This window comes from Henckelia pumila, chromosome 2 (genome assembly GCF_033568475.1).
Source record: "Henckelia pumila isolate YLH828 chromosome 2, ASM3356847v2, whole genome shotgun sequence".
NCBI classification, from domain to species: Eukaryota; Viridiplantae; Streptophyta; class Magnoliopsida; order Lamiales; family Gesneriaceae; genus Henckelia; species Henckelia pumila.
This window is the reverse complement of record NC_133121.1, coordinates 46,036,969-46,105,225: the sequence shown is the minus strand read 5'-3', so window position 1 is coordinate 46,105,225 and position 68,257 is coordinate 46,036,969. Positions and strand designations below refer to the sequence as shown.

The 68,257-nt window shown below is 37.7% G+C and overlaps 2 pseudogenes; both read left to right on the top strand.

Moving 5' to 3' along the window:
* The first annotated feature begins 25,515 nt into the window (after positions 1-25,515).
* LOC140884686 (uncharacterized) lies at positions 25,516-32,069 on the top strand (annotated as a pseudogene).
* Positions 32,070-33,789: 1,720 nt separating this feature from the next.
* LOC140884367 (negative regulator of systemic acquired resistance SNI1-like) lies at positions 33,790-38,445 on the top strand (annotated as a pseudogene).
* Positions 38,446-68,257: the final 29,812 nt, after the last annotated feature.

Here is a 68,257-nt window from a genome sequence, read left to right as displayed (position 1 = left end):
TTTTTGGACTGCCATGGCGGAGATATTGCCATGGGCTTTTAAATAACTGTCCGGGCCTTGAAACTCCGGGACTTTAAATAAAGATCTCAGGGCCTTACTGCTAGATTGCATGCCCGATAAATAAATCCTGGCGGGGCTTCCTGCTAGATTGCATGTCCGAGAAATAAATCTGGCGAGGCTTACTGCTAGATCACATGCCCGATAAATAAATCATGGCGGGCCTTACTGCTAGATTGCATGCCCGAGAAATAAATCCTAGCGGGGCTGACTGCCCGAGTAATAAATCCTGGAGGGGCTTACTGCAGATTGCATGCCCGAGTAATAAATCCTGGCGGGGCTTACTGCTAGATCGCATGCCCGAGTAATAAATCCTGGCGGGGCTTACTGCTAGATCGCATGCCCGAGTAATAAATCCTGACGGGGCTTACTGCTAGATCGCATGCCCGAGTAATAAATCCTGACGGGGCTTACTGCAGATTGCATATCACATCAAGGGATATACTCGCCGAGTCATGCATATATTGGTTTGAATTCATGAAATATGTGAGACTTAATTATTCAGTACCTCCAAATTTATACTGAATCTTCAAAAAATTCCAACACAAGGATCTAGGAAAGTCAAGCATGTGATTTGTACTTTTCGCATCTTGATCTAGCAAGATTGAGATTTTGGAAGCAAGTGGCCGATTGACTTGAATTTTCATTTAAAAAAATCAATGTGGTTGAACTTGCTCAAATGGTAGTGGAATTTCTCGTGAGCAATGTTCCATTTTGTGTCATTCTAGCACATACTTTTGGTTGTCCAATCAAATAATTTTGTACTGCTTCATGCTTTAACTTGGAACATATTCGACTAGTGGATTATGATTTTAAAGAAAACTATGACAAATTTTAATGGCACAATTTAATATGCTCGGTGTCTTTTTCTCGAGCTCATGTTAAATCATTTTTATTCCTGGGATAACTTGGTATTAGCCCGACATCTTGCTGGTCAGGCATTCTCGGTTCCTTGATAGCAAGCTTGTGCAGCTTCACGAAGATAAGTTTTCTTACTTCATCATGTTAATACAATCCAATATTGAACAGAGCAATTATGCTAAATTGCTCAAAAATATGAATTTTTTATTGGGTGAAATCTTATACCGCTTCATATAGAATATTCTTGGGATTTTATGGATATGAGAGGCAGGGTGTTTGGCGATGACTTTCTTATATCTCCGGCTCTGCTTTTACAATATTATATCGGATTTCTACTACTTCGTATTTTGGCTGGATATTGTTTGCTCGGGTTTACCGTCTTGCGTCGATGTTACTCTGCTCCGGCTGGAACAGAGTTCGGCATAAACATTTCAGATAGAGCCAACATAATTTTCATTAACCCGTAATCGATCAACTCACAATGGACCCGCAATTCATTCCAATGAAACAATGCTTTGGGTTCACGTGCCCCTGCACACGAACGGCAGTGAATAGAAGCCCATTAACACAAGCCCTTGGCGGGCATAAGTAAGTAACCCGAAGTTTCAGCAGCAGGGTAGTGATAAAAATGACTCCAACGCATTACATACAATTCCAACAACACATCCAAAATCCGAACCCAAGCAACCCCAAACAACAGCATCAAACCGAACGACCAGATAAAAATGCAGAGAACCTTAAATCTGCTCAGATTCGCAATCTCATTGAGCAGCAGGAAGAACGAGAGAGATGAAGCCCCTTCGAGCTGCAGGAGATGCCAGGATGGTATGGGCCATCAAATTCAAGATTTAAGCAACAAAATCATGATCAAATTCGCATGAGAAAGCAACAAAAGATAATGGAAGGAGCTGAAGAAATAGCTTTATAAAGTTACGCTATTACCTTTTCAGTGGGAGAACGAAAAAGGAGAAAATTCAATCCACGTCTCAAACTCAATTTCCCACCGGAGCGCGCCAATGATGAAACCCCAAAAATTTCCCTATCTCAGCGTGTGGTATTCTCCGTCTGAGTTTGCTTGAAAGTCATGTGAAAAAACCGGTTAGGGGCGCATGCAAATTTCCCGTTCGTGACCCCTCCCAAGCCTCCGTCAGGCAGAGTAAACATGCGGAGGAAAAACAAGACAGAACAACCGTGACGTCGACCATCCATGGCTACGACCCTGTCTCATCCCAGCGTTACCTGAAATCACGAAGAGAACAGTCCTATCTCATAAAAACTTTTCTGTCCCCTTCAGCCTAGTTTGCGAACGATTTGATCAATAGACGAACGTAGTCCCCTAGTGTAAGCCCATAACTCAAAGTGCAAACGGCCCCATGAATCTGATTGGTATGCGGCCCATGATGCACATTCATACTGCCAAGGTCCCAGCCCCGATTGTATATATTGCATATATCCGAGTCCCATATCCACATAATAACTGCAGGACATCACTTACCAACACTCAATATGCTTGTTTTATCCCATATCCCGCTTCTTCCGTACATGCGAACCAAATAAATATATCCCTAGATATTAGACGATATTCTCGGAAAAAGTCCCATAAAATCACTACCAAAAACCCCCCTACCGTAAGTCGGACTAGGAGTCACCACTCGCTGTCCCGCTTTGTTTCATCTTCCTCCATGAACTAAGACAGAAATGCACCAATCACCCTCTCAGAATCGATCAGTTCAGGTAAGATATTCCATGAATGCAAGGCTCGCGAGAATGGCCATGGACTTGTGTTTGACCGAGGGGTCGAATTAATATAAATAAACTGTTGCAGAACAAAAAATCTTCGAGTTTTGAATCGATATAGATCCGTATATGGTAGAGTAAATGATCAAATAAACTCTCATGCCAAGTCAATAGACTTGTAGTTCCGAATGCAAACGTGCTTTGGTAAGTGCCTCCGGGGCATGGAAAACCTCCCGTACTTATATAATGCCAAGGGCTTATAATATTCCTTGGGCTAGAATGGGTGCCGGGGCCTGGAACCCTCCCGGGCTTATAAAATGCCAGAGGCTTATATATGCCATGGGCTTGTAATGAGTGCCGGGGCTAGGATCCTCCCGGGCTTATATAATGGCAAGGACTTAATATATGCCCTTGGGCTTGAATGAAGCCGGTGCCTGGAACCTGCCCGGGCTTATATAAAGCCAAAGGCTTATATATGACTTGTCTTGAATGGGTTCCGGGTCCTGTAACCGTCCCGGGCTTATATAGTTGCAGGGCAATTGGAACTCCCGGGCTTTATAGAGTGCCACGGGTTAGAATCCCTTGGGCTTTTAGTAAGTGCCGGGGCATGGAACCCTTCCCGGGCTTATAGAGTGCCAAGGTCTTGTAGGGTGCCGGGGCGTGGAACCTCCCCGGGCTTATATAATGCCAAGTGGCTTATATCATTCCTTGGGCTTGAATGGGTGTTGGGGCCTGGTGAAATCTCCCCCGGGCTTATATAATGTCAAGGGCTTATATATGCCTTGGGCCTTGAATGGGTGCCGGCCGGGGGCCTGGAAACCTCCCGGTGCTTATATAATGTCAAGGGCTTATATATGCCTTGGGATTGGAATAGAATGCCGGGGCCCTGGGAAAACCCTTCGCCGGACTTTGGGAAAAAATGGCCTAATGGCGTAGTACAGTTGGCCAAAGGGCATTTTTCTGGGGCTGCCATGGCGGGGGGGAGATATTGCCATGGGCTTTTTAAATAACTGTCCGGGCCTTGAAACTCCGGGACTTTAAATAAAGATCACAGGGCCTTACTGCTAGATTGCATGCCCGATAAATAAATCCTGGCGGCGCTTCCTGCTAGATTGCATGTCCGAGAAATAAATCTGGCGAGGCTTACTGCTAGATCACATGCCCGATAAATAAATCATGGCGGGCCTTACTGATAGATTGCATGCCCGAGAAATAATCCTAGCGGGGCTGACTGCCCGAGTAATAAATCCTGGAGGGGCTTACTGCAGATTGCATGCCCGAAGTAATAAATCCAGGCGGGGCTTACTGCTAGATCGCATGCCCGAGTAATAAATCCTGGCGGGGCTTACTGCTAGATCGCATGCCCGAGTAATAAATCCTGACGGGGCTTACTGCTAGATCGCATGCCCGAGTAATAAATCCTGACGGGGCGCTTACTGCCAGATTGCATATCACATCAAGGGATATACTCGCCGAGTCATGCATTATATTGGTTTGAATTCATGGAAATATGTGAGACATAATTATTCAGTACCTCCAAATTTATACTGAATCTTCAAAAAATTCCAACACAAGGATCTAGGAAAGTCAAGCATGTGATTTGTATTTTTCGCATCTTGATCTAGCAAGATTGAGATTTTGGAAGCAAAGTGGCCGGATTGACTTGAATTTTCATTTAAAAAAATCAATGTGGTTGAACTTGCTCAAATGGTAGTGGAATTCCTCGGTGAGCAATGTTCCATTTTGTGTCATTCTAGCACATACTTTTGATTGCCCAATCAAATAATTTTGTACTGCTTCATGCTTTAACTTGGAACATATTCGACTAGTGGATTATGATTTTAAAGAAAACTATGACAAATTTTAATGGCACAATTTAATATGCTCGGTGTCTTTTTCTCGAGCTCATGTTAAATCATTTTTATTCCTGGGATAACTTGGTATTAGCCCGACATCTTGCTGGTCAGGCGTTCTCGGTTCCTTGATAGCAAGCTTGGTGCAGCTTCACGAAGATAAGTTTTCTTACTTCATCATGTTAATACAATCCAATATTGGACAGAGCAATTATGCTAAATTGCTCAAAAATATGAATTTTTTATTGGGTGAAATCTTATACCGCTTCATATAGAATATTCTTGGGATTTTATGGATATGAGAGGCAGGGTGTTTGGCGATGACTTTCTTATATCTCCGGCTCTGCTTTTACAATATTATATCGGATTTCTACTACTTCGTATTTTGGCTGGATATTGTTTGCTCGGGTTTTACCTGTCTTGCGTCGATGTTACTGCTCCGGCGGACAGAGTTCGAATAAACATTTCAGATAGAGCCAACATAAATTCATTAACCCGTATTCGATCAACTCGCATTGGACCGAAATTCTTTCCAATGAAACAATGCTTTGGGTTTCTGCCCCTGCACTCGAACGGCAGTGATAGAAGCCATTAACTCAAGCACTTGGCGGGCATAAGTATGTAACCCGAAGTGCAGCAGCAGGGTAGTGATTAAAATGACTCCAACGCATTACAAACAATTCCAAAAACACTCCAAAGCCGAACCCAAGCAACCCCAAACACAGCAGCAAACCGAATGACCAGATAAAAATGCAAGAACCTTAAATCTGCTCAGATTCGCAATCTCATTGAGCAGCAGGAAGAACGAGAGAGATGAAGCCCCTTCGAGCTGGCAGGAGATGCCATGATGGTATGGGCCATAAAATTCGAGATTTAAGCAACAAAATCGATCAAATGCGCTTGAGAAAGCAACAAAAATTGATGGAAGGAGCTGAAGAAAGTTTTTAAAGTTACGCTTTTTCTTTTTCAGTGGGAGAAAGAAAAAGGAGAAATTCAATCCACGTCTCAAACTCAATTTCCCACCGGAGGCGCCAATGATGACATCCCAAAAATTTCCTTTCAGCGTGTGTATTCTCCGTCTGTTTTGCCTGAAAGTCATGGAAAAAACCGGTTAGGGGCGCCAGGATTTTTCCCGGCGTGACCCTCCGATGCCTAAGTCAGGCAGAGAAACATGGGAGAAAACTAGAAGAAAACGTGAGAGAACATCATGGGGAAGAAAATTTCTTTTTCCCACGTTACCTGTAATCAAGAAGAGAACAGTCTATATAAAAAAACTTTTATGTCCTTCAGATAGTTGAGAACGTGTGTTCATGTTAGACGTGTGGTCCCTAGTGTAAGCCCATAACTCAAAGGGCAAGGCCCATGATCTGATTGGATGCGGCCCATGATCACATAATACTGACAAGTTCCAAGCCCGATTGTAGATAGTGAATATATGCGAGGCCCATATCCAATAATAATTGCAGGACATCACTTACCACCAATAATATGCTTGTTATCACATATCCCGATCTAAGTTTCATGCGAAAAAATAAATATATCCCGAGATATTAGACGATATCTCGGGATATATCCCATAACATCATGTGGTGATTTTTGATTTAATTCATTGTTTGATAGGATTTTTATTAAAACAAGCTAATCTAAACCTAAAAATGATAAATTTGTTTTATAGTAGGTTAACTAAACCCTCCCCTCACCCTGGTATTACTTATCCGTGTTTTTATCTTACATATAAATTCCATAATTACCCATTACCCTCTAATCTAAAAATCATCCATCCAATAAAATATATAATGATATTTTTGGCAAAAAAAATTTAAACCTATTATTTAATCTTATTCCTAAAAATCAAACCAAACACAATACTTATTTTTCAACACAAATTACCAATTCTTATTTATCATGTCTTTTATCATTCATCTAATAATTATTCAATAATCCTATCATTTGAACCAAACACTGGTATGGGATTGCAGAAAAAAAAGTATGGATGTAAAATAATATTCTTTTTACGAATCTTTAATAGGTGGTTGAATCTTTTGTTTTTCTCTTAAATACTAAAATAATAAGAGATTCCGATTTTTTTTTAAAATTCAAAATGTTGAATTAATTATGTAATCCTATTAGTTGAATCGTTATATTTATAAATGCTATCATAATTCATATATATTATAATTTTTTTCAAATAATCATCGAATATGATTTGAGCTAAAAATGTAGAGGCTGTAAATTTAATTTTGCAATGTATTTAGGTAGTAATAAACAACCTGGTATCAGAGGTAGTATAAACTACTTCACTTCAAGTAAAAATGATGTCACCCAAGTTTGAAAAAAAAAATGATGTCACCCAACTTGTAGTATTGACATAATAATATATTCCAACAAGGAATATATCAAGATTAGATGTCAATTGATATTAAAAAAACCTAATCTCATACCTCATATATTATTAACAATCATGGCACGTGGTATACACGTGCTCGCATGATTAATTACTTGAACAAATAAATATTTTTAAGAACAAATTGTAAGAGAGAGAGAATACAAGTTTAGATATTTGAGATAAATTGGAGAGAAGTTAGAAAAAAATAAGAAGAATTTGAAGAGAGGCATAACACATATCAAAGTTATATACTTTTTTTTTTTTAGTTATATACTTGTATATAAAATATTATACAAAATATACAAAAGTTTTACGTCACATCTCGACAAATAGAATCAATTACTACGAGGTGTTTTATTATATAATCGTGAAGATATTGTTATAAATCATAATAGAAATAGAGAGATGAGTAGAGAGAATTCATGAGAGAAGAAAGAATTCATATGAGTCAATACTCAGGTGCAATTATTATTGAACTCAATCACCCTATTTATAGGGAAAGATTACAAGATACAAATCTTTACAGATATTATCTTGACATATTTATAAAGATCACGAATCTTCCAAATCTAACTAAATAAGATAATCATCTATAATATATTTATAACACTCCCCCTTAGATGATTATTTGCACAAGCAATCAATTCTTTAAAATCTCCATTTGGCAAGATTGATGTTCGGGAACTTCATCGGGACTCAAGTGTTGCCTCGTTAAAACCTTGACAGTAAAACCCCATGGGAAAAATCTGAACGAAGGAAAAAGAGTACATCACCATATACTTTCTTTGGATATCTTCCCGAAGATAGATGCGCCTCGTTAAAACCTTGTTAGGAAAAACCCAGTGGGACAAAATCCTAATGAAGGAAAAAGAGTACAACATCTCTCGCGATACTTGTTAATTGTCTTATTTAAAACCTTGTTATGAAAAACCACGTGGGAAAAATCATAGACAAGGAAAAAAGAGTACAACTTTGATTCCTCCCCCTCTTGCAAGCATCACTTAAAATTATTAACTCTTAATATTTCAATCTTATGCACTTATTTGCCAAAAATTGATTTAGATGCTGATTTTGTCAAATATATGGTACTTCAAGACCAAATATATTTTATTCTTCTTCAAGTTGACAAAAACAATATTTTGAGCATCAAATCCTTCGATGATGTTTTTAAATATATCACCGTCAAATCAGTGCATTCATGACAAGTGCAAATATTTTCTCATAATCTAATTGAAATACTTTGAGAAACTTTGCTAATATTTGCTCATATTGCCACATATCATTATTATTGAAAGTTCAACAAGTTGTAGTTCAAAATAATCATCATTTTGCATAATAGCAAAAACACACGAATGATTATATCATTTCGATCCCAAATAATTTGTGGAAATATCATATTTTTGATATACTTGTTATTCTTCAGGAATAACATAATCCAACTTGGATTCATTGAAATAACTGGTCGTTCACGCTTCTAAGCGTCCTTTTTCATTTACTTGCAAGTAATATAAAATATGGTCCTGCAGGACGTGCGATTTATTTTATAACGATCAGCTTCCGTTATTCTTTTCACATTGAGATATTCACTCATTTTCTTTAAAGGGGTTATTCGTCACTAAAGACGATTTAAATTGTTTAACTTGAACATAAATGAAACTAAACGATCTTATACACAAGATCAAATAATTTATTTGAGATTTAAAAATTTGAACATCATGTTCACTTTATATTTCACTGGGATCGATCTCAAATATTCTTGTAGCTTCTATTTCCTCCCCGCAATGTTTGGAAACATTGTTTTACAAGAATAATAAATGAGAATTTCGCGTCATAAAATCTCATTACTCAAGATAATTGATCATAAGATTCAATTTATTTCCAACATATTTACAATCCCTTCAAGAGATTTATTGTTGTGCATTTCTCGCAAAAACATTAACTTTCAGTACATGAGCATTTGACATAATATTATAATATTTTCAGATATCCCAAATATGACGCATTTATTTTCATGGTTTAATAGTTGATTGGAGGCAAAATAAATCAACTAAACCAATGTATTTATAATCATGAAATTGATATGCATATCCTCTTTTGATTAAGCTTGTCTTGATTTACATATTCTGGAAATTTTCTCAATACGTATTTTCGCAAACATCATGTTGCGCTCTGTGGACCCACGTTATTTATTCATTCCATATAATATGGGGATTTTCTATCAATTTGAGCTTTTATGATAGTGCTATCAAATGTTATAAGCCAATAAGAATTCATAAAATCTTTTGGATCTTTGATTTAAAAACTTTCATATTTATCGATCCAAAAACTTTTGGTTCATTCATCAACATCTTTGTGCACCATCAATAGTTTTTCAACTATTTATATAATTTGAATGCTCAATTCAATCCATCATGCCAAACTCTCAAAGTATTTGTATCAATGATACTTTTGGAGCTCTTTAGCTCTTCTAAAAATATTGATTTGTAATATACTATTTAAACCAAATCAATATCTACTAGATTCAAAAATACATATACATCATTATTGTGTATCACTATTTTATAATATCAAGCACATCATCTTTTTTCATCGTCAATCAAATGATCTTCAAGATCTTTCATACATTCATATCAATGTACGATGAAACATATAATTTGGTATAGACATCAATGGTCTCCACAAACTTTTATATCTTGCTTGATAGATATCAATAAATATTTTACATACTTCAGGTATGATAGTGATACGAGATACCGATGTACTTTTAGTTACAATACTTGATTATGACGTATATCTCAATATTTTGTGTCGAATTTATGATTCATATCTCGCTTCATACGAGATGACATATTCTTCCTTGAAGAATTAAACTACAGTGTATCAACTGTGTTTCATTGGCACTGTCACATTCACTTAAAAGAATGGACCACATATAATTAGACAATTGTCAATAATTGTCTTTTCTTGAACAAAATAATGTAAATAAGATATTATATTAAAAGAATTGAAATTGAAAAATCAAACGTACCTTTTCAAATACTTGTATGCATCAAGTAGATCTTTTACCTTCAACAGTAACATATCGATCTATCATGAATATCATTTCACATTAAATTTGTATTCCTTTTCAAATTCTTGTACGCACCAAGTAGATCTTGTACCTTCAATAATAACATTCGATCTATCACGAATGTCATTTTACATTAAATTCATGTTCATACATGTAAAATAATAACATGTGATAAAAATAACTCTATCATTTATTTAAAAAATGATATATTAATCATACGATTGAAAATTTTCAAAATTTATATCCACGGTCAAAATTAATGAATTTAAAATCCATAATCAAATTTTATTAAATAAATATTTAACAACCCAATATATCCTTAAAATATAAAAATTCTCAAATCAAAAAATTTAACACCAAATTGCATAATCAATATTTCATGCAATATATTGACTAATAGAATAGATTCACAAAATTTGTAGTTCTTATTTTATATCATCAAAATAATTTATGTGAATCAAAACACAACACATGCTAGAGTTTTCCACAATTTAGTTTAAACAAATACAAAATTAATTTATCAAATATAAATTAGTTTCAATAAATAAATAAAATGACTTGAATTTAATCATAAATCAACCCATTGACATCATCATGCATAGGCCTACCATCAATCCATCATCGTCATTGCCCCAATATAGATGATGGTCCAATTCATTGAGTTTAATATTTATTTTTCTTTTTCGATTGATAGTGTTGCGATCTTACTACCGCACATTCATAATTTTTAATCAATAGCCTATGCAGTTCATCATTGAACATCAAGTCGATATTCATAAAAATAGTGACAAATAATAGATCATGCTTCTTCTAGAGCATTAAAAACAAATATATGATTTGAATCGATATCAAATCAATATCTTTTGATATTTATCTCACATATATCTTTAATAATATTTTCTTATAAATATTGACAATATGAGATCATATATCGATATTCATTGAGAAATTGTACTAAATTTCCCAATTCAAAAGATCCTCAACAACCAAAAGGGCATTAAATTATATTCTTCGAGAATATTTCCAAATCTTGGATCTTATATTAATATTCTTCACGAATATTATCAAATCTTGCATTTTTTTATCAATCTTTCAATATTGATATATTATGACATGATAACAATTTCTTCAATGATATTTATAGATATTTGATATCATATCAGATATCATTCACGATTTTCTTCACTTTTTCAATATACGAAATCATATATCTCATCTTTATCATGAATCTATTCAGATTCTAAATATATATATTATAACTAGGAATCTCTTTAGAATTCTCAATATATTTGATCTTATGTCAGATCTTAATCTTAAATATCTCAATATTCAATATATTATATCATGAATTCATGAATATCTTTCGATATATCAAAATTGTAATCAGGAATCTCTCAAAATTCTCAATATATTATATCATGATCATGAATTTCTTCAAATTCTCAATATAAAATCATGTTGTGGTACTTTATAGCCATCAACATATTCATGATATTTCATGGGCACCAATATATAAATTGTTTTCATTGTGCTACTTTTAGAACACCAATGAATATATCTTTGTGCTACTTCTAGAGCACCAATGAATATCTCTCATAAATTTGAGTATTGACAACACGTTGTGCTATTCCAATAGCATCAATTAAACGAGAATTATTTTCATTCTCAGTTGGTTACATCATCGTGCTGATAACGTGTTATAAATCATAATAAAAATAGATAGATGAGTATAGAGAATTCATGAGAGAAGAAAGAATTCATATGAGTCAATACTCAGGTGCAATTATTATTGAACTCAATCACCCTATTTATAGGAAAATATTACAAGATACAAATCTTTACAGATATTATATTGACATATTTATAAAGATCACGAATCTTCCAAACCTAACTAAATAAGATAATCATCTATAATAATAATATATTTATAACATTTATTATTATATAAAATTACTATATCGTTCATCATATTTTCTGATAATCTGAACTGTCGAATTATAATCTTATCCAGGAAATCTAATCCTACAGTCTAGATTGTCCATAAGATTCTCTTTTAATCAATACCATAGGATTGTCATCTTAAGCCATAAAATTTTTTGTTATAAATATAAGTTATCATGGAGTGCAAAATTATACTTTCTAAATATTATTTCTTTTAGTTTTTTCTCTCTCAAATGGCATCCTCTCGTGGTGAGAATTATGCAACTGACGAAGATAAACATCTTTGTACTGTGTCTACATAGAAATCTCGCAGGATCCAATTATTAGACGAAACCAAAAAAAAAATCAACTTTGGTCCTCGAGTGGCAGAAACATACAACTCAAGGAAAGCAAACTCAATGCCCCACGAAGCCAAAGGTCATTACAGACTCGAATGCAAACTATGAACAGTGCAGTTTCAAAATTGAATGGATGCAATACAACAAGTTGAATACATGAACCCAAGTGGTGCCTCTGATCAAGATATCGTGAGTAGTAGTTTGAATGCTTTATTTTTTCTATGTTTATATCTTTCTAATTTTTTTATTATAATTTTATATGTAGATTGAGCGTGCAAAACAATTAATGACGCTAGATCGTAAATATAAGAAAGGGTTCGTGTTTGACCATGTCTGGCCTTTCTCAAAGGATCTGGAGAAGTTTTCCAACTTCTCTCAAAGAACGCAAAGGACGTCTTCCCATTCTGATACAGTGCCGGAGTCACCCATATCTTCCGATAATCCCGAGTTATCTTCATTTTCTATCAATCTAAGTGATGAAAATGTTGGAGGTGGCTCATCATCAAAGCGAACAGAAGGGGTGAAAAAATCCAAACTGAAGAGAAAGAAAGATGAAGATATGTCTAAATTGGTCAGTACAATCCAAGAAGAAAACAAAAAACTTTGAGATTTATTAGCTAATACAACCACAAAAAAGAAGAAACCATTAATGTGCAAAAGAGGAAAGTTGAAGTGTCTCAATGGCGTGGGGAAAATAAAATATTACTGATGGATGTTGATTCTATCTTCTTATCCCCTGTCGACGGGAGTTTATTCGCAAGGAACATGAAAAAATTATGCAGAAAAGAGAAGAAGAACAACAATCAGGATCAAATAATAACGTCGACATGTTTGGACAATATTTGGGAGATTTTTGAGGTTCCGGTAGTGGTCTTCCGGATTATTAGATAAAATAATGTATTGGAGGTTCCGGTAGTGGTCTTCCGGATTATTAGATAAAATAATGTACTTTTGATTCTAGTTGTGGTTTTCAGTGATTTTATGTAATTTGCATTAATGTATTTCGGTATTTCAAATTTATAATTTCGTTTTATTATGTAATTGTGTTATAAAATGTTAATGATCCTATGTTAATTTTTTTTTATCATATATGCCACAAATTATTTAAAAAGTAACATATAAAATATTATTAATGTTTTAAAAAACAAATAATTTAAGATTATAAAAATACCAAAAAAAAAACTAAAAAAAAAAAATTTGAGACCGTTCAAAACAAAAAAAAAATGAAAAATAAAAGAAAATATTATACCGTAGTTGACATTGTTCACAACTTTAAAAAACCCCTAAAATGCCGTCCACTGCCGGAGCAATTTTCTGCATCAATTTCCAGCAGCACACTATTTTTGTGTGCTGTTGGAGATGGTCCTAAGCATGTTTACTAACTGTCATGGTACGACAGAGACATACCAATATTTTAATTCAAATTTATCCCAGTTTTATATTCGCAGCATAGCTTTGTGATAGGATTAACCGGTCATTTGCATCCTTCTCCACTCAACCTCCCATTTTCCCTTCACCGTGTGATGGTTTTTTTTATCGATACTTGTTTTCTCTTTTGCATCATTCTCGGCACTTTGCCCTCTATTCTCCGCATGTTTACCAATTTCCCCCTTCTTCGCCCGCATCAGGTTTTCTAGTTTCCCTTTTCAACGCTTATGTTTTGATTCAATTGAAGATCTTCGTCGGCCATCAAATTCTTAGCTATCGAAATTTCACAAGTTTTATATGAGAGGAGATCTAATATTTCTTTCCTAGTATGATGTTCATCTTGGGATTTTTTTGGTTTTTGAAACATAAGCAATCTTGATTTTGATGATAACAAAACTTGTTATTGTGTTTTTAACATATTTACTCTAGTGAAGTATCTTTTGTGTTGATGTTTTTGTCCATGAGTTTAGTCATATTAGTCTCAAACTATCTTAACATTGTTCATCTAAGCTGTAAATCCCTAAATTCAGTGCTTAATGATTATTCACTTAGATATGACAATTTTTCACATCAAGAAACTATTTGGAAATCTTGCGGTCTATTGCATCTCGATTGAAGGCACCACCTTATTATATTCGTGTAGATCCAAATTCCTATTCAATAATGTGTTATCATTTTCTTTTTTCATTTTGTTTTATTTGTAAGTTACGTGGCTAGAATATGTTTTTGTTGGTTTAAATTGATTAGGCGTAGTCTGAATCATTTGCGATAGTTTTTGTTTAGGTAATTGTTTGTCCCTCTTGAAAATAAATGTAAAGACTTAAAGAGTATTCGTTAAAAGAGTTTCTTGATTTTTTATATTTATTTTTCTTCATTAGGCTTACCAATTTCCTTCTCATTTAAAGTGACTCATCTCTCAAGAGTTTATATTGCAAAATGATATGAGATTTACACCATGTTTGTTTCAAATATCTTAGCAGACCATCGTTTTTCTTTTGCTGGGTTGGGGTTGTATAGATAGTTGCTTTTACCTAACTGTTTTTTGTTTTTGTAATTGTTCGTCCAGGTTAAATGATAGTACTTTTATGAATTTTTGTTATAGTCTCACTTTCAATGTAGAGGGATACGATCATCGATCACTTCGATCATTTTTTCTCAAAAACTTTCATCCTTCATGTTGAAAACTTTTTGAATTTCGTAGTCTTCACGACAAACAGAAGAAGAAATCACCTTTGATTATCTCACAGGCTCACCGAATAAATCACCTCAATATAAAAAATCTAATGATTAACATGCTGTAAAATAGAAGAAGCGTCCAACTCATTTAAAGCTCAGATAATTTTATCAAGCTCATTGAGTTTCTAACAACTGTTTGGCTTAAAATGAGGATGTGATTAATTAATTTTATAAGTTTTATTGTAATTAATTTTGTTTTGGTCTATTTTTTTAACGTGGATGGTTCCTCACAGGCTTGCTAAAATTTTGTCACTGAGGGTGACACTCTATCGATGCATGTTATGTAATTGCATTTAGTTTTAACGTCTATATATGATTTTCTACTTTGCTTATATGCAAATCCAATTTTGTGCGGGATGAATTAGGCATTTAGTTCATTAAGAGTGTTATTTTCAATTACAATCAAATGGTATAAAAATTCTATATTTTTTTCTTATGTTTGTACTATGTTGAGAGTTTCATAGTTTTTTGATACCTAAGATTTGATTTTTATGCAATGTTAAGCTTTTGTCTATGACTAATTATTATTATAGTTGCTTCCTCGTGATCGAATTATTTTAATGCCATTATTATTTTCAAGTTCATTGATAGCAGTCAAAAAAGGTCACCAACAATGAAACTTCTGTCCTACCTGTGACCGAGACTGACTTACTCTAGAATCCAATTGCGTAAAAATCTTCAATTATTTTTTGTATACAGATATTTGACCAAGAAGAATTTTTTCGCTTAGGATCATACGATTGATTTCCTTTCTAACTTACTCATGGAGTGACCAAATAAACTTTAGCGGGTTAATACTAGAGAGTCGATTTGGACAAGTATAATTTGACCCCATTTTAGGCATGATGTACTTTTAACTTGAGTTAACCATGTACGATTCAATGTGGTTGACATAGTTTTACAACGCGTTAAAACTCCTTCCTACAATAAAATTGCAAATAACTTTTCATCAGTCTCAATAATAATCATTCATATTTTTTAATTTATAATTTACTTTTTCATGTTTATTTTGATCACCACCCTATTTTAGAGGTTGCAATCGATTATAACCAAACCGACCGAACCGAAATTATGAAAACCAAACCGACCGATTAAGTTTTTTAACAAATCGAACCGACTGAATTTTTATAACAAAACCGACTAAACCAAACCGATTAAAGATCGAAATAACCGATTTTTTTTTTAAAAAAAGCCTTTTAAAATCCATTAAAAAAACGAAACTATATAAATAAATTTGGGAAAAGTGGAAAAGTGAAATGATTCAAAGAGTCCTAGATATCTGTATATAGTTTGGGTTTGGTTAAATAAAATTGGGTTATATAATACTAAAGTCCCACATAAATAGAAAAAACTTGGATATCAAAGTTAAGGTCATCAATATGTATTTTTTTAAATATAAAAATAAATAATCTGATTAATCGGTTATAAACCGATATTTATAATGAAAAGAAAACCAGAACCGAACCGATTTAAACCGATATAACCGATATTTTATAAAAAAATAACCGACCAACCGAATAAATCAAATCGAATTTCCGATTTCGTTTGTGTTCTCCGGGGGGGGGGGGGGGGGGGGGGGGGGGGGGGGGGGGGGGGGGGGGGGGGGGGGGTCGGTTTTCCTCGGTTTGACCGTGATATTATTTGCTCACCCTTACCCTATTTGGGGTTGCTTCAATGCAAGCAAGTGGGGAGTAATATCCCCACTGTAGCCGTGTGGCGCAACAATTGGTCGACACATGCATAAAATCATGTGGGACCCAAATCAAATCAAGTGAGAAATCCACTAGATATTATTGGTGCCAATGAAGATCAACCACACTGAAGAGGGGTAAATACCTCCTATGTAGCTTCGAATTAGCCCGCGCCTATTTGGATAAGCACTTAGTCATCTTCAAATGGATCATTTATGTTTCCCATCTGAAAGTGAACTTCATGAATTTCCTATTCTGGCATGACATTATTATTGATTTGCTGATGATGTTTGATGGCATTTTGTGGGAAATTGATGATGTAGAGAAAAACTTATGAATTTGGGTAATGAAATTTGAATTTGGTGAATGAGATTGAGAAGGAAAAACATGTTTTTGGTTGTCCCACATTGGAACAATTTTCAATGTGTTTAACTCCTTAAATAATCCAAATATTGGTTTATGAGATTGGACCCTTAGGGAACCGAATGTTGTTGATAAAGGGAAAGAGACGTTAAATCGATGCCAAATAACACGCGCGCAGGCACTGCGGCCGGCCGGCTCAGGGCGGTGGTGGCAGTGGGTCTTTATGATAACCAATTATTCTTCATTTATGGATAAAATATAGTTTTAAAAAAAAAGATTTATTACTTATGTTCGATTATAGTGCGCTCCTAGCTGACAATTGTTACCGCTCGAGGGCAGCTCAGAGGACTGTCCGCCCGAGCGATAAATCATACCGCTCGAGCGCGTCGTAAGTGTTCCGAAAAGTTACGACTCTTTTTGGGATTTTTCTGTCACTGCTTGCATCCTTAGGCCATAAGACGTGTTATTTGGAGTATTAGACTATATATATGATTGATATAACGCAGATAAAATAATGAAGAACATCTGATAACTTATAAACACCATATTTCTGCTTTTTCTGCGATTTCTCCCTCACTCTCTCAAAAGAAAGTTTTACTTATTTTCATTCGCTGAATTTTGTGATATTTGTAGTGCTGCTAATATCACGATCATTAGTCGTTGTATCTTAGAGATGATTGCCTCCAACGTTGAGCACTTTTAACGGGCAATTTCGTCTTGTGAATAGAGAGAATCCCTCGCCTCGACTTGTTCGTTTGTTGTTGGCTGACTTGTTCAGAATTCGGAATACATATCCAATAACAATCGAAAGACGAAATTCTTTGTATTTCACGAATTCTGAAGATGTCTACTGTCTCGTTCACTTCGCTCGCTTCAGCTCCCGCACATGGAGAAAAGCCGCCAAAGTTTTCTGGTGACGAGTTCAAACGTTGGCAGCAGAAAATATGCTCTTCTATCTGACCACACTCAATCTGTCCAGATTTCTCAAGGAGGATCCCCCTGTCGTCGTTGAAGGTAGGATGTTCATCGGTCGGTTCGGTTCGGTTTTCGGTTTTTTATTTCGGTTTTTTCGTTTCGGTTTTAGAAATATATAATCCTATATCCGAACCGTTTTTCTTCGGTTAGTTTCGGTTTTTTTACTAAATCGGTTCGGTTATTTCGGTCGGTTATTTCGATTTTGATATAATTATTTTAATTAATATTATAAATCTATTTTAAAATATAATATATTATCTTTTAAATGATTTTTTTTATAAAATATTTAAATCCAAAGTCTAAATGACTTAAATAAGCAACAATCAACTAAAAATTATTAAAATGATTCTTTATTCACTAGTATCATCTAATAAAATATATAATATAAACAATTATATAAATAAAATTATTAATTTAATAAAATTTTGGTTTTTTCGGTCGGTTCGGTTTTGAGATATTTAATCCGAAACCGAACCAAATAAATTTCGGTTTTTAACATTTATAACCGAATTTCAAATTTCGGTTTTCAGTTCGGTTCGGTGTTTGGTTTTTCCGGTTTGGATTTTCGGTTTTTTCGGTTTTAATCCGAAGTTTGAACACCCCTAGTTGAAGGCGATTCTGACACCCAAAGGACCACCGCAGTTCATGCATGAAACCACAACGATTTTCTGTGCAAAAACTATATTTTGAATGGTCTTGATGACACTCTTTATAGTGTCTAATCCTCTGTCAAGACTGCCAAGGAACTCTGGTATTCCTTGGAAAAGAAATACAAAACTGAAGATGCTGACATAAAAAAGTTTGTGGTTGGAAAGTTTCTGGACTTTAAGATGATAGACTCAAAAACTGTGATGAGTCAAGTGCCAGAGATACAGATTATCTTGCATGAATTATAGGCCAAAGGGATAGAAATCAATGAACCCTTCCAAGTCGCGTCTATCATTGAGAAGTTACCTCCGCTGTGGAAAGATTTCAAGAACAACCTTAAGCACAAACGTAAGGAGTTAAAACTTGAAGATCCTGATAGTGCGACTTTGCATTGAGGAGATAACAGAAACACCGAGGCCAAGTCACATAAAAAGATGTTGGTAACCGAGGCAAAAGCAAATCTGGCAAAATCGAGTATGAATCACAAGAGGAAGGGCCCCAATGATGGAAAAAAAAAAGAGGAAAGCAAAGAAATTCCAAGGAAGTTGCTACAACTGTGGCAAACCGAATCATATGGAAATGGACTGCTGTCTTCCAAAGAAAAACAACAAAAATTAGAAACCAAAGCAAACAAACATGGTTGAACAAAGGTATGTGCCTTTAGCGATTTCTGATATTGATCTTGATTGTTGTTATCTGTGAGACTACAACATGTAGTGACCCTTACCGAGATCATCTACTAAACAGAAGTTAGGCATGCAATTAACTTAATCAACAGTAAACCAGAATAATGCTGCGAAAACCATAAACAATAATACAATTCCAAGAAAATGAATCTGTAAAAATCCGAATAGTTTATACAACCAAATCGAAAGTTGTATCAACCTAATACAACAGAAATAAAAACCTAGACGAAGCTCCAGCTGGCTAACCACTGCCTAGCCCCTCTTGGATCCACCCTCCTCGTCCAATCGCAAACCTGCCCCAAGAATAGGATATGCTAGAAACACAGAGTACGAGACGTGAGCATAAAACACTCAGCACGAGAGTATGAGTATACATACATGCAAGTGTAACCGTCTACTGACTGGAGGTCAAGAATCAGATAACAAAGATAGACCGTGCCCTGGTATGTAGCACGCTGTGCCGTCGCTTCAGGATGTGGCTCACATACCGAAATACCAGTGGACACGCGGGACCCAAATCGATGGAAGTCCATCCACTAACAGGATAGGGTAAACCCTACTAACAGACATCTCAATAGAGATAGATCAAGATGTAAATGTATGCATAAAATCATGCAGTCACATAATACATGCATACTCGGTCAGGATATCCCGAACAGTACTTTCGTACCTCAAATACTAGTCCGCGCTCTACCAGCTCTAGGTCTAGGCCTATAATTCGCACTACATTGCCAAATTATACTAATATCATTATAGAGCTCTAAAAGCCTTAACTAGACTGTTGCATACTTCTAAATATTTTTAGGAAGCAAAAGTTATACCTTCGTCCGTCGTTAGCTCTTTGCTTGTCGATTGCCTCAAAACTTGGCCACAGCTCCGCTAACGACGCGCTGGATCGCTATGCCACTTCCGGATTCCCAATGGGAGGTCTAGAATTCCCTAGATATGAGTTAGAAGGCTAAGGAATCGAGAGAGAATAGGTGAATGGTGTGCCTTGAAATGAATCTCGTCACCTCTATTTATATACCACGAACGGAACATCCGTTCCTCATCGTTGCGTCTGTTCTGCCTGACAAACGTCGCATCCGTTCACCATCGTTGCTTCCGATGGTGCCAATGTCACATCAAATACGTAAGCAGTGACGCATTTCTGATGGCACGAACGTTGTATCCGTTCCTAGAACATTGCTTCCGTTCTGCCTGACCTTTCGGACCATTTCTGATCATTCTGGGTCTAAACCCGGGCTCCGCTAATCCATTAAGAGTTCCCTTAATCATGTTTATCGGTTTAATTAGAAATTACTTACTAAAAACTGGGTACGTGCTAACTACAGATCGATACTGACTCTACGAGCCACATTTGTGCCGAAAAAGATATGTATTCCACCTATGCCACCATTGGTAATCGAAAGTTGTTCATGGGAAACTCCGCAACATCTGAAGTCGTTGGAGTAGGAAACAGTGTGTTGAAAATGATCTCGGGCAAAGAGGTGACGCTCAAGAATGTGCTGCATGTGCCAGACATTCGAAAGAACTTAGTTTCGAGGTCTCTTTTGAGCAAGACAAGATTTAGAATGTTTTTTGAATCTGATAAATTTGTATTAACCAAATCTGAATGTGTTTGTTGGTAAAGAGTACCAAGATAGTGTTCTCTTTAAATTGAATGTAATGAATGTTAACCGCCCTGAGGCGAAGAATAAAATTGTTGTTTCTGCTTACTTTACTGAAAGTTATGATTTATGGCATGAACGATTAGAACATGTTAACTTCAACAAGTTGCAAATACTTGCAAATTTAAAATGTCATACCTATGTTTAAAAGAAAACTACAACATAAGTGTGAGATTTGTGTTGAAGCGAAAATGGTCAAAGCTCCATTTCATTCTGTCACGAGAATTACCATACGCCACTCGAATTAATACACACTGATGTATGTGATTTTAAAAATGGTACTAAACACGAGGTGAAAATAAGTACTTTATAACATTCATTGATGACTGCACCAGATTTTGTTATGTATATTTATTGAAAAGCAAAGATTAAGCAATTGAAGCTTTCAAGAAATATAAGACTGAGATTAAAAATCAACGAAGTTCAAATATTAAAATGATTCGAAGAGATCGAGGTGGAGAATATGTGGCTCCTTTTGAAGAATTTTGCTCAACTTCGGGCATCATTCAGTCAAACGAAAGCCTCATACTCTCCTCAATCTAATGGTGTTGCATAACGCAAGAATCTAACCTTAAAGGAAATGATGAATGCGTTGTTAGTAAATTCTGGCTTATCTCAAAACATGTGGGGTGAAGCGATTCTCTCAGCAACTCATATTCTAAACAAGATACCAATCAAAGAAAAAGATGAAACACCCTATGAACAGTGGAAAGGTCGTAAACCTTCTTACCAATACCTCAAAGTGTGGGGGTGTTTGGCTAAAGTAGAAGTACCTAAGCCAAAACAAATAAAAATTGGATCTAAAATGGTTGACTGCATATTTATTGGATATACATACAATAGTAGTGCATATCGATTCTTAGTGCATAAATCAACAATTCCTGATGTAAAAGGAAGACACAATAATGGAATCAAGGAATGCGGTGTTCTTTGAAGATATATTTCCTTGTAAAGAAAGGAAAGAAATAAGTTCGAACAAGCGAACTTATGAACATACAATTGAAACCCTACAAACCAATGATGAACCAAGACGAATCAAGCGTGTAAGAGTTGAAAAGTCTTTTGGTCCTGATTTTCTAACATACATGTTAGATAATGAACCAAGAACTCTTCAAGGAGCTTTATCAAATCTTGAGGCTTCTTTTTGGAAGGAAGCCATACAAAAATAAAATAGATTTCATCAGGCATAATCATACGAGGGAGTTGGTTGATCTCCCTCCAGGTTGTAAACCTTTGGGATCCAAGTGGATCCTTAAAAGGAAATACAAAGAAGATGGATCTATAGATAAATATAAAGCTCGACTAGTGGTTCAAGGTTTTAGACAAAAGAAAGGATATGATTTTTTTGATACCTACTCTCCAGTTTCTAGAATAACATCCATTCGTGTTCTCATAGCTATTGCTGCTTAGCATGATCTTGAAATTCACCAAATGGATGTTAAAACTGCATTTTTTTGAATGGAGAGTTGGAAGAAGAAATATATATAAAACAACCAGAAGGGTTTATTGTACCCGTAAAAGAACAAAAGATGTGTAAACTTGTACAAGTCATTGTATGGACTTAAACAAGCACCTAAGCAGTGACATCAAAAGTTTGACACTGCTATGTTGTCAAATGGTTTCACAAATTAATGAATGTGACAAATGTGTCTATATTAAAGGTACTACAAATGCATATGTAATTGTTTGCATTTATGAATATGACGTGTTAATCATGGGAAGCAACCATGAATTGATTGAGAAAAGAAAGAAAATTTTGAGAGAACATTTTGACATGAAGGATTTGGGATTGTGTGATATTATTCAAGGGATTAAAGTCTCTAGAATATCTGCTGGAATTATGTTATCCCAAACTCATTATGTAGAAAAGGTTCTTGAACGATTTAATGCCACAAATCGTCCTCCGACTAGAACACCTATGGATTTGGGTATACATTTAGCCAAAAATAGAGGAGAACCTGTTTCACAAGTGGAATATGCAAGGGTGATAGGAAGTTTAATGTACTTAACTAAACTGTACCCGTCCTGATCTTGGCATATACCGTAAATAAGCTAAGTCGATTCAACAAGTATACCAAGTGAGGATCATTGGAAAGCACTAATGAGAAGTGCTTGGATATTTGAAATAACACTTCAAGTTATGGAATAGTGTATACAAAATATCCCGCGGTCGTAGAAGGATTTTGTGGATGCAAATTAGATTTTTGACACAAAAGACTCCAAGTCTACTAGTGGATATGTGTTCACAATTGGCGGAGGAACGGTGTCATGAAGATCCTATAAACACACATGTATAGCTCGGTCAACTATGAAATCCAAGTTTATTGCATAGATAAAGCTGGTGAAGAAGCCGAGTGGCTTCAAAACTTTCTAGAAGATATTCCTTGTTGGAATAAACCGGTGTCTTCCATTACTATTCATTGTGAACAGTCAGTCAGCAATAAGAAGAGCACCAAGTAGTATGTACAATGGTAAATCTCGACATATTCGTCGGAGACACAATACCATAAGAAAATTGAATCTCAAATGGGGCAATTTCGGTTGATTATGTAAAGTCAAAGGAAAACTTTGCGGATCCGCTTACAAAAATATAAATAGTAGATCAAATTTAACAAACTACTAAGAGGAATGTGCTTAAAATCTACAAAATAAAATATTTATTAGCGGTAACCCAAACTTGATAATTGGAGATCCCAAAACCTTAGTTTGAGTACTTGAAATCTTTACTCGCTCATTCCTAGAACAACCAAGTAGAAACGTATCTGCAACATGTGGTGAGGTTAAGTTTTTTTTTTAATGATTCCTATACCTATAAGGTAGAGTAACGATGACACTGCTTGATAGGAGATCACCTATATAAGTGCAAAGTATTGGCTTGGCTCGGTGCGGTGAGGTGGGGTGGGGTCTTATGATCCAATTATTTTTTTGAATAAAATTTAGTTAAAATAATATTTATTGTTATTTTATTGTGTGTGCCCGAGCTGAAAATTGTTACAGCTCGAGCGCATCCCTCACCTGCGGGATAGAAGTTTGGCCGCCCGAGCGGTAAAATATTATTGCTCGAGCGTAGCGCCAAGAAGCTGCGTGGACAGAGGTCTGTCCGTCCGAGCGGTAAAATATTACCCGCTCAAGCGCAGCTCTCCACCTGCGGTACAGAGGAGTGTCCGCCCGAGCGGTAAAATCTTACCGCTCGAGCGCGCCGTTTTTGTGTTCCAGAAAAGTTACGACTCTTTTTTGGGATTTTTTTCTGTCATGGGTTGCATCCTTAGGCCATAGGACGTATTATTTGGAGTTTTAGGCTATATATATGATTGATATAACACAAAGAAAGTAATGAAGAACATCTGATAACGTATAAACAACCAGATTTTTGCTTTCCTCTGCGATTTCTCCCCTCACTCTCTCAAAAGAAAGTTTTACTTATTTTCGTTCGCTGAAGTTCGTGATATTTGTAGTGCTGCTATATCACGATCGTTAGTCGTTGTATCTTAAAGACGATTGCCGCCAACGTTAAGCACTGTTAACGTGCAATTTCGTCTTGCGGATAGAGAGAATCTCTCGCCTCGACTTGTTCGGATTGGATATTTCTCCAATTATACTTTGTCAATGCTGGAGTTGGTCAAGTTTTGTGATATAACATACATTCAGTTAAAACGTCGTGTTAGTTGCTATTTTCTTTCCCTGCAGGTCAACTTGGATTTGTGTTTTCGAATTGTACATTTGATTTTGTGGGAAACAAGAACGTTGAAGCGAATATTTTTACGTATATGTTGTTCATAAATTCTTAAATACAAGTTATTTATATAGCTTTTTTTTTTGATACAGTTATTTGTATAGCTTTGGATTCATTGAAATGATTATATTGTTGAAAATATTGAATATGAGTATTATTTGTGCATGCAATGGTGGTATTTTCATTTTAAAGTTTCAATGCTTTTTTACTTATGATTATGATTATGCAACAATTTATTTTTAAAAATATCATGATTTAAATCTATCATAAAAAATATTTTTCGTTCAAAATTTGTTATATTTAAATTTATCTAATGCGTGTGTTTCGATTGATTATATATTATATTATATAATTTTTTTTTAATGTTTGAGCCTGTTTGGTATCAAAAGCCAAACAAAAAAGTGTTTTTTTTTTAATTTAAAAAAAGTGTGCTTTTCTAATTTATAATGTGTTTGGATGAGCTTTTTAGTGCTTAAAAAACACTTATTTAAGCTAAAAGTAGAGCTTTTTCAAAAGTCCAAATTTAAAGTTTAAAAAAGTATTTTTTTAAAAAAACTATTTGAAAAGCAAACGGGCTCAATAACTACTTTTGTTTATCAATGTGATACCAAAATTTATTCCGCAAAAAAGTATCATTGATCTCTCGTTTACATATCAAAATTTTCCTCCAAAACACCCTTTCCTCACAGTATTATTATTTATAAAATAAAATAAAATAAAATAAAATAAATGAAAATTTAAACAAGTATGTTTTAAAATATTTAACCTCATTATATATATTTAAGGGATTTTTTGTTTTAAAAAAAAGAAAAAAAGATTATATTGATCCCGAGTCTCGACTCTCGACCACTTGGGTAAATTCTAATACAACCGAATGGAATAGAGAAGGTTTCACAGAAAGGGGAATTCGATTCAGTAGAGAGAGAGAGAGACAGAGAATAAACCCTTGGAATCTGCTAGCTTCTTGAATCCAAAGGGTCGTGAATTTGTCTCTGCTTAATTTTAAGCAGTGAAGGAATTCTTCTCTTTGGATCGAGGAGAGCACACGCGCTGAAATGGGAAGAGGGAAGTTCAAGGGCAAGCCCACTGGCCGCCGCCAGTTCTCCACGCCTGAACAGATGAGTATGTTGTCCCCGCCCCCCGCGTAATTCTCATTTTCTTTGGTTTCTTTATTTGTCTTCTGTTCTATCTATTGTTTTATCGGGCGAGTTTTAAGATCCATAATTGATTTGGTATCTGCGACAGTGCGACTGATGAGTGAAGAGGGGTAAGCGGTGATTCTTGAGCCGGTGACGGGTCCTTGACTTAGCTGTTCGTGGGTTATTTTTGTGTGCGCTGTATTTATGGTTTTTTCGGTGTTCTTTTTGTATTTGTTGTGTGCTATATTTATGGTTTTTAGGTGTTCATTTTTTGTCTTTCTCTATCGTTTTAGTCCTGTTGCTCTTCGTTCCTTTATACTTTGGAATGCGGGATCTTGCTAGTTTGTGTGTTTAAGTTCTCTCATAAAATCTTATTCTCATAAAATCTAATTTTATGTAACTTTTTTCCTTTTCTTTTTTTGATGAATCCAGTGGCTGGTACATCTGCATCCCGTCCTCGCACATTTAAACAGGTGAATTATATTGCTTTAGATTTCCCTCAACGTTTGTGCTTGCTGAGATTGGATATATTATGTTTGATTTATCCTGTTTTGCTAAGAATACCCTGGGATGTTATCTTTTCGGCACCAATGTTGAGGAAAGGAGTATTATTTAAATCTAACCAATGTAATTGATATCAGTTGTTTATAACTCTCATGTACCATGCAATTCACTTGTTATTCATGGATATATTGTATAGAATGATGAAATGTGCCATGTCAGTCTGCCTAAGCACGCTAAATACCAAAGAACCATAGTAATAGAGCTCTTTTTCATGGATAACCCATAATTAACCTGGTATCATAATGATAAAAGTCTACGAGTTTTTAGGAGCTTGGTATTTGTCTTGTGCAAATTATAGGAGGTAAGAAATGAACTGCTGATTTTTTAATTATTATTATTTTATCTTGTTTTCAGACTCGTTTTAGTATGTTTATTTATTGTTTTTTATATCACCCTCACCCTTCTTAATTGTACACACATTTTTATTTACAAATGTTTTCCTTCCCCCTTTATAAACCAACAGATGTGCCATAAGTTGTACTTGCTCTTGTAATTTTTATACACTCATCAATGTGATTTATTAGATATATGGCTATTGTTACAGGAAGTGGCTGAAGTGGAAGAAGATGAAAATCTGATGTAGAGTCCGAAGAGGAATCTGAGGATGAACCTGAAGTCAGTACATTGCGATTTGATTTTGTTGAGCATTTTGGTTTCGGTAGAACTTACTAAACTGCTAACATGCTCACCCATTTGCTAATGTTGGCAGAAACAAAAAGGTGCAGAGGGTGTCATTCAGATTGAAAATCCAAATTTGGTGAAGACAAAGAACTTTGAAAGCACGCGATGTTGATGTATGTTACTCCAATTATTCATTCTCTAACTTAATAGTTGCCCTTTTATAGTTTTCTTGATTTCTGAATGTTGTTTCTTTGCCTTGCAGATGGAGAAAACAACTGAGCTTTCAAGGCGGGAAAGGTCGTGAATATTTTTTTATTACTATTATTAATATGCTATTAGATTTCCAAGACAAGATTATAAATATTAATTGGTTTTTTCCATTTCTCTTTCACTGTTAGACTTTATTATTTTCGGTAATATCTGTAGAAGGCAGCTTAGAGAATTTCTTTTCTAGAGAACTCTCCCTGAGTCCCTGCTACATTGTGTTCTGAATTGCAACTTCATATTTGCTTCATTGAGCCTCACTTTTTTCTCTGTCATGGGAACAAGGTGGGTAGGTTTTAGGATCTAAATCTCCTTACAGGTTCAATTCTGCAAATAATAACTAATGGAGAAGGAAGAGAGATTTACTAATACCAAATATGAAATAATAATATGAGAAATATCTCAGCCAAAGATAGAATCCTTTTACAAGAAGAATGCAAACACTCTCTTGCCCCTAGCGTAAGCCAGTACCCTAGCACAAGCTAGTAAGAACAAAACACAATAAAGTGAATGAATTCCCCGTATTCTACTTCTTCGCATTTTATTCAAGGTTACCCACTGTCTAGATTGTTCCTAGATTTGTCTATTGGGCTTATATCTCCCTGTTGGTTTGAATCCAGCCCAATAACATATTGGGTCGTAACAATACCGCCCTCCTCAAAATTAGCCTTGTCCTCAAGGCTAAGACATGGAAGTTGTTTCTTCTTGATGTAGTTTTAGTCGTCACTTTTCTTGTGCATTGCTGCCACTACTCTCAGATAATTGTTGCCAACCACTTGAGCCTTTTGTCCGAATCCAACCACCCTTTTGTCCGAATCCAACCACCCTTTTGCATTCTACAATTAGTGTATTGTTTTTCTCAAATATCAGAGAACACATTGTCCATACGTTTCCAATCATGTCCTCAACAAAGATGGAGATTTATTTCCCCCTATCCCATGTCTTGTTAGCATCAATTATCCCAACAATTATAATAGGGAAATATCCCTTTTTATCTTCAGCAAAACTTTTAACTTCCCTCTCTCTGTCCCATTTCTTGTTGGGATCATCCACCTTTTTCGCCCCATGCAACATACCAATTAAAACATTATACACAAAACCATTGAAACTCCACCTGCATCTGTTCATCTGATTCATCAACTCCAAACCCTTAATCAAGCCTCCCAATGTTACCACCAAGTTTTTTAAATTCGCCCAACCTAATACAAGAGAGTTCCACTAAAATTCACACTGGATTCCAGAAACACCTTAAAAGCAGAAATGGTAGAGAAATTACCACCTTCGGTGTAGTTTATGCTGATCCAAAACCCGCCACTCCAGCAGTTCTTCCTTAAGTTTGGTCAGAATTCTTGAATCCACGACGAAGGAGCAGTATAAGGTCCCATCACCCCATTCAAAACGTCTAATGACGTGTTCCACCCATAATAGCCCACCTTCGTCCAACTCTCTTCCGTCACGCCCAATATCATACTTGGGCTTGATGCAGCAATCCGCCCAGTATCCTTCAAACCCCAAAATCCTCCCCGTCTTCCTAATCTCAAACTCTCCAATGCGCAACCCCGCAATATTGCTGCCCGAGCTTTGTCCGCTGTGAGATCCTTTGACTTGGATATTGTATTCGGACCAGGGCCTATTCCTCTTGCCAACAATAAAAATGGCCCGTAAGTAAAAAAAGCCCATATATTTTGGCAAATTATTAACGCAGTCCTGTGCAATAACCTTCACTGCATCTCCTCCCAAGCCCTCTTCCAATTGCTTAATATGTTAACCCTAGTAATTTTGTTCTTAGCCTCAAGCCTCGATTCCATGATCCCAATAATTGTGATTGGGCCCGGGTCTATTTCTCTTGTCCAAATTCCATTGTTGGGCTTATTAATGACATAGCCCAGTTGAACTTGTTTGCCCATAGCCCATTCCTGGGCTGTCCACTGCTTAGGCCTCACAATTCTAGGTTCTTCAGTCGACCCTCTTTGCATCGAAGCAGCGTAACTTTCCCATGGATGCTTATCTGGGGGTTTCTTTTTAAGTTCATCCATAAACGCCCATGGAATCGGTTTTATCGCATGTAACTCCGGTAAACCTACGCTTCTCGGAGCCCGTTTCTCTTCATCTATCAGTCCCAACAGTTTTTCTTCATTTTTTTGCTTCCCATCTGTGACAAGCAATTTTCCTGTTGAGAATTCACCTTCAAAATGAATCCCCCTGAAATCCGGTTGTTCAGCCTCTTTGTTAATCGAGATTTTCCCCCCAACACTCTGACTGTTAGGCTCCATAATTACAATCTCAATCTCCTCCTCCTCGACTGGTTTCTCATTTATTTCATTAAGAAACTGAATATCACTTGTATTCCTTCGAATAATCTTCTCCACCATTTTTTTGGCAATCGATAGTGAATCCCCTTCGTATCTTCTTAGTATAGTCAAAATAGCATGGTGTAAATCTGCTGATAAATCATCCCTTCTTCTAAAACAACATTCATCACCGCTTCCATAGATTCCAAAATTATTTCCGAGGGAGAGTTGCTTGCGGCTCTAAGCAAGTGTTGAAACATTTTATCAACTGATTGCACTCTAGATCCAACATAAGAACACATGACCTCACCTTAGCCATTGTTTCCAGAATGGATACTCTCTTGAGATGAGATGTGCTTCCCGTGGCTGATAAATCCCCAAAACTCCATACTATCAATTGAAAAACCTCTTTCATTTTGGCATCCTCATAAGGAGTCGCTGTGCATGTAATTCTGATGATCTCACTGAGGCAAGAAGTTTATTCCAACTTTTACATCAACATCAGAATGCTTTAAAAATTGTTCTGCTACCAATGCCTCCTTTAATGGTGAAAGAGTCATTAGCATGGATTGGCCAGGGGACTGATCCACCTTTGCCAAAAGCTTCTCAATTCGATTGATGAGACGGAGTTCATGACTGAGAGACAAGGAAGTCTGAGAAAGAGTTTTGCAAGCACCTGAGAGACATTTTTCCAGCCACTTTTCAGCCATCGGCAGCAACAGTTTTCCTTCTTTTTCTCTTTCTTTTTTTTTTTCCCTTCCCGACAAAGATCCGGCAGGTCGGACCAATTGTTAGATCTAAATCTCCTAACACGTTCAATTCTGCAAATAATAACTAATGGAGAAGGAAGAGATATTTACTAATACCAAATATGAAATATAATCTGAGAAATATCCCAGCCAAGGATAGAATCCTTTTACAAGAAGAATGCAAACACTCTCTTGCCCCTAGCGTAAGCCAGTAGAAACCCTAGCACAAGCTAGTAAGAACAAAACACAATAAACGTGAATGAATTCCCCGTATTATACTTCTTCGCATTTTATTCAAGGTTACCCACTAGATTGTTCCTAGATTTGTCTATTGGGCTTATATTTCCCTGTTGGTTTTGAATCCGTCCCAATAACATATTGGGCCGTAACAGTAGGTGAGATGCTGGTGGCACTTTTTTTTAATAGATCCTTGTGGTCGCTGACCTTACTGGCTAGTTAAAAAACAGGTGGTGGAGTGAACCATTTTACACAGAGCTTTAGATTTTCATTGCAGGGTATATAAGTAGTAAGCACTCTGAATAATGATACTCCCGACCGAAATAACCTGTATATTCTTCATTTTGATATTGTTCTCAGAGAGGAGATTGAAAAGCAGAAAGCTCATGAAAGGTACATGAAGCTGCAAGAACAAGGGAAGACTGAACAAGCAAGGAAAGACTTGGGTAATGTTTTTCAACTGCTTCTCAGTTGTACCTTATTATCCTTGTTTGAGTGTTAGAACTCTCTTTCGAGGCATCTCTGTACAATTTTGCTTGTTCTAACTTGACTCATGGACCTTGGAAACTCATGCAATAATTGCTTTTTTATATTAAATAATAATATTTATCTTTTGTTGCATTGTGGATTTAACCTTTTTTGTGGTTTTCTTATTGGTGTCATCTATAACACCACTAGTCGTTAGTTTTGATTAAGATGATAAATGATTAGTTTAGCCTGCCAAATTCTTTGAATCTCTGGATTTTGGACTGCACATTGTTGACCAATCTTTGAAGTCGTCTGTTCTCAATCCTGGTATTTGTTCTCATTAGCAACTGACAAAAGAGGTTGATCTTGCATATGAGTTTAATATCTGAACTGGTAGAATTTTTACTATACTAAAGTCTCAACCTTCCTTTTTGTCTCGAATAATCTCTCTTCCTCCATTTTTACTTTTTACTTCGAATGGACTTATCATTCGAAGTAATTTTGTGTTCATTGTTTTTGCTTTAGTCTTGATATCTGAGATGGAGCCATCCACTCACCGAATTTGGTTACTATTGTAATGTGCTGACATCACGATGTTCTCATGTTTTAAGTTTAAGTACTTTTCACCTTTTTATCGGTAAAACTAATGATTTTTATGTCATGGGCGTATTCTCTTCTATAATTTTGCAGATCGTCTGGCCCTTATACGGCAGCAAAGGGTTTGAAGCTGCTAAAAAACGAGATGAGGAGAAAGCTGGTTAGTCTCCAAAACTTACGGGTAGATTTCGTCTTCCTCTTTTCTCTCCAACTGATCTCATTTTACTTGCACACGCAGCAAAGGAACAGAAGAAGGCGGAAGCTCGCAAATAATCATATTTATATTCTGGTAGAAGATGGCGATATTATGTTTTTGCCTTTTTGGGTATTTGAACCATATTTAGTTCCTGATCAATATTATGTTCTCATGCTGCTAGTTATGTTAAACCAAACCCTTTTCCCATTTCAGTTGTCTTTCATTGTAATTGTATTTCGACAAAAACTATGACCAGTACTACTTCTTTAAGTTGTAGCATACTCCCCCCCCCCCCCCCCCCCCTCTTATATTATTATTTATATATAACATAAATACGTGAATATATCTTGGCCTGTTTTTATTGAAGCAAGCAACTTGTTCATATTTTTTGTACGTTTATGAATTTCATGATCTCATTGATCGTTGGTGTTGAGACAGTTTTATGGACCAATCCCAAGATCCAATGACAAAGGGATGCCAAATTATATACTACATCTATTTGTTTTATTTGCATGAATTTTAAATCATCATCTATATACCTAAATTATGTATTAAATTAATAATATATTTTTCTGTAAAATAACGTTCAGCAGGATCTTCCGCATGCAAATGTTTTGTGCTTTTTCTTTTTTCTTGTTTCTTGTTTCTTTTTTCTTTTTTAATGATGTATGGGGCTTACTCCAGCTGAAGTGTACATTTTGAATGCTCAAAGCTATGCGATGACCAGTTTTAATCAGTGTTTGAAAATGCTTAAAAAAATGATTATTAGCTCTTTTTTTTTACAAATTTTTTTACCTTAATCCGTCTCTAAACTCAGGTACTTCTGGAGGTAAATATTTTGCTTGTGTACTCAAGCCATATAAAGAAGGGAATTTTCGAAAATTTATTTCACGCCACTATCATATATCAAGCTCCTCACAAAATTTCACACTTTTTGTTTAGTTCCGACCACGTTTATCATTTTATTAGTACGTCTTTTTTTGAGGTTTCAAGCTCTGGCTTATGGTTTACAGTAAACCCAAATCTTAGTCGCTCTTTGACGAAGAATGAGAACATTTATCAATAATTGAAGTTATAAGTTAACGACCTTATTTGGATAAATGAATGAACAACATTTGTACTAATAAAAAACCAATAAGGATAAATTTTGATTTCCAAGATATTGATTGCTTATTAAAAGAAAAACACAAGAAGATAATGGTTGCTTACAGCTGAATTCACATATCATGATAAATTTGCTTGTAATACTGTCATTTTGTGGGAACGAAATTCTACGTTACGTTTGGTACTATATTTTTCTCTAGTAATTTTCGTTTGCACAAATTATTAAAAATTAAACGTACTAAACACCGAACAAAAAACTATTCACCATTGATAAACATTATTTTATTTAAAAAATAAATTGTATCTCAATCACGATAAATGATTAAAACAATATATTAATGATTTTTTAATTTAAAAAATAGACGAATCAAATGTTTTATCAATGATTAATTATATTTTGTCTTTTCATGGTATTTGGTGCGTTTAATTTTTAATAATTTGTGCAAATAAAATTTGTATGATTAAACACGATTTGAAACATAAGTGTAGAAGAAGATTTCGTCCATCTTCTTGAAACAATAAAAAGTACAACAAAACAGATGAATATATAAACAGACGTATGTAGGCATACATGTATGCATTTATACATAGGATATATTTTGTATGAGATGGTCTCATAAATATTTATGCATAAGACGATGGACCTAATTCATATATCCATAACTAATAATATTTATTATTACTAAGAGTCCGGCATGTAAGATTAATTGTTAGAAGACTTTTCGTGTGATATACATACATATACATAAAATATAATTTATAAAATATGAACAAATGACAATCGGTGGTAATGACTTCAACCACACAGATGTTATGTTTGCCCTTGCAGTACACATGGCGGGAAAATTACACAACAGACTGCATTTTGTACCACAGCAATCCTCCTTTCATCCTCTGTGATTTGGAGAATCTCTGAAATCGAGATATGGAGATGCGAAGGATTGCTGGCGAAGGGGCGTACGGAGGAATGGAAGAGAACACTATGGCCATACTCGACAACTCCGGCTTCAAACACTCTCATCATCTCAAGGATGACAGTGCGTGTTTTTTTTTTTTTTTTGTGGGGGTGGGGGTTGAACTTCTGATCTTGTTTCCCAGTGTTATTTGCCTGCAATCTTACGTTCCGATTTTTGTCTGCTTAAATAGGGCTTGCTTTTTCTTGAAGCTGTTCGGGCTGCTTCTCTTCTCTCTGGTAATGGAAGCGCACCTACAAGGTGTGTGATGATATAAAGATCAGATAGAGCAGTTTTTATTTGGGATTTATAACTTAAGATACTCGGATACTCTTTTTTATAGGGCGAGCTCTGTTGTGCTCGAGAATTTAATTACCTACTCTGTGCTGCTCTTTTCCCATGTCCAGAATCGAAAAGTTCAGTCATTTTTAAGTGATTATTATTGTAATTGTGACATATGACTTACATGTTCCGTATTTGCTCACAACCGTAATCAGCTCAATAGATCATTTATGAATTTATTTCATGCTTCCATTGACTTATTTTTCATTTTGTTGGAACAGGAAAATATTTGAGGCAGTGTTTCATATTCTGAAGGACGTGGATTCACTAGATTTAATAATGGAAAGTTATCAGCTTCTCATTGAATTGCATATGGTGGTGTTTTTTTTTTTCTTTTTTTTAATTCATGGTTTCCTATATTCTCTTTACTTACCTTTGGTTAAATGGTCTCCTTTGATGTAGCATTTTCCTCGGGTTTTCTTGTCGAAAAGAACAGTCAGAATCATCTTCATCTTCACCTTCAAACAATCTTTTTAAATTCATTACAGTTCAAGAGGTGATTAATTACACTATGATTCATGAACCAATTATTTTTGTTGTAAGTATTACAATCTACTTTAAAGGAAGAGCAATGAATGGTTTCTCCACTTCATACCAGGCGTGGCTGCCATTTAATTTTGGGTTGGACCTCTCATACAATGAGAGGACTGAAGCCAACAAACCCTCAAGAAGTTCAGTGGACTCCTTGGTGTGTAAATTTGGCCTTCTCTCCGGTGCTGTTTTTTTCAAAGTATTATCGTTAAGGAGGAAAACAAACTTCTTCATGCTCTATATTATTATGTTATATTTATGGCGACATTCCATCTCAATAGCTTAATTTTGCAATTCTTGAAAATTATAAATATCAATTGTCAATTTCAGGGTTTTCATTCTCTAATACAAGAAGTTGCTAAAGCGGATAAAGAGAGAAAATCTGAAGTACTGGAACTTATGGTTAGTGACTTTTGGGAAAATAACTTTTTAAGATAGCTGACACTGGCGTATTCTTCTTTCATGCTCAAAGGTAGTTAATGTGAACTAGAAACTCTCTAAATACGACAATGTAAAGCAATTGACATGTGTGGCCTGGTGTCTTCGTACGTGCAATCTCTTTTGTGCCTCTAATAATCTCTTTGGCGTTGGTCTCATATTGCTTTGGAATTCTCCCTGCTTCAATTACTGAGATTTATATCTGCATGGTGATATTAGAGCAACACATGGCTTTTTCTCATTTCCATCTTCCCTGTTAGTCCAAACCTCAGCAAATGCCTGTTCTCCTTTTTTTCCAGACGTCAATGATGATTCTCAAGTCTTTTAGTCCTCCATTGTTTTGAAAATTTTATCTATTTATTTATTTTTTACTGGCCGGGGTGGGGGGTGGGGTGGTGTTGGGGGTGGGGGGTTTGGGGGGCATTTTTTTATTGATTAATGAATGCTGTACAAAATTTGTGGTGAAAATTAGTGTGCGCATTGATCACGAACGAATTGACTCTTTCTTGTTCTAGTTCCTGAAGACTATGCTACTGCTTCAGTATCTCGTCATATTCCTTGAAGGAGATTTTCTTGCCTCGAAATTGTGCATTTATAGGTAAGTTCATTCTCTGTTTTCCCTGTTTTATTTCATAGAAGTTCCTATAAATTCCATATTTATTGTTTGCGATTAGCAGAAGAATTGAACTGGACCTTTTTGAGGGAGTCCCTTGTGAACATGCTTCTGGTATGCATTCCATGGTCTTAATATTTATAATGAATTTTACAAGATTTTTAAATTTTTATTCACAGTAATAAGTGGTCAGAGACATTTTTTTTGCTTTTTCTTTAGACTGTTTTATAGAAATCTTTTTGCAGGGGTCAAGGAAAATTCTGTACAAAAGTTTAATAAAGGACTGCTTGTCGCTCATGCATGTCTTGTCTCAAGAAGCCATGTCATTTGAAGATTTGAGCTACCACGAGAGCTCTTCAATCGAATCATCAGCAGAAATCAGTACAGCTGTGACATTAGCATTGCCTGAAGTAAAAAAGTCCACATGTGCTGCCCTGAAGAAGTTTCTCTTGATGGTGAATTTATAAACTTCTCATTCTAGATGTGATTGGAGGAAACTAATATTTTATTGATCAAACTTCATATATATAGGTCATGGAGTTGGATTCATCACGCTGGAGTGCTGATATGCAAGGGCTTACCACCAGGGCTGATGGCGTAAGGTACAAAATTTTGTTGATTATTTTAAACCTATTTTTGCTGAAGTTTGAGATGCATTGGGTACATCTTAATCTGGGCGTAGTGCAGGACTCCAGTCGTGGAGATAATTTTAGATGAGCTTATTTATGACAATGACATCCGATGCTCCTTTCTTCAGGTGATCTCTCCCCCAGCGCTCGCTTTAGTTCACATATTCGTTAAAGAAGTTCAATTTGCCCCTGGTGCGGTTAGCAAAAAAAGATATTTGTTAGATATTCTGGCTTGAGCTAATACCTGACACAGAGCTTATTGCTGCGCACTTTTAGACTTTTGGACGGTTTAAATTTCCTATGAGAAGTTTTATCGCAGACGTACATCAACATCCTATTTAGTCTATTTACATGTTCAGAATTATGTATCTGAACTGCATATAAGTTCAAATGTGGCTTTTATCCTCAAATTTTGTTTTAAATACTTAGTTTTGTGCTACAAAAATTGGAGCTAGAAAGAACTTTTATCATTCATCCTGGTCATGTCATAAATTTTTCTTTTGTTTTCTTACTTTATCACTCTGAAAATAAGTATTAGTGGTTTGGGGCCTTTCCTTTTAATTATTTTCTAATCTTTGAATTAGTCAAAGTGTAGTGAATATGAAAAAGGGAATTGATTTAGCAATATTATTGGAAATTTACTTTCAAATGTTAGCAGGTATTTGATGAACCGAAATGGAAGCTTAAAATTATCATACAATATTTCCAGAAGTATATTCCAAAGGTAAGCTGACTAATACGTGCTTGGTTTGTGTTGGAACTTAAAAGTGGGTAAATTAGGTTTTGTGGCTTCTTTATCATTTTAAAATTATTTGCAAAACTTTGATTTTGGAGTGCGGAAGTTTTTTTGATCGATTAAGAAAACAATACTAAATGAATGTAAATAAACACTTTGACAGAGTAAATGATTTTGAGGCTCAACAAATAGCATCAACTCCTTTCTTTTCGGCAATAAATCCTCAACCCAAGGATCTAACTGCAAACTTCCTTGTATGATTTGTTGCAGTCTTCTGTCCAAACTAGGAGCTCATATGTTCCCGTCAGTGATGAGACGTTTGATGGAATTCTGAAGTATCTGGCCAACGGTAATAACACAAGGAGTATCATAAAAAAAATTTGCACAGAGGTTGTTCAGTTACTCTTGGCACATGCTTTTCAGGTAATAACTCATCTCATACATGGCAGTGTATTTCTTCTCTTCTGATTTGCAATCCCTAAATTGATCACATTATCAAATTAAGATGATGAGCTGCACGTGCAACTAGAGCTGTAACGACTCATTTCCATATGAATGTTTGAGTACTCAATAAATAAATGAGATGAAATGAGAATCCTATATAAACTTATTTTCATAACAAGTTGCGTTAAAATTTGTTACCTCTGCATGGTGTTGAAGGGTAGAAAACAGTTGCAGCACCTTTGTTTATTACAATGACTGCACATTGCACTCTTTTCAGGCATATTTAGTGCTACATCTTCAGTGTGCCTCTGATGGTTGTGATGTTTCCCCAGAAGATATCAAGAGTATCTCCCCAGTGGAAATCTGCAATAGCATAGTATCTGCTTTTATGTGTCTAAAAAGAGAAGATCGGTAAGATTCAACCTGTCCACATGTTGTGCTTCAGCTCCTATGAGTTTTGTCTTTGTATCATATTTCCTAGGTTTTCTGGAATACCTTTATGATATCACTAGTCGGTGTTAAGTTGATAACTTTTCGCAACATATTATCTTCCTGTTGGAGTCGGACCTGTACAGATATAAAGTCAGCTCATATTGTTTCTCTTCTATTAATCTGTGACAAATCTCTTATCTTACAGGAGCTTGGAGTTAATATGTATCGGTAAAGAAGTGCTGTTTACGGCTGCTACCATCCTCTCCACAAAATCACATGGTCTCTAAACATTTAGCAAGATTTGTTATCGGTAATTTCTGTTTGATTTTTCTTCAACTTTGCTATATAATTGGCTGTGAACATTGAACAAAATCTATATTGAGGACATAATCTTTGCTTGTGAAGAAACCGCCAATGGACTTTCTATGGTTAGTAAAAGTTGATCATACCACACGAACGCGGGACGCATTATCATGTTTTTCTATAGGATGGAAATAAATACTTATGTTTATATTATTTATAAAGCAAAGATTGTTACAGGGTCAGGGATCATTGTTTGGTATGTTTTTAATTAAGTTCTCAACAAAATCCGATTAAACATTTGCAAACGAAGCTTGTTTAGGAGTGGAATAGGGTCAGGACTCATCTCGTAACCTTTCTATCAAATTCTCGTCCTGAAAAAAATCGAAAAACTTTTTTTCTCCCCCGATCCCGAACCCGACATATTCTGGGACCCGAATATTTGGGATCCTGCCGGGTAGGGAGAGAAAATCCCGAATTTTTTTTTTAAATTTTCAAGATTTCGTTCAAAAAAATTGTGATTATTTTATATGTGTAAAAATATTATTTAGAAATTTATATTTTTTTAAAAAAATAAATATTCAACTTAAAACATATAATATTAAAATATTTCGAATAACATTGCAAGATTTTGTCAAGAGAAGAAACATCATACTATGCATCAGATAATTATTATTAATAAAATGTTCGGATACAAATTATTAGATAAATTTTGTTAAATAGATTGTCAAATTGTATATCTTATTTTAGATATTTGTTATAATTAAATAATTATAAATATGAATTAATTAAATTATTAATTTAATTTTTTTAAAAAATACACAAATATGTACTTTCGTGATTCTACTATTCGATCATTTCAATAATAAACAATTATATGAATTAAGTCCATAATTAATTGTTATGTGTTAAAACACAATAATATTTAGCTTAATCTATTAATAAAATGTATTATAATATTATTTTGAGACGAGTGAGAATCTTGTCAGAATAAGATTTTATTCCCGATCTCTCTTCCTAAAAATTCGGGTCGGAAAAATATCGGGTTGAAATTTTTTCGGGACGAGAATGAGATGGATTCGAGAAGGATCGGGATTTCAAAAATTTTTGCCACCACTAAGCTTGTTTGAGCAAAATATATCACGATTTGAAGTATGAAGTGGAGCAAAAAAATTCATCCCCGTAGAACTACGTTACCCAAGGGGTTGGGCCTTTTTTTTTTTTTTCCCAGATACCGAAAATCTTGATTGGATCAGTTATATTTTAAAAATATTCAAGTCGAGTTACACAAGAAGTCAAAATTTTATGCTCGGATTGGTATAACATATTATATTCAATACCTAATTGGATATCGGGTATGCGACTATATATTAAATTCTATCGATCAATTAGAGATATAACCTCATTCCCAATTTTATTTTGATTTTTGATATTCTTTATAAAATCTTTGAAAAGTAACTTTCACTTAAAAATTGTCCTGCTATTTTGCCACAAGAGTAAGTCTTTTGTGCGATAATTTCATGGATTTTTATTCGTGAGATGGGTCAGTTCCTACCCATATTTACAATAAAAAATAATATTTTTTCATGGGTGACCCAAATAAGATACCCGTCTCACAAAATTGACCCATGAAATTGTAGTAACCCAAGTTCTGTTTTACTTGATTAAATGGAAAAACATGTTAGAAGTGGTAAAATATGATTAAAGTCTTTATTTGAGAAAAATAAGTGAAAAATCAGCTTCAGAATGTTCGAAAATAATCCCAGGGGTCCTGAGGGCCCGAACAGTTCGGAATGGGCAGAGACAGTTCAGAGCTTTTGAACCAGTTTGGATCTTCCGAACTCTGTAGACAACAGATGTCATGGTGGGTTGGAAAAGTGGCAGATCGGACCCTCTGATCCCTGTTCGAAGCTTCCGAACTCGTCTGTACCCTGATGTGTCAAAATGTTGTTTACACGTGAAAATCATGCCCAGGTCGGATCTTCCGATATCTGACCTATAATAGACGTCCAAACCTCATTTTCAAGTACAAATTTGAGGGATTTTCAATATATTAGCCTATATTGAGTGTTTTGGGTCATACCATCGAAAGTCAGGCTTTAACGAGATGCTACTGGAGTCGTAGCGGGATGGTGCCTGAGTTTTTGGGTCTACGACATCAGTAGGCTGACGACGGACGCATGTATAGTCCGAGATCCTTTGTAGTAACCCGAGTTCTATTTTAGGTAAATATTTGATAAAACATGATTAAGGAGTTGTTATATAGAAAAACAAAGTCCAAACTCAGCTTCAGGACATCCGAAAATAGTCCAAAAAGTCTGGAAACCCGAGTAGTTCAGATCCAACCTAAGTGGTTTGGAAGCAGATGATCAAGATCGAAGCTTCCAAGCAACAAGCATCGTGAGGTGTCAAAGTGTTGTTGACACGTGAGCTGCATAAAGTCCCCATTGCTACCAACATGCTCGTTCATAAAATAAGTGCTGAAAATAAAAATAATGCGAAAATACTTTTTATTTTATTTGTAAAAGACATACATCAATTCGCGAAATAAAATATCATTCATTTGAAGTTTAAATATCAACATTCAATAAATTCCAAAACTTCTAGCATGAAAACTGAAATTCATAATATATTAACCAACTAAAAGATTATTAATCAAAATGTGTTTAGACGCGAAATCATCAATATCATGAAACTAAGGTTCTCAGACAGCGTGACATGCACTCTCCCGCTTCCTCGGCTACTCCAATCACTGTCCATCATCAAACTCATTTACCTATCGCTGCGTTGGCCCGTTCTGACTCTTCCGGGCTTCCTTACCTTAGATCTAGGTTTTCTTAGAGCCTCACGCTCGCTTATAGCCGTTTCTCTTGGGCTTTCTTTTTCTTTGTTTGCTCTCCTTTTTGGTCTAGGTCATCTAGATTTAGATATATGTAGCTATTTATTTTTATTTGCAGGTACTGCTCTCCGGCCCTTTTCCGGAGTTTTTGGAGTTAGTCTGTTCCCCTGTCGCTTGCTTTGATTCTTCAGGGTGATGGATCACCAGGCGTTCACTGTGCTTCTCCTTGCCTGGTTTCTTGCTGTTGTTTGGATGTTTTGTGGGCGGTTCTCTCGTGCCCCTCGCTTTTTGGATTTCCAGTCTTCTTGGGAGTTAGGTTATGTCTTGAGTTTCCTTCGCCATTTTCCTGATTTTTTGCTCTGGGCCTGCTGGTTTGCGGTCGCTCCTCTTTTTCCTCGCGGCCTATGTATAGTGACTTCCCAGCTGATCATGACTTTTGGACATATTTCTTGCATAGCTTTGATCTGTTGTTCAGCTCTGGATGGTGCCAGCCTCTTTTCGCGCTTTAGTGTCGGATTTGATTTTGCTGGCCTGGAGTTGTGGATCTCCTCTAGGTTTTACTGCACAGGTTGATACCAGCCACTCTTCGCGCCTCAGTGTCCGTTTTTGGTTTTGCTGGGCCGAGCTTGTGGTTCTCTTCTAGCTTTTGCTGCCTAGGATGACTGCTGACGTTGACTTAGTTAGCTATCTTTGATGTTATTTGTTTATACTTATTTCCTAGGGATGCTTTGGTTGTATATTTTTTCGATACCCTAGCTGTTTTGATGTTTTTATTACCTTTGTATAGCCTTTTGGGGAGGTCTTGGCCTAGTCCCCCTCCTCCGTTAGGTTTTATTTGTATCGCTTTTTTATGTTTATATACAGGTAGGGGTCTGCCTAACCCCTCGCTTCCGGCGGTGTTTTTTTTTTTTTTAAAAAAAAAGACTCATTTACCACGTCTTCCTCACCTGCACCATCCAAGCATAGTGAATCTAAAGACTCAACAAGTATATTAATACAATATATAATACATATTAAAATCATAATACATGTATATCCGTATAGGACGTGATCATAACGTGAAAACATAACATTCATTGCTTTAGGGTGATGAATTATAATGCAATTGTGGTAACCACCGTTAGAGCACATTCATTGGTTCTATGATCATGTAAATAATTGTGCAACTTAGGTATATCATTTGGTACAACTCATACTAGCGAAGCCTATGTGCGTACCATCCCATACTAGCCGAAGCCAATATGCACATCTTTCGTTCTTGTTTGGAATGACCGTCTCTGAAGCTCATTTCGGAGCACCAAATCCCATACTTCTACCACGAGTACACATAAGACATCAAAAAATTAACGTTTTCATGCTTCTTAACTTCATATAACCTTTCATGCTAGAAATCATGTAATAATTTGAAATAATACTAAGCACGTCCCATAAATTTTCATAAAACATCTATCTTACATAAGTAAAATAACTTTCAAGGGTAGGAATACTTGGACCATCATGCAATACGTATAGTTAGCGATCCACGTAAGTCGTTCTCTACTACTTCTCGAAGAATAACTCCATGCGTCAAGCACACAAGACCATAATCGAACCCTCACATGCATTAATAGAATATAAGTACATAGAATAAGAGTGAAAAAATTCAGTTTCAAAATTTGCGGACAGAACTCCACACGCTAGGGCGTGCATTTCTGCATGCCCTAGACCGAAAGGTCGCGCTAGGGCATGCAGTTTTGTGTGCCCCAACTCGAAACGTGCTTACCTGAATTTCAGCCAGCTTTGACAGGGGGTTTCTTTACTTTTTTTTTGCTTCTAAAACCTTTTGTACGTACTCACACGCCTACTATTCGATATCTATCAAAGAATAGACTTCAAAACACGACAAAGGACCCGTAAAACGACTTATCCTCAATATTTTTGAAACCAAAATACATCAAACATGAATAAACACCAAAAATTCAGATTTCTTCCCACTTTCCTGTATTTCAATTGGAAGAAATGTTAGATACCTGAATTTCCAACAAGACAACTCCAAATTCAATTTGGGCTAAACATTAATATTTTTGGGTTTATCAACATAATATCTCATAAAATTGACCAATGAAACCGTCTCAAAACTTTTTATAATATGAGTGTCTGTTTCTCCGCAAATACCTAACATTTCTTCCAATTGATACTCAAAAGTCAAAACCCACAAAAAATACTAAGAAACGACGCTCCAACGATTTCTTCCTACTTTGTTGTATTTCATTTCAATTTTATTTCTTGTTGTCTCCAATGAAGAATGCTTCAAGGCAGTGGTGAGAAAGGCAATGGACAAGGCCATGAGGAGAATGACCAAGGTGATCAAGGATCATCCTCAAGAATGGGCGATGGGGAGAATGACGGAGGTTACGATGGTGGCCAAGGCGATGGGGCGAATGGACAAAGGGGTCAAGGCTCATCCTCAAGCATGGGCGATGGGGAGAATGGCAGAGGTTTTGCTGGTGGCCAAGGCGATGGGGAGAATGGCCAAGGGGGTCATGGCTCTGGACCTTCTGGTGGTGGATCTGCTGCTGAATTTGTTAGTTTTTTGAGTAATGTGGCAGTGTTGGTGGCTTCCACTGCCGTGGTGTATGTAGATGACAACCCTATCAGTTGGTCGTCCACAGAGATTCGTGAATTTCCCCTGGCTTACTTGAAGAAGAATAGTATCTATCAGAATGAATACAACCCTATGGTTTGAACGTCCACAGAGATTCAAATATCATGAATTACCCTAGGCTGGTTTGAACAGGAAACCCTAAATTTCCACTCGTCCAGAGCATGAACAACTTTCAACGCTGCGTACACTACGGCAGCGGACAGCAAAAGTTAACCAACACAATCACACCACTCAAACAAAATCAGCAGAAGAACCACACACCAGAAGGGCCAGAGCCATGACATCCCTTGGACAATCTCCCCTTCCGCTTTGGCCACCAGCAAAATCTCAGCCATTCTCTCATCGTCTATGCTTGAGGATGAGCCTTGACCACCTTGGCCATTCTCCCCATCGCCTTGTCCACCACCGAAACCTCTGTCATTTTTCCCATCGCCCATGATTGAGGATGAGCTTTGATCCCCTTGGCCATTCTCCCCATCTCCTTGGCCACCACCAAAACCTCTGTCATTCTCCCCATCGCCCATGTTTGAGGAAGAGCCTTGACCACCTTGACCATTCTCTCCATGGCCTTGTCCATGGACTTTCTCACCACTGCCTTGGGCATTCTTCATTTGAGACAACAGGAAATAAAATTGAAATGAAATACATCAAAGTGGGAGGAAATCGTTGGAGCATCGTTTCTTAGTATTTTTTGTGGGTTTTGACTTTTGAGTATCAATTGGAAGAAATGTTATGTAGTACCCCGTACCCGAAATTGGTAATTAAGAGATTAATTATGTTAATTAAACTAATTTTGTATCTGAAGGATCAGAAGCTCCGAAGGTGAGATCGGAAGCTCCGATCAGGATCGGAAGCTCCGATCGATATTACATCATGCATGACGTGTGGCAGGATCGGAAGCTCCGATCGCCCTATCCAAAGTCAACCAGTGAGATTTTGACATGTGGCAGATAAGGATGTTCGGAAGCTCCGATGGCAGGATCGGACATTCCGATCAAGGATCGGAAGTTCCGATCGAGGATCGGAGGTTCCGATCGTTGCCTATAAATATAAGGTCCGAGGCATTCATTTCTTGCCAATTCCGAATTCTCTCCTTAGCCCTCGTGGTCCTATTTTAAGACTTTGGGTACTCTTATTCTAGAGTTGGAGTAGGATATTTGTTTTAGTATAGTCAGACAGTGTCTGACATAGTAGCGGAGCAGTGCTCGTGTTGTAGAGCCGTGTTCGAGGCTGTGGATTCGCAGCAGGGGAGTGCCCTAGTTGCGGGATAGTCGCCATCAGTGGGCTGACGACGGACGCAGGTATATCTATGGTCTCCTTAAATTATTTAGGAGTATGCAATAGCTTAGTTAAGGCTTTTAGCGCTTATTGAATGATGCATGAGTATTTGCATTGTATACTTGATGATAGGCTTGGAACCTAGAGTGGGACTACTAGGACTGCCTTAGAAAGGTACGTAAGTGCTGACTGAGATTGCCAGCGGATATGCATGCTTATATGTTGCATTTATGTGTTTGCATGTTATTATTGTTATGCGGCATGTGCATATCATCTTGTTCCTGTACATCTGTATATCTTTCGAGATGAGCCAGTTAGGGTTTCTCAGCCCTGTTAGGAAGTTTGATATCGAGTACCCTTAGGTACTGATACCTCGAGGACTCCGCGGTCCGCGTCCGAGATTCGGGAATGAGTGGTTGCACATAGTGGTTAGCTACCCTGATGTGACGAGCTTATATCCCAGGCACCAGTTTGAGCAGTTTGTATACAGTTATCCGAGATATGGATACCCGGTCATTTGCATGCATCATATTTGTATGTTTATCTGTGCTTTCGTATTGAGCTTAGAGCTCACGTCCAGTATTTTTTGTGTATCTGGATACCCTATTTCGATGGGGCAGGTATAGGTGCAGGATTGAGCACTAGGAGCCTGGAGTAGCCAGTGACCTTGAAGACAGCAGGATTAGCTGTAGGTTTTATTTAAATTAATTCGATTGGGTTGTATAAATCGAGTTTGATTAGCCGGTTGTATTCTGCCGGTCTACTTGTTTTTAGTCTTCCGCAGCAATGTGATTTAATGCATGCTTAATTATGCTCTTAACTCTGATTAGTTAGTGGGTCGGGTCGCTACATTTATGGTATCAGAGCACTGCATGCAAGGGACTTAGGAAATGGATAATAAGACTTCTTGATTATCCTTGTAGGATTGATTGAGGCTAGCGAAAGAAGATTTGGTTCTTCATTGCCAAGGTTTGCGGCAGAAGTTTTTACTATAAGGAATGCAACAGTGATGAGAACACCAGTAGTAGCATATCGATAGATAGACTGACTGATGTGGACGGTTCATCATTCGATGCATTGGGATATTGATCGAAGAACATATGGATTCCAGCCAGGGAAGACTGGAAGAGAAGATCGGTTATATTGCGTCAGATACCGCTGAGGGCTTTTTGGAACGAATGGTGTTTAGTAATCCATGTGGTTCCAGTCCTTGAAGATTCTGCACTCGTAGTTGGAGAGATTGTCAGATAGACCTTCACCAGAGAATGCCTCGAGTGCCTAAAGCATGACAGGTTTCGAGAGTGAGGTCTTTAACCTCGTGCAGAACATGGTTTTGCCGGTATTCTTGTATCGATGCTTTTGGTAGGCATACGAAAAACTTCATGTTCAAAAGAATGATTTATATACAATAAGAACGCTGATGGTAGATCGTGAGAAGAAGAAGTCGACTGACATGCACTGACGCAGAGCATAGCTGGTTAGCTATCACGTGCCATTTCTCCGGAGTTCTTCGCTGGAGGACATGTAGAGAGACTTGGACGGAAGTATGCTTGTATCGATGCGTGTGTCAATTGGAAACTTCATGCTCAAGGAGTGAAGACAAGTTCGACGATTTTAAATACTGTATTGATGTATTTGTAAACAGTATTTCAGTTGTAATGAATCATCAGAACTTGGTTGTATCAGTTCAAGTTATTGGATGTACATTTTGTTGTATTTTTAATACTGTATGTATTACATGGGATTTTAATAAAGGAAATTGTACATAACTTGAAGTAATGATACATGTTTTACTTATTCAAAGATTCGTGTTTGATTACAAGTAATTTTACTAAGTTTGGCTTGGAATTAGTTGACTAATCAACTAGGATAGCTCATGGATTTTGAGTAAACGGTAACGGATTGACATGGGGTTAGTCTAGGTGTCTTCCTAGGGCTGATCTAATTAGTCGTTTGACTGAGTTAATACCATTGATGCGGTAATTCATCTGGGAGCATGGAAATATCGATCTTGTTTGGAATTTTGAGTTTTTGTTCTAAGTTGTTTCCTTAGGACAGTAGTCTGATTGACCTGCATAGGTTGAGACTTCGTGATGATGGGATTTCATCGGGATACCAAGTCGGGTATATGCCGAGAGTTGTGGACTAGGACCATGACTAGACATGATGGAGCACGACCCTATGCCAGTGTTACTCTGGGAGTCTTTCGTACTTCGGAGAATGCCTGGAAGCCTTCATGCTTCAGGATTTGGCAGTGGGAAGGCTACTTAGTCTAGAGTTTTGGTAACAGTCACGACGGGGTATGACATTGGATTGGATGCCTGGTTAGGTGTCAGCGGTTTAGATATCGTTTGACTGTCGTTAGAGATATTGGTTTGCAGTTTTGTCACAAGGACCAGTCTTGGAGGGATTTTCCTTGACGAGTACGTACTCTGAACAGATAGTTTTAGTCTATTGGATACTGCTAGACTAGTGGATCTAGTCGGGGTTTGGATGCTCTTGTGATAGGGGCTATCCAGGAGTTTTGGTTTGTGAAATTCCTGAAACATTTGACTCGAAGATGAGTAGTTTTCAGCATTAATGGTTTCCTTCAGTGATAGATTATATCCGATGCTAAGGATTGTACACGACTATTTGAGGCGTGAGGATAGCGTGATTTATGCCAGTGTACACTTGGTGGTAATTTCAGGTGGGACACCGCGGCAAGTAACCTCAGTCTCGATTTGTTGCAGTCTTAGCAAGAGATATAGTTATCAGGAGAAAGTTTAGCGACAGTTGGTAATGAGTCAGTATCGATGCGAGATTGGTACTGGTGACTACTAATAGCTATTGTCTGACTTTGTCAGAAATAGGTGAGTTGAATCAGCTGTGATTCTTTTGATTCCAAGTATTTGGGATATGCGGACGTATGGCCGTGAGATCATGATTATTGATCGAGCCATGTGAGATTTCAAATGACCAAGACCTGGCGGATGGTTGCCATAATTTGGTTGGTACTGACAAGTTGTGTGATAGTCACAACTTATCGACGAGGTCGATTGGTTGAGCAGATCAGTAATTAAGATATCATGAACCGAGAGATACTTGGGACGATACTATAAGCCGTCGTGCATATGAGTTTGGATCCTTTAAGTAAATGTCTCGGAATAGTAAGAGAATTATTTGCATTCAGGATTCTCGGGTGGTTGAGATTTTCGGAGTGCAGTCGTTTGGACTTTCAAGTTCGATAGATCACGGGAGGTGATTGCATGTTTTGACTTTGGTAAGTCATGGCTAGTTCGATAACTCGGGTAAAGTTATCAGTGGTAAGAAAAGACATAATTGATCTGAACATTGCTTGGTATTAGCAATGGTCGACCCAGTTTTGAAAATAGAATTGTTCCATGCTATTGGATTACAGTTTTGGGAACTGTTAGCCGAATACTTGTTTAGGCATTTCCAGCAGTTTTCTCGGAGGATTTTTGTTAAATTGTGATTCGACGAGTGTTGCGGAATTCAATGAGCATTAGCAGGCCGATATCAGTTGATTGTTCGTGGGATTATACGACAACTGAGACTGTGTTCAGAGTCTAGCGAGATTGTTGTCGGTTATTTCCCAGTACGTTCTGATGTGCTATGCCATTGAGGTGTTGGGATCGACCGAGATCGATCGGGTAAATTCGTTGGTTTACCGCATGTGTCATGGATTGCGCGAAGGGTTGAGGTGAACTAGTTTTGTTCATCTTGGTAGCAAGTCAAGTGTGACTTGGGATTGTTATCTATGGTTGGATAACCAGTGTTGCGAATTCAATTGATATCTCGAGTGACGAGATAGTGGTGATCTTTAATCTAGACAACTAATGTTGTAGATGTTGTGGTCCCATCTATGTGATTCAGCATTATAGCGGTGACATTCTTTGAGAATATTAGTCAGCATCGAAGAAAATAAGTACGGAATGTAAGTCTGTCGATGCTAGGAACTTTCGGGATTGGTTGTATCTGGTCTTCTCGTTAGTACAAACTGATTCTAGCAAGAGGGATAGTCGGTATCAAGTGGTATACTTGACGAGGAACTATCACTGCTAAGGTTCGTAGGAACAGTGGGTATTCGAAGAGCAGTCGAGAGCACTCTATTGATCGTAAGGCTCGCTTATGCATCCAAAAGATCGTTCTACTTCATGGATGCCGGTGGGCATTGTCAGCGATCGAGACCCAGGTTTACTTCCATATTCTGGGGGAGTGTCCAGCGTGCTACGAGCACTGCTTTCAGTTTAAATACTGAATATCATCCAGAGACAGATGGTCAGATGGAGAGAGCTATCCATACCTTGGAGGACATGTTTTGGGCGTGTACTATGGATTTTTGGTTCAGTTTAGCCAGATCAGTTGTCATTGATTAAGTTCACGTACAACAATAGGTACCATCGTAGAATTGGGAGGACACCTGTTGAGGCGTTGTACGGGCGACTTGTCATACTCCATTCTTCTAGAAAGAAGTGGGGGAGACAGTATTTCTGAGAATGCCACTTTTTTGTAAGATTCTCAGATTTAGTCTTAAAGGCAAGTTGTCTCCCAGGTTTATCGGTCCGTTTGAGATCTTGGAGAACATTGGCGATTTCGCTTATCGACTAGCTTTGCCACCGCATCTTTCCATTATTCACGACGTGTTCCACGTATCAGTGTTGTGACGGTATGTGGCGGATGAGTCTCATATTCTGCAGCGGTCTGAGGTTCAAATGAGCAAGGATTTGACCTATGCTGAGAAACCTATTCGTATCCTGGATTATAAGGATAAGGTTTTACGGAACAAAGTCATTCCTTTTTTAGTTCAGTGGCAGCGCCGAGGCACTGAGGAAGCTACTTGGGAGCTTGAAGAAAGGATGCGTGAAGACCATCCTGAGTTGTTTTGATTTCAGTTTTGAGTTGTATTCGGTTGTAACGTTTGAAATTGTATAAGAAATGTTTCTGTACCTTGTATTGCATTCGGTACTTAAGATCTATTTTCGAGGACGAAATATCTTAAGTGGGGGAGAATGTAGTACCCCGTACCCGAAATTGGTAATTAAGAGATTAATTATGTTAATTAAACCAATTTGGTATCTGAAGGATCGGAAGCTCCGAAGGTGAGATCGGAAGCTCCGATCGATATTACGTCATGCATGACGTGTGGCAGGATCGGAAACTCCGATCGGGATCGGAAGCTCCGATCGCCCTATCCGAAGTCAATCAGTGAGATTTTGACATGTGGCAGATAAGGATGTTTGAAAGCTCCGATGGCAGGATCGAAGGTTCCGATCGAGGATCGGAGGTTCCGATCGATGCCTATAAATATAAGGTCCGAGGCATTCATTTCTTGCCAATTCCGAATTCTCTCCTTCGCCCTCGTGGTCCTATTTTAAGACTTTGGGTACTCTTATTCTAGAGTTGGAGTAGGATATTTGTTTTAGTATAGTCAGACAATGTCTGACATAGTAGCGGAGCAGTGCTCGTGTTGTAGAGCCGTGTTCGAGGCTGTGGATTCGCAGCAGGGGAGTGCCCTAGTTGCGGGATAGTCGCCATCAGTGGGCTGACGATGGACGCAGGTATAGCTATGGTCTCCTTAAATTATTTAGGAGTATGCAATAGCTTAGTTAAGGCTTTTAGCGCTTATTGAATGATGCATGAGTATTTGCATTGTAGACTTGATGATAGGCTTGGAACCTAGAGTGGGACTACTAGGACTGCCTTAGAAAGGTACGTAAGTACTGACTGAGATTGCCTGCGGATATGCATGCTTATATGTTGCATTTATGTGTTTGCATGTTATTATTGTTATGCGGAATGTGCATATCATCTTGTGCCTGTACATCTGTATATCTTTCGAGATGAGCCAGTTAGGGTTGCTCAGCCCTGTTAGGACGTTTGATATCGAGTACCCTTAGGTACTGATACCTCAAGGACTCCGCGGTCCGCGTCCGAGATTCGGGAATGAGTGGTCGCACACAGTGGTTAGCTACCCCGATGTGACGAGCTTATATCCCAGGCACCAGTTTGAGCAGTTTGTATACAGTTATCCCAGATATGGATACCCGGTCATTTGCATGCATCATATTTGTATGTTTATCCGTGCTTTCGTATTGAGCTTAAAGCTCACGTCCAGTATTTTCTGTGTATCTGGATACCCTATTTCGATGGGGGCAGGTATAGGTGCAGGATTGAGCACCAGGAGCCTGGAGTAGCCAGTGACCTTGAAGACAGCAGGATTAGCTGTAGGTTTTATTTAAAGTAATTCGATTGGGTTGTATAAATCGAGTTTGATTAGCCGGTTGTATTCTGCCGGTCTACTTGTATTTAGTCTTCCGCAGCAATGTGATTTAATGCATGCTTAATTATGCTCTTAACTCTGATTAGTTAGTGGGTCGGGTCGCTACAGTAACTGTACCCAATCCCGACACCTGATGACCCTCATAGAGTCGGTAAACGAGTCAAAGTATAGTACTAGCTTATAGAGTCTCCATGATGTTTCAAGTAGTAAGGACTAATGGTGTACAACCAAAACCGCGGACTTATCCACTCAATTAATAATAACCACTTGGAAAGTCTGAATAGGGTAGTTCGATCATTCATCATACGAATATCCATTTGCATGCTTTGAACATCTCTATGTTCCATACCAATGAAACGTGGTACTTGGCATTGCAAATGCTAGTCTCGATCTCGAGCGATCCTTATCCTTATTTGCGGACGGCTCAATTGACTAGGAACTGTTTAGAATATACAGTGACTATAAGATGTGTTTCATGATAGTGATCTCTCTTTATTCACTATCTCATCTTACTTACACTATAGTATATTCAAGGTCTTTATCAAAACAACAATAGTATATCACAATATAACATTATGAAGAAAGATAAAGAAAATGCCATTAATGAATGTAAATTATATTAAACAAAGATTGTTTATAATAAGAGACTCTCAAAGCCCTAAGCCACAACTTTGTTGGAAAAACTGGCTCTCAGATCAATCACGATTGATACCCGGTGCAGCGGAAGTTTAAAAATTTTTGTCATGGAACAATTCCATGGTGTGGGTATCAACCGTTCAACGATTAAATTATAGTGTGTGTGTAAAATTCAAGTAACAATTATTAAATTTTACCTTCAATCTCGAAGCGAGATTATTGGACACCACACAGATTTCTCTGCGCTTCTTGTATCTCCCTGGAACTGATGAACAAGCTGTTCTTCAATCAGGTCCACGAATAGAGGTTTAATCCCTCTGATAGATTGCACTAGAAAATCTATCAGAAGTTTTGTACGAAGAGAATAAACGAATTTGATTCGCTATTCCAGACTGCAATTCAAAATCACAGACCGGAATTTCTCATGCAGAGAAGGGAGGGGGCGGCCGAATTATGAGAGGGAGGCTAGGGTTTTTTTCGAAAAATCCAGTCTCTCAAATTATGACCTGTTGTGTCTAATTTCTGTACTGCAATAACTTATTTATAATGCAGGCCACTAACACCTTAGGGCCCATTAGTCATAAGTTGAGGCCCGAAAAGCAAAGCCCGCTCGTTCAGAAATTAATATAAAATTCATCGTGACTCCGATTGATAAACCGATTTTACCAATGCGCACAGAAACCATTTCTGCACATTTTAAAGTCAAAATAAATTTTCCTGAATCCGAATTCAGTGGTTTCCTAAAATGTCCATCCCTATGTCATTTTAGGAAATCCTACTCCCTTACTCTTATTTAAGAAGTCCAACTCCTTAGTTCATTAAATTTAACTCTTTAAATTTAACTATCTCAACGGGGATTAAAACTCCATTACACTGTGTGACCCTCAATGGTTCAGGGATACAGCTAGCCGTGGGCTCACAACTCCTTGTGACTCGGAACAACACTTTCCGACTTGCCCAACGAATCATGGTAAAGCGCCTAGCAACATCGCCCCATGATTCCCTAGGTATCACTGATAGTGCCTACAAGAACCAGTAGATTTTGGTTAGCGTACAGTACGGTCCCTTCATCCATATATCCCGATCGAATCAACAACCATTGGTATATCGAGAGTCGCTCAAGATTCGATAACTATGCAATACATCTTGAAGATCAAATTAGTGACATCGCATGTGCTACTAAGAAACCATTTCTTAAATCACATCAAGTACTCTGGCCAGAGATTTGTCACACTAATATCTCCTCAGATCGCATAGGATATCCACACTCGCAAGTATGTGGTGAATCCTTGACAACAATGCATTGACTCCTATATGTGTCGTAACTGTACCCAATCTCGACACCTGATGACCCCCATAGAGTCGGTAAACGAGTCAAAGCACAGCACTAGCATATAGAGTCTCCATGATGTTTCAAGTCGTAAGGACTAATGGTGTACAACCAAAACCGCGGACTTTATCCACTCGATAAGTGATAACCACTTGGAAAGTCCGGATAGGGTAGTTCGATTATTCATCCTATGAATATCCATTTGCATGCTTCGAACATCTCCATGTTCCCTACCAATGAAACGTGGTACTCCGCATCGCAAATGCTAGTCTCAAACTCGAGCGATCCTTATCCTTATTATCGGACGGCTCAATCGACTAGGAACGGTTTTTAGAATATACAGTGACTATAAGATGTATTTCATGATAGACATCTCCATGTTCTACCACATCTTACATACACTATAGTATATTCAAGGTCTTTATCAAAACAACAATAGTATCACAATATAACAATATGAAGTAATATAAAGTCATTGCCATAAAAGTGTAAATAATATTAAACAAAAGATTGTTTATACAAAGAGTCATCAAAGCCCATAGCCACACAGTTGGCTCACTGGGCACCCACTCTTACAATCTCCCACTTGCCCTATAGCCAACTAGTCATACTACGTAGACCCATTGCTTCGCGATGTTTGTCAAACAATGGTCCTGGCAAGGGCTTAGTAAGCGGATCAGCGATATTGTCTGCAGAGGCCACTCGTTCGACAATGATGTCTCCTCTTTCCACAATCTCCCGGATTATGTGGTATTTCCTCAGTACGTGTTTGGATCTTTGATGAGACCTTGGTTCCTTTGCTTGAGCAACGACACCCGTGTTGTCACAGTACACCGGGACTGGACCAACAAATTCAGGAATAACGCCCAACTCTTGGACGAACTTCCTCATCCAAACGGCCTCTTTAGCAGCAGCTGATGCTGCAATGTATTCAGCCTCAGTGGTGGAATCCGCTGTGGTGTCCTGCTTGGAACTCTTCCAAGAGACAGCACCGCCATTGAGCATGAACACAAATCCAGAGGTTGACTTCGAGTCATCCACATCACTTTGGAAGCTAGAGTCGGTATAGCCTTCCAATTTGAGATCTCGTCCTCCATACACCATGAACATATTCTTAGTCCTTCGCAAGTACTTAAGAATGTCCTTCACGGCTTTCCAATGCATTTGACCAGGATTAGACTGATATCTGCTCGTGACACTCAGAGCAAATGCTACATCCGGTCTGGTAGATATCATCCCATACATGATACTACCTATAGCTGACGCATATGGTACATGTGTCATATTCTCTATCTCTGCATCAGTCTTGGGACACATAGACTTGGATAGAGAAACTCCATGACATATGGGTAGATGTCCTCTTTTGGACCCATCCATTGAAAACCGTTTCAATATGGTATCGATGTAGGTTGATTGAGTGAGTCCTATCATTCTCTTAGACCTATCTCTATAGATCTGTATCCCAAGAATGTAGGATGCCTCTCCCAAATCCTTCATCGAAAATCTACCTGATAACCATATCTTTGTTGACTGCAACATCCCTACATCATTCCCAATGAGTAGGATGTCATCAACATAAAGTACTCAGAATGTCACCGCATCCTTAACTACTTTCTTGTACACGCAAGGTTCCTCCGGGTTCTTGATGAAACCAAAATCTTTTATTGTTTCATCAAATTTCTGGTTCCAACTTCTTGATGCTTGTTTTAGACCATAAATTGATCTCTGAAGCTTGCATACCTTATGCTCGCTTCCCATGGATGTGTACCCCTCAGGCTGCTTCATATAGATTTCTTCCTTAATGTCTCCATTAAGAAAAGCAGTCTTCACATCCATTTGCCATATCTCATAGTCATACCATGCAGCTATGGCAATCAGGATTCTTATGGACTTGAACATTGTAACTGGTGAAAAGGTTTCATCATAGTCAACTCCTTGCCTTTGAGTATAACCTTTCGCCACCAATCGCGCCTTGTAGGTCAATACCTTACCATCAGGCCCAAGCTTTCTCTTGTAGATCCATTTACACCCTATTGGAACAATTCCATCGGGAGGATCTACTAAAGACCAAACTTGGTTTGTATGCATCGAATCCAATTCTGACTGCATAGCTTCAAGCCATAAATTCGAATCCGCATCAGAAATTGCTTCCTTGAAGTTTCTTGGATCACATCCAATGTCGGGTTCATCTTGACCCCCTTCAAGAAGAAGACCATAACGAACTGGAGGTCTAGAAGTCCTTTCGGATCTTCTAGGTGCAGGCGTGTCCAGCAATGGTTCCTGAGGTGTAGGATCGTTATTTTGTATTTCGGGTTCTTCTCGAACTTCTTCGAGTTCCATCATCTCGCCTTTCTTATCCAATAAGAACTCCTTCTCCAAGAAGGTGGCATTCCTAGAAACAAACACCTTTGTTTCAGCAGGATAATAGAAATAATATCCGATTGAATTCTTCGGATACCCTACAAAATAACATAAGCTGGATCGACTATCCAACTTATCTCCCACTGTCCGCTTCACATAAGCAGGACATCCCCAAATCCTCAAGTACGAATACTTAGGAGCTTTGCCATTCCATAACTCGTATGGTGTTTTGTCCACTGCTTTAGTGTGGACGTTGTTCAACAACAATACCGCCGTTTCAAGCGCATAGCCCCAAAACGAAGGTGGAAGCTCAGTGAAGCTCATCATAGATCGAACCATGTCCAACAAAGTTCGATTACGACGCTCCGATACACCATTAAGCTGTGGTGTCATAGGAGGAGTCCACTGAGAGAGAATCCCATTCTCTTTCAGATAGTCCAAAAACTCGGTACTCAAGTATTCTCCACCTCGATCCGATCGAAGTGCTTTAATACTTTTACCTAGCTTGTTTTCTACTTCAGCCCTGAATTCTTTGAACTTTTCAAATGCTTCAGACTTATATTTCATTAAATATAAATACCCATACCTTGAATAATCATCAGTAAAGGTAATGAAGTAGGTGTGGCCATGTTGAGTCCCTACTCTAAATAGACCACAAACATCTGTATGGATCAAATCCAACAGATTCTGACTACGCTCAGGTTTCCCCTTAAAAGGAGATTTAGTCATTTTTCCTTTTAGGCAGGATTCACAAGTAGGTAGAGAATTAATATCAGACATATCAAACATGCCCTCTCCCACTAGCTTGTTCATCCTCCTTGAGGAAATATGACCTAGCCTAGCATACCAAAGGTTTGCCGGGTTTTGACTATCGATTTTCCTTTTGTTTGTTGTCGCCGGTTTATCAACATAATTCACTGGAACGTCTTTTAGTTTTAAGTTGTATAGATCGTTTTCAAGTTGTCCATTTCCAATTAAACATTCATTCTTGTAAATATTGCAAATCTCATTCACAAAATTGCAAGAATAACCATCTCTATCAAGCATAGAAATAGAAATAATGTTTTTAATTAAATCTGGCACAAATAAAACATCTCTTAACAATAATTTAAAACCGTTCTGCAAAGTCAAACAAACATCTCCAATGGCCGTAGCTTCAACTCTGGAACCATTCCCGAGCCTCAGCTGGGTATCACCCATTCTAAGCCTGCGACTTCTTGTCATCACCTGCAAATCATTGCAAATGTGAGATCCACATCCGGTATCCAATACCCAAGAAGTTGTATTAAGTGACATGTTTATTTCAATATAGAACATACCCTTTGCAGTTCCCAACTGCTCAAGATATTCCTTGCAGTTGCGCTTCCAATGACCCGGCTTCTTGCAGTAATGGCAAACATCCTTGGATTTTCCATTGTTTGAAGCCTTTGTCTTTTGCTTCTTCTCGGGCTCGACTTTCTTGGGTGGGGTAGAACGTTTCTTGCCCTTCATACTTGGCCCCTTCTTAGCAGAAGATGAGGAGCCCACCAAGAAAGCTGACTTATCTTTCTTAAGTGTGGATTCATATGTAACGAGCATATTGACCATCTCTTCTAGGGTGGCCTCTATCTTGTTCATATTAAAATTTATCACAAATCCATCAAATGAAGAAGGAAGAGACAGAAGCAATAAATCCACATTGAGTTCATGCTCCAACACCAAATCTAGGGTCGCCAACTTCTGTATGAGCCAAATCACTCGTACCCCATGATCACGGACCGAAGTCCCTTCACGCATGCGGCACGTCATCAACTCCTTAACAGTAGCGAACCTTTCAGCCCTCGACTGAGCCCCAAAAAGTTCCTTGAGTTGCGCGTGAATGTCAGCAGCATTCACCGTGTCCTCAAATCGTCTCTGGAGTTCATCAGACATCGAGGCTTGCATATAGCATTTGGTCTTGATGTCATGGTCACACCATGCATCAAGTTTGGCCAATTCCTCCGGACTTATGTCAGCTGGTGCTTCCTTCGGAGGTGCTTTCTCTAACACGTAGAGCATTTTCTCCGAAGTTAAGACAATCTTCAACTTCCGGAACCATTCCGTATAGTTGGCGCCAGTCAACTTGTTTTGTTCGAGGATCGAGAATAATGGATTTCGCGAATTCATTGTATGAAATACTGAAAAGAAAAACAGACATATATCAATGATTGTTTAACAATTTACTAAGACATAAAATAGGCGAATTTAATTTTATGAATCTCACTCCCACTATTTTAACGATTTCACCACCCTCTAGTGAAAACGGGAAACTTTTTCCTTAGTGAGAACATGGAGTCCAATTGACAAACTTATGGTCCCGAATAATATCAGCCAACCATAATTCTCAAAAGGTAGAGCCCAATTGCTTCCAAAGCAACCCCCATGTGTTTACCTCATGTCCAATAAGGGCCCAATAATATGACGCCGTTTAAAGTGACATGTCAAGATGACCCATCAATATTAAGTTGTGATGGACGGTCGCCATGTGGATCCCCCAATAATATGAGCCGATCCCATGGGAGTTCCACCCAACTTACAACATTTGTCGATCCAATGTACAGCTTTCCGACGGACGGGCCCCCCAATAATATGAGCCGGACCGTATCCGCGGGTAGCATCACATACATTGACCGTTGATGGAAGGTGGGAACATTTAAACAAATTTAAATTTCCTTTATTTATCTTGATATAAATTTTAAATCATATTTAAAATGAGGGATTTTTAATTATAAAAATATTTGTCTCATCATATTCATTTTATTGCATGCTTGCCGGATTCACGCAATTTATGTCTAAACATGCATACAATCATAATATCAAATATTATATAGGATGATCGATTCCATTTCTAATTGACCCGTGGTTGCCAATCACGGGTCTTAGTCCAATCCTAGGTAATATGCAGTATGCAATGCAATCCTATTACATGTGCTTCCAATTTACATTTCTTCAGTCTTTATTGTCTGCTGGGCCCACCATCTTCAAATCTTGATCTCCCACTAAATCTAATGCATTTACAATAAATAACAATGACAAGTAGGGGATACATTTTTAGGGGTGGGAACGGGCTATAAACCAAGCCCACTTTTATTACATATGACATTCATATCGGGCCATAAACCAGGCCCATTAATAAAACCAACAACAATAAAAACAAAATGTAAATTCCTAACATACACCTACAAAATTGGTCATGGCAATCGATCATCCTTATCCAATAACATTTAATTCAAAATTAATTTATTGGATAACATGCAGTGGCAATTCAAATTTAAACAAGATAAAATCATATTTTATATATAAAATCTCATTTCACATATAAAATCATATTTTATCTCTATATCAAATAAAATCATATTTTATCTATAAAATCCAATTTTACAAATAAAATCATATTTTACTCAATATATCATAAGATCATATCTTATCATCAATTGTACCAAAATAATTGATTTCAAAATTCAATTTACGGATAAAACATTAAAATTTTCCAAAAATTCAAATTTATCCAAAATCAATTTTAAAATTTACGGACTCGAACAATTCGATCCGAAATCTCGTGAACCAATCAAAAACAATTTTTGACCGGACCAAAAATAAAATTTTATCACATTAAAATTAATTTTAAATAATAATTTAATTTTTCCCGCGGGCCGCCCGGGACACTCCCGGGCCGGCCCGCACCCGGGGCGCGGGTCGGGGGCAGCCCGGCTGCCCCCTTAGGGCAGCGACTCTCGCTGCCCTGGCGGCGCCTGGTGCCGCCGCTGGGCGGCGCCGAGCGCCGCCCCTGGGCAGCGCCGAGCGCTGCCCTGGGCGGCGTCGTGCGCCCCCTTTGGGCGGCGACGGTCGCCGCCCTGGGCGGCGCCGTGCGCCCCCTTTGGGCGGCGTCGTGCGCCTCCCCCGGGGGCAGCGACCATCGCCGCCCCCTCCGGGCAGCGATCCAATCGCTGCCCGGGTTTTGCCCCGAAAAAAAAAAAAAATTTTATTTAAAAATATTTATTTTGTTTCAAAAATCGAGACTCAAAAATTTTGTACAATTGATTAATTCAATCGTTTGATCTGAGCAACCTGGCTCTGATACCACTGTTGGAAAAACTGGCTCTCAGATCAATCACGATTGATACCCGGTGCAGCGGAAGTTTAAAAATTTTTGTCATGGAACAATTCCATGGTGTGGGTATCAACCGTTCAACGATTAAATTATAGTGTGTGTGTAAAATTCAAATAACAATTATTAAATTTTACCTTCAATCTCGAAGCGAGATTATTGGACACCACACAGATTTCTCTGCGCTTCTTGTATCTCCCTGGAACTGATGAACAAGCTGTTCTTCAATCAGGTCCACGAATAGAGGTTTAATCCCTCTGATAGATTGCACTAGAAAATCTATCAGAAGTTTTGTACGAAGAGAATAAACGAATTTGATTCGCTATTCCAGACTGCAATTCAAAATCACAGACCGGAATTTCTCATGCAGAGAAGGGAGGGGGCGGCCGAATTATGAGAGGGAGGCTAGGGTTTTTTTCGAAAAATCCAGTCTCTCAAATTATGACCTGTTGTGTCTAATTTCTGTACTGCAATAACTTATTTATAATGCAGGCCACTAACACCTTAGGGCCCATTAGTCATAAGTTGAGGCCCGAAAAGCAAAGCCCGCTCGTTCAGAAATTAATATAAAATTCATCGTGACTCCGATTGATAAAACGATTTTACCAATGCGCACAGAAACCATTTCTGCACATTTTAAAGTCAAAATAAATTTTCCTGAATCCGAATTCAGTGGTTTCCTAAAATGTCCATCCCTATGTCATTTTAGGAAATCCTACTCCCTTACTCTTATTTAAGAAGTCCAACTCCTTAGTTCATTAAATTTAACTCTTTAAATTTAACTATCTCAACGGGGATTAAAACTCCATTACACTGTGTGACCCTCAATGGTTCAGGGATACAGCTAGCCGTGGGCTCACAACTCCTTGTGACTCGGAACAACACTTTCCGACTTGCCCAACGAATCATGGTAAAGCGCCTAGCAACATCGCCCCATGATTCCCTAGGTATCACTGATAGTGCCTACAAGAACCAGTAGATTTTGGTTAGCGTACAGTACGGTCCCTTCATCCATATATCCCGATCGAATCAACAACCATTGGTATATCGAGAGTCGCTCAAGATTCGATAACTATGCAATACATCTTGAAGATCAAATTAGTGACATCGCATGTGCTACTAAGAAACCATTTCTTAAATCACATCAAGTACTCTGGCCAGAGATTTGTCACACTAATATCTCCTCAGATCGCATAGGATATCCACACTCGCAAGTATGTGGTGAATCCTTGACAACAATGCATTGACTCCTATATGTGTCGTAACTGTACCCAATCTCGACACCTGATGACCCCCATAGAGTCGGTAAACGAGTCAAAGCACAGCACTAGCATATAGAGTCTCCATGATGTTTCAAGTCGTAAGGACTAATGGTGTACAACCAAAACCGCGGACTTTATCCACTCGATAAGTGATAACCACTTGGAAAGTCCGGATAGGGTAGTTCGATTATTCATCCTATGAATATCCATTTGCATGCTTCGAACATCTCCATGTTCCCTACCAATGAAACGTGGTACTCCGCATCGCAAATGCTAGTCTCAAACTCGAGCGATCCTTATCCTTATTATCGGACGGCTCAATCGACTAGGAACGGTTTTTAGAATATACAGTGACTATAAGATGTATTTCATGATAGACATCTCCATGTTCTACCACATCTTACATACACTATAGTATATTCAAGGTCTTTATCAAAACAACAATAGTATATCACAATATAACAATATGAAGTAATATAAAGTCATTGCCATAAAAGTGTAAATAATATTAAACAAAAGATTGTTTATACAAAGAGTCATCAAAGCCCATAGCCACACAGTTGGCTCACTGGGCACCCACTCTTACAAACTTGGCTAGCGGGGCATCAACTCTTTCAATCTCCCACTTGCCCTATAGCCAACTAGTCATACTACGTAGTCCCATTGCTTCGCGATGTTTGTCAAATAATGGTCCTGGAAAGGGCTTAGTAAGTGGATCAGCGATATAGTCTGCAAAGGCCACTCTCTCGACAGTGATGTCTCCTCTTTCCACGATCTCCCGGATGATGTGGTATTTCCTCAGTATGTGTTTGGATCTTTGATGAGACCTTGGTTCCTTTGCCTGAACAATGGCACCAGTGTTGTCATAGTACACCGGGACTGGACCAACAGCTTCAGGAATTATGCCCAACTCTTGGACAAAATTCCTCATCCAAACAGCCTCTTTAGCAGCAGCTGATGCTGCAATGTATTCTGCCTCAGTGGTGGAATAGGCTGTGGTGTCCTGCTTGGAACTCTTCCAAGAGACAGCACCGCCATTGAGCATGAATACAAATCCAGAGGTTGACTTCGAGTCATCCACGTCACTTTGGAAGCTAGAGTCGGTATAGCCTTCCAATTTCAATTCTCTTCCCTCATAAACAATGAATATATTATTAGTCCTTCTCCAGTACTTTAGAATATCCTTCACAGCTTTCCAATGCATTTGACCGGGATTGGCCTGATATCTGCTCGTGACACTCAGAGCAAAGGCTACATCCGGTCTGGTAGATATCATCCCATACATGATACTACCTATGGCTGATGCATATGATATGTGTGTCATTTTCTCTATCTCTTCGTCAGTCTTGGAAGACATAGACTTGGATAGAGAAACTCCATGACACATAGGTAGATGTCCTCTCTTGGACTCATCCATAGAGAACCTCTTCAATATAGTGTCGATGTAGGTAGCTTGAGTGAGTCCTATCATTCTTTTAGATCTATCTCTATAGATCTGTATTCCTAAAATATAGGACGCCTCACCTAAGTCCTTCATCGAGAATCTACCTGATAACCATATCTTTGTTGACTGCAACATCCCTACATCATTTCCAATGATTAGAATGTTATCAACATAAAGCACTAAGAATGTCACAGCATCCTTAACTACTTTCTTGTACACGCATGGTTCCTCCGGGTTCTTGATGAAACCAAAGTCCTTTATTATTTCATCAAATTTCTGGTTCCAACTTCTTGATGCCTGTTTGAGACCATAAATTGATCTCTGAAGCTTGCATACCTTATGCTCGCTTCCCATGGATGTGAATCCCTCAGGCTGCATCATATAAATCTCTTCCTTAATGTTTCCATTAAGAAATGCAGTCTTCACATCCATTTGCCATATCTCATAGTCATACCAAGCTGGTATGACAATAAGGATTCTTATGGATTTGAACATTGCGACTGGTGAAAAGGTTTCATCATAGTCAACACCTTGTCTTTGAGTATAACCTTTTGCCACCAATCGTGCCTTGTAGGTCAATACCTTACCATCAGGCCCAAGTTTTCTCTTGTATATCCATTTACACCCTATTGGAACAATTCCATCGGGAGGATCTATTAAAGACCAAACTTGGTTTGTATGCATCGAGTCTATTTCCGACTGCACAGCTTCAAGCCATAAATTCGAATCCGCATCAGAAATTGCTTCCTTGAAGTTTCTTGGATCACATCCAATGTCGGGTTCACTTTGATCCCCTTCAAGAAGTAAACCATATCGAATAGGAGGTCTAGAAGTCCTCTCGGATCTTCTAGAAAAAGGCGTGTCGTTTAATGGTTCTTGAGGTGTGGGATCGTTATTTTGTATCTCGGGTTCTTCTTGAATTTCTTCAAGTTCCATCATCTTGCCTTTCTTATCAAGTAAGAACTCCTTCTCCATGAAGGTGGCATTTCTCGAAACAAAAACTTTTGTTTCAGTAGGATGATAGAAATAATATCCGATTGAATTCTTCGGATACCCTACAAAATAACATAAGGTGGATCGACTATCCAACTTATCTCACACTGTCTGCTTCACATAAGAAGGACATCCCCAAATTCTCAAGTACGAATACTTAGGAGTTTTGCCAGTGCATAATTCATATGGAGTTTTGTTCACTGCTTTAGTGTGGACATTGTTCAACAACAATACCGCCGTTTCAAGCGCATAGCCCTAAAACTAAGGTGGAAGCTCAGTGAAGCTCATCATATATCGAACCATGTCCAACAATGTTCGATTGCGATGCTCCGAAACCCCATTTAGCTGAGGTGTCATAGGAGAAGTCCACTGAGAGAGAATCTCATTCTCTTTTAGATAGCCCAAAAACTCGGTACTTAAGTATTCTCCACCTCGATCCGATCGAAGTGCTTTAATATTTTTACCTAGTTTATTTTCTACTTCAGCCTTGAATTATTTGAACTTTTCAAATGATTCAGACTTATATTTCATCAAATATAAATACCCGTACCTAGAATAATCATCAGTAAAGGTAATGAAGTAGGTGTGACCATATTTAGTACCAATACTAAATGGGCCGCAAACATCTGTATGGATCAAATCCAACAGATTTTGACTACGCTTAGATTTTCCTTTGAAAGGAGTTTTAGTCATTTTTGCTTTTAGGAAGGACTCACAAGTTGGTAGAGAGTTAATATCAGTTATATCAGACATGCCCTCTCCCATTAGCTTGTTCATCCTACTTGAGGAAATATGACCTAGCCTAGCATGCCAAAGGTTTGCCGGGTTTTGACTATCGTTTTTCCTTTTATTTGTTGTTGCCGGTTTATCAACATAATTAATTGTTACGTCTTTTAATTTTAAGTTATATAGATCCTTTTCAAGTTGTCCACATCCAATCAAACATTCATTCTTGTAAATATTGAAAATCCCATTCACAAAATTGCAAGAAAAACCATCTCTATCAAGCATAGAAACAGAAATAATATTTTTAACCAAATCTGGCACAAATAAAACATCTCTCAAAAGTAACTTAAAATTGTTCTGCAAAACTAAATAAACGTCTCCCACAGCTTTGGCTTGAACTCTAGAACCATTTTCGAGCCTTAGCTGGGTCTTACCCATCCTAAGCTTACGACTTCTTGTCATCACCTGCAAATCATTGCAAATGTGAGATCCACATCCAGTATCCAATACCCAAGAAGTAGTATTAAGTGAAACATTTATTTCAATGTAAAACATACTCTTTGCAGTTCGCAACTGCTCGAGATATTCTTTGCAGTTACATTTCCAATGACCGGGTTTCTTGCAGTGATGGCAAACGCCTTCAGATCTGTTCACGTTTGAAGCCTTTGTTTTGTTATTCTTCTTTGGCACAGTTTTCTTGAGTGGGGCAGAACGTTTCTTACCCTTTCCACTTGGCCCCTTCTTAGAGTTAGAAGAGGAACCAACAAAAAATACCGGTTTATCCTTCTTTAATGTGGCCTTATATGTGACAAGCATATTGACCATCTCTTCAAGGACGGCCTTTATCTTGTTCATATTGAAGTTAATCACAAAACCGTAAAACGAAGAAGGAAGTGAAAGAAGTAACAAGTCCGCATTCAGTTTGTGCTCCAATGTCAAATCGAGTGTTACCAACTTTTCAATGAGCCCAATCATGTGTACCCCATGCTCACGGACCGAAGTCCCATCTCGCATGCGGCATGTCATGAGATCTTTGACGGTGGCATACCTCTCCGATCTTAACTAAGCTCCAAAAAGTTCCTTGAGAGTATCATGAATGTCAGCAGCATTCACTGCATTCTCAAATCACCTCTGAAGTTCATCAGACATCGAAGCCTGCATGTAACATTTGGCCTTGACATCATGGTCCCACCATTTGTCAAGTTTGGCCAATTCTTCCGGACTCACATCAGCAAAGGCTTCTTTCGGAGGAGGCATTTCTAACACGTAGAAAACCGTTTCCGAACTTAGAACAATCTTTAACTTACGGAACCATTCCGTATAGTTTGCGCCAGTCAGTTTGTTTTGTTCGAGAATTGAGAATAGTGGATTGCACGAATTCATTGTAATGAAATACTTAAAAGAAACAGACAATAATCAGTGATTGCTTAATTAATTTACTAAGACATAAAATATGGCGAGATTTATTTTATGAATTTCACTCCCACTATTTTAACGATTTCACTACCCTCTAGTGAAAACGAGAAACTGGTTTCCTTAGTGGAAACATGGAGTCCAATTGACAAATCACAGTCTCGAATAATATCAGCGAACCATAATTTTCAAAAGGTAGAGCCCAATTGCTTCCAAAGCAACCCACATGCTTTTACCTCATGTCCAATAAGGACCCAATAATATGACGCCGTTTATTATGAAATGTCAAGATGACCCATCAATATTAAGTTGTGATGGACGATCGCCATGTGGATCCCCAATAATATGAGCGAATCCCATGGGAGTTCCATCAAACTTACAATATGTGTCGATCCAATGTACAACTTTCTGACGAACGGGCCCCCCCAATAATATGAGCCGGACCATGCCCGCGGGTAGCATCTCATACATTGATCGTTGATGGAAGGTAGGAACATTTAAAAAATATTTAAATTCCCTTTTGTTTATCTTGATATCAATTTTAAATCATATTTAAAATGAGAGATTTTAATTTTGAAAATTGCCTCATCTTTAAATAATTTGTATGCTTGCGGGATTCATGTAATTTAGTCTAAACATGCATACAACAATAATATCATATATTATATAAAGGATGATCGACCCCAATAACTAATCGACCCATGGTTGCCAATCACGAGTCTAAGTCCAATCCTAGGTGATATGCAAGTATGCAATGCAATCCTATTACATTGGCCTTCCAATTTACATTTCTTCAGTCTTTATTGTTTGCTGGGCCCACCATTGTCTTCAAATCTTTATCTCCCACTAAGTCTAATATATTTACAATAAATTTCGATGACAAGTAGGGGATACATATTTAAGGGTGGGAACGGGCCATAAACCAAACCCACTTTTATTACAAATGACAAATCAAATTGGGCAATAAACCAAGCCCATTAATAAAACCCAACAACAATAATAAAAACCAAATGTAAACAACCTAACATACACCTATAATATTGGTCATGACAATCGATCATCCTTTTATCCAATATTTAATTCAATAATTAAATCATTGGATAACATGCAATGACAATTTAATTAAAAAGATAAAATCAAATTTTATCTAATGTATTCATAAGATCATATCTTATCATCAATTGTACCAAAATAATTAATTTTATAAAATCTAATTTAACGGATAAAATAAATTTTCCAAAAATCAATTTTAAAAATTTCGGACTCAAACAATTTGATCCGATGCCTCGTGGACCAATCAAAACAATTTTCGATCGGACCAAAAACTAAAATTTCAAAAATTTAAAATTCTTAAAAATAATTTTTTAATTTTCCGGGCTGCCCGGGACGTTCCCGGGCAGCCCCGCCACCACGTGGGGCCCAAGCATGGGCAGCCCTGTAGTAGCCCGTACCCTAATTGAGTAATTAAAAGGATTAATGCTAATTAATTCAATTGGGTATTGGACGGATCGGAAGCTCCGAAGGCACGATCGGAAGCTCCGATGAGCGATCGGAGGCACCGATGTTATTACGTCAGGCATGACGTGTGGTTGGATCGGAAGCTCCGATCAGGACCGGAGGCTCCGATCACCCCTATCCGGAGTCAACAAAAGATATGTTGACATGTGGCAGATCAGGATCTTCGGAAGCTCCGATGGCAGGATCGGACGTTCCGATCGGGGTTCGGACGTTCCCATCAAGGATCGGAAGTTCCGATCGTTGTCTATAAATAGAAGGCCTAGACTTCACTTTCATTTGCCAATTCCGAGTTCTCCTTTCCTTTCTAGTCCTTTTGGAGCTGTTCTAGTCTTCTTAGGCTTGGTCCGGAGGTCGGCGAGGCGTTCGATAGTCGTAGCGGAGTCGTGCCCAAGTTCTGGAGGCATCGACATCAAAGGGCTAACGACGGACGAAGGTATAGCTTTTGCTCCCTATAAATATTTAGGAGTATGCAATAGCTTAGTTAAGGCTTTTAGAGCACTTTAATGATAATAGTATCATTTGGCAGTGTAGAGCAGACTATAGGCGTGGACCTAGAGTTGGTAGAGCTTGCACTGTATTGAGGTACGAAAGTACTGTTCGAGATATCCTGACTGAGTATGCATGTATTATGTGACTGCATGATTTATATGTCATGATATTATGCTGCATTCATTTGCATCTTGCTGTATCTCCTTCGAGATGTCTGTTAGTAGGGTTGCACCCTATCCTGTTAGTAGATTGGACTTCCATCGATTTGGGTCCGGCGTATCCACGGTTATCTCGGTATGGGAGCCACCTCCTGAAGCGACGGCACAGCGTGCTACATACCAGGGCCCGGTCTGTCTCTGTTATCTGATCCTTGACCTCGTGTCTGTAGGGAGTTCACTTTGCATGCATGTATACTCATACTCTCGCACTGAGCGTTTTATGCTCACGTCTCGTACTCTGTATTTTCTGGACACCCTATTTCCATGGGGCAAGTTTGCGATTGGACGAGGAGGGTGGATCCAGGAGGGGCTAATCAGCGGTTGGCCGGCTGGAGCTTCGCTTAGGTTTTATTACTGTTGTTTGGGTTTATACAGC